Source organism: Anomaloglossus baeobatrachus, chromosome 3 (genome assembly GCF_048569485.1).
Source record: "Anomaloglossus baeobatrachus isolate aAnoBae1 chromosome 3, aAnoBae1.hap1, whole genome shotgun sequence".
NCBI classification, from domain to species: domain Eukaryota; kingdom Metazoa; phylum Chordata; class Amphibia; order Anura; family Aromobatidae; genus Anomaloglossus; species Anomaloglossus baeobatrachus.
This window is the reverse complement of record NC_134355.1, coordinates 375,824,471-375,896,559: the sequence shown is the minus strand read 5'-3', so window position 1 is coordinate 375,896,559 and position 72,089 is coordinate 375,824,471.

Sequence of the window (72,089 nt, the reverse complement as noted above, 5' to 3'; positions counted from 1 at the left end):
ACCCCTTCAGTGGCAGCAGTTGTGCCCCAGTTGTACACTTCACAGCTAGATTTGCATCAAGCACATTCAAAAATACGCCATAATTAACCGTCCCCAGGATGACACCGGGGTAGGTAGCAAAGTCTTTCCTGATCCCAGCTCTGTTCATCTTGGCTCCTTTTAAAAAACACAGCAAGCAAGGGTTACTCCAAGCGGAGTCTCCCTTTTTTCCAAAAATTGGGCCCCACACACACCCACCCCTTCAGTGGCAGCAGTTGTGCCCCAGTTGTACACTTCACAGCTAGATTTGCATCAAGCACATTCAAAAATACGCCATAATTAACCGTCCCCAGGATGACACCGGGGTAGGTAGCAAAGTCTTTCCTGATCCCAGCTCTGTTCATCTTGGCTCCTTTTAAAAAACACAGCAAGCAAGGGTTACTCCAAGCGGAGTCTCCCTTTTTTCCAAAAATTGGGCCCCACACACACCCACCCCTTCAGTGGCAGCAGTTGTGCCCCAGTTGTACACTTCACAGCTAGATTTGCATCAAGCACATTCAAAAATACGCCATAATTAACCGTCCCCAGGATGACACCGGGGTAGGTAGCAAAGTCTTTCCTGATCCCAGCTCTGTTCATCTTGGCTCCTTTTAAAAAACACAGCAAGCAAGGGTTACTCCAAGCGGAGTCTCCCTTTTTTCCAAAAATTGGGCCCCACACACACCCACCCCTTCAGTGGCAGCAGTTGTGCCCCAGTTGTACACTTCACAGCTAGATTTGCATCAAGCACATTCAAAAATACGCCATAATTAACCGTCCCCAGGATGACACCGGGGTAGGTAGCAAAGTCTTTCCTGATCCCAGCTGTGTTCATCTTGGCTTCTTTTAAAAACAATGTAAGCAAGGGTTACTCCAAGCGGAGTCTCCCTTTTTTCCAAAAATTGGGCCCCACACACACCCACCCCTTCAGTGGCAGCAGTTGTGTCCCAGTTGTACACTTCACAGCTAGATTTGCATCAAGCACATTCAAAAATACGCCATAATTAACCGTCCCCAGGATGACACCGGGGTAGTTAGCAAAGTCTTTCCTGATGCCAGCTCTGTTCATCTTGGCTCCTTTTAAAAAACACAGCAAGCAAGGGTTACTCCAAGCGGAGTCTCCCTTTTTTCCAAAAATTGGGCCCCACACACACCCACCCCTTCAGTGGCAGCAGTTGTGCCCCAGTTGTACACTTCACAGCTAGATTTGCATCAAGCACATTCAAAAATACGCCATAATTAACCGTCCCCAGGATGACACCGGGGTAGGTAGCAAAGTCTTTCCTGATCCCAGCTCTGTTCATCTTGGCTCCTTTTAAAAAACACAGCAAGCAAGGGTTACTCCAAGCGGAGTCTCCCTTTTTTCCAAAAATTGGGCCCCACACACACCCATCCCTTCAGTGGCAGCAGTTGTGCCCCAGTTGTACACTTCACAGCTAGATTTGCATCAAGCACATTCAAAAATACGCCATAATTAACCGTCCCCAGGATGACACCGGGGTAGGTAGCAAAGTCTTTCCTGATCCCAGCTCTGTTCATCTTGGCTCCTTTTAAAAAACACAGCAAGCAAGGGTTACTCCAAGCGGAGTCTCCCTTTTTTCCAAAAATTGGGCCCCACACACACCCACCCCTTCAGTGGCAGCAGTTGTGCCCCAGTTGTACACTTCACAGCTAGATTTGCATCAAGCACATTCAAAAATATGCCATAATTAACCGTCCCCAGGATGACACCGGGGTAGGTAGCAAAGTCTTTCCTGATCCCAGCTCTGGTCATCTTGGATTCTTTTAAAAAACACAGCAAGCAAGGGTTACTCCAAGCGGAGTCTCCCTTTTTTCCAAAAATTGGGCCCCACACACACCCATCCCTTCAGTGGCAGCAGTTGTGCCCCAGTTGTACACTTCACAGCTAGATTTGCATCAAGCACATTCAAAAATACGCCATAATTAACCGTCCCCAGGATGACACTGGGGTAGGTAGCAAAGTCTTTCCTGATCCCAGCTCTGTTCATCTTGGCTCCTTTTAAAAAACACAGCAAGCAAGGGTTACTCCAAGCGGAGTCTCCCTTTTTTCCAAAAATTGGGCCCCACACACACCCACCCCTTCAGTGGCAGCAGTTGTGCCCCAGTTGTACACTTCACAGCTAGATTTGCATCAAGCACATTCAAAAATACGCCATAATTAACCGTCCCCAGGATGACACCGGGGTAGGTAGCAAAGTCTTTCCTGATCCCAGCTCTGTTCATCTTGGCTCCTTTTAAAAAACACAGCAAGCAAGGGTTACTCCAAGCGGAGTCTCCCTTTTTTCCAAAAATTGGGCCCCACACACACCCACCCCTTCAGTGGCAGCAGTTGTGCCCCAGTTGTACACTTCACAGCTAGATTTGCATCAAGCACATTCAAAAATACGCCATAATTAACCGTCCCCAGGATGACATCGGGGTAGGTAGCAAAGTCTTTCCTGATCCCAGCTCTGTTCATCTTGGCTTCTTTTAAAAACAATGTAAGCAAGGGTTACTCCAAGCGGAGTCTACCTTTTTTCCAAAAATTGGGCCCCACACACACACCCACCCATTCAGTGGCAGCAGTTGTGCCCCAGTTGTACACTTCACAGCTAGATTTGCATCAAGCACATTCCAAATCCACAAGCATTTACTCTCCCCAGGATGACACAGGGGTAGTAAATTCCTTCTGGATCCATGACTTGTTCATTTTGATGAACGTCAGTCTGTCCACATTGTCACTGGACAGACGCGTGCGCTTATCTGTCAGCACACACCCAGCAGCACTGAAGACACGTTCAGAGACAACGCTGGCAGCTGGACACGACAAAATCTCCAAGGCGTAACTGGATAGCTCTGGCCATTTTTCTAGATTTGAAGCCCAAAAGGAGCAAGGCTCCATTTGCAAAGTCATGGCATCGATGTTCATTTGGAGATACTCCTGTATCATCCTCTCCAGCCGTTGACTATGTGTCAGACTTGTTGTCTCTGGTGGCCTTGCAAAGGAGGGTCTAAAAAAATTATGAAAAGATTCCATAAAATTGCTGTTACCAGCACCAGATACTTTCCTACTGGTACGGGTAGACTGTTGAAGATGACGAGACCGTCCCATGTTTGTCAAGTTACAACTGGGAGATTCACTCCCTGCACCTGCACGGTTGTTTGGTGGAAAAGCCGATCTAAGATCGAGTAACAGCTTCTGCTGATACTCCTGCATACGTGCGTCCCTTTCTATGGCTGGAATTATGTCACAAAATTTGGACTTGTACCGGGGATCTAATAGTGTGGCAAGCCAGTAGTCATCATCACTTCTAATTTTGACAATACGAGGGTCATGTTGGAGGTAGTGCAACAAGAAGGCACTCATGTGTCTTGCGCAGCCATGCGGACCAAGTCCACGCTGTGTTTGTGGCATAGAGGTGCTAACCGTTCTTTCTTCCTCTGACATCTCCCCCCAACCTCTTTCAACTGAAATTTGACCAAGGTCTCCCTCATCTGCTGAGTCTTCCATGTCCATGGACAGTTCGTCTTCCATTTCTTCATGTTCTCCTGCACCTTCCTCAACATCTCGCCTGCTACCATGCGCCCTTGTTGATCCCTGTCCCCCATGGTCCCATGCCTGGCGCCTTGGTGATGATGAACGTCTGGACCTTGGTGATGTTGTTGTGTCTTGCGCATATGAATCCTCCTGTAGTTCATCCCCTTCCTGTTGTCCCACCCCCTGACTCCGAATAGTGTTTAGCGTGTGCTCCAGCATGTAAATGACTGGAATCGTAATTCTGATAATGGCATTGTCAGCGCTAAACATATTCGTCGCCATGTCGAAACTGTGCAGAAGGGTGCATAGGTCCTTGATCTGAGACCACTCCATCAGGGTGATCTGCCCCACCTCTGCATCTCGTTGGCCCAGGCTATACGTCATGACGTATTGCACCAGGGCTCGGCGGTGCTGTCACAGTCGCTGTAACATGTGGAGAGTTGAATTCCAGTGTGTCGCCACATCGCATTTCAGGCAATGAATCGGCAGGCCGAAAGACTTCTGGAGCGATGCAAATCGCTCAGCTGCGGCGCTTGAACGGCGGAAGTGAGCAGACAGTTTTCGTGCCCTGTTCAGAAGGCCATCTAGGCCGGGATATTGTGTTAAAAATTGCTGGACGACAAGGTTCAACACGTGAGCCATACAAGGTACGTGTGTCACCTTGCCCAGGCGAAGGGCCGCACCCAGGTTTGCAGCATTGTCGCACACGGCCTTACCAGGCTGCAGGTTGAGTGGAGACAACCATTTATTAAACTCGGACCACAGAGCTGACCACAACTCCTCAGCTGTGTGACTCTTAGTCCCAAGACATGTCAAGCTAAAGACCGCCTGATGCCGTTGCGCTCTGCTGCCAGCATAGTAATGAGGGGTGCGTGATTCCTTCTGCGCAGTGAGAACACTGGTGGCCTGACCAGGCAGGCTTGGGGCGGAGGTGGAGGAGCCAGATGAGGTGGAGGATGCAGAAGCAGTGGCGGAACTTGGACAAACAGAGGATTGACACACAAGTCGTGGGGACGGCAAGACTTGTGCAGCAGACCCTTCACCATCTATCACCATAGTTACCCAGTGCCCAGTCAGCGACATGTAATGTCCCTGTCCATGCTTACTGGTCCAAGTATCGGTGGTGAAATGCACCCGTTGACACACAGAGTTTCTCAAGGAAGCGGTGATGTTGTGTGCGACATGCTGGTGTAGCGCGGGCACACCTTTCTTAGAGAAGTAGTGGCGACTAGGCATCTGGTACTGGGGCACAGCGACAGACATAAGGTCTCTAAAATCCTGTGTGTCCACTAGGCGGAAAGGCAGCATTTCGGTAGCCAACAGCTTACAGAGGGATAGAGTCAACCTCTTAGCTTTGTCATGGGTCGCAGGAAGTGGCCTTTTATTTGACCACATCTGAGGGACAGAGATCTGGCTGCTGTGTGTAGACGGTGTTGAGTAGGGTGTCCCTGGAAAAATGCAGGTTTGTGAGGAAAGTGCAGGCGGAGACATGATGTTGCCTTCATCCAACGTTGGTGCTATCGATGTCTGAGAGAGCTGTACACACTCACTTGTTTCCCCTTCCAAACCAACTGACGACCTACCAAGCAAACTGCCTGTTGCGGTTACAGTGGTGGAAGTTGTGGGTGGAAAAACAGGTGTGACAGCTGTCCCCACAGTCCTAGAAGATGACGAGCGCGCGGATGCACTGGAAGGGGCAGGCGGTGGATGGTTCGCTCCGCTAGGCCGCATTGCAGCACGGTGAGCTTCTCACCGGGCCATATGATATTTATTCATGTGACGATTCATGGAAGAAGTTGTCAAACTGCTGAGGTTTTGACCTCTACTAAGAGAACCATGACAAATTTTACAGATCACATAATTTGGGCGATCTTTTTCTATGTCAAAAAAGGACCAGGCTAGGCAAGGCTTAGAGGCCATGCGACCTGTTGATCCACCCCGAATAATGCTCAGAGGCAGAGTGGTGGCTGAGGATGCAGTTGTAGACGTGCTACCAGTACTCCGACTGTGTCCAGGAAGGCGCAAGGTAACTTCGTCATCAGTTGCATCCTCCTCCACCACCTCTGTTGACCTCCTCGAGTGCCTGACTGTGGGTTGACAGTAGGTGGGATCTAGAACTTCATCATCAATTGTTGTGTTTGCACTCCCCTCCCCCTCAGACCGAGCCTCTTCTTGCCCTGACCGAATATTTAAGTTGTCATCCCAATTGGGTATCTGCGTCTCATCTTCATCAGTATGTTCCTCATTGTCTATAACCACAGGTGTTACAGTTTGTGACAAAGGGTCAACATTATGCTCAGAAACTTGGTCCTCACGGCCTGAATCAGAGTCACAAAGGTTCTGGGCATCACTGCAGACCATTTCCTGTTCTGTACTCACTGTAGCTTGGGAACAGACCTCTGATTCCCAGGCTATAGTGTGACTGAACAGCTCTGCAGACTCAGCCATCTCAGTTCCACCATACTGTGCAGGGCTGATGGAGACTTCAGAGCTGGGAGAAAGCAAGTTTGATTGGGATGACAACTCAGAGGACTGGTGTTATTTGGATGCGGTACTTGAAGTGGCTGAGAGGGCACTTGTTGGACCACTTGAGATCCATTCAAGCATTTTCCTTTTTTTGGCCATCATCTACCTTTGTTCCTGTTGTTCGTGTCCGTAAAAAAGGGAGCACATCGGATTGTCCACGGTAAGTAGTAGACATCTTACTTTTGCTGGTAGATGGTCTATCTTCAGCAGATGATAATGAAGCTTTGCCACCTTCCCCACGGACAAAACCTTTTTTGCCTTTTCCACCACGCCTCTTCCCCTTTCCACCAGCATCTGTCATTTTGCCACTCATGTTGATTGCGACAAGATTGTGCACTGAAAATGTGGTAGTAAAAATTGAGAGGTGGTGTAGATTGCAGTGGTGGTCTAGCTTTATTAACAGCAGAATAATAAAGAATAAATATCCCTGACAATGCAACTACGGCCCTTAAACTGGCAGCAAAAATTGCTAGTATAATGGCTTAGTTATAATGAGTTGGAGTGTGCAATGCAGGTAGAGGTGCTGCAAATGTCTTTGCACTAGTGGGACTATAGCAAAGTCCAATAGCCACGTTTAGGATGCCACTAGGTACACTGAGTGTTTGCTAGTATAATGGCTTAGTTATAATGAGTTGGAGTGTGCAATGCAGGCAGAGGTGCTGCAAATGTCTTTGCACTAGTGGGACTATAGCAAAGTCCGATAGCCACGTTTAGGATGCCACTAGGTACACTGAGTGTTTGCTAGTATAATGGCTTAGTTATAATGAGTTGGAGTGTGCAATGCAGGCAGAGGTGCTGCAAATGTCTTTGCACTAGTGTGACTAGACAACAGTCCAATAGCCACGTTTAGGATGCCACTAGGTACACTGAGTGTTTGCTAGTATAATGGCTTAGTTATAATGAGTTGGAGTGTGCAATGCAGGCAGAGGTGCTGCAAATGTCTTTGCACTAGTGGGACTATAGCAAAGTCCAATAGCCACGTTTAGGATGCCACTAGGTACACTGAGTGTTTGCTAGTATAATAGCTTAGTTATAATGAGTTGGAGTGTGCAATGCAGGCAGAGGTGCTTCAAATGTCTTTGCACTAGTGGGACTATAGCAAAGTCCAATAGCCACGTTTAGGATGCCACTAGGTACACTGAGTGTTTGCTAGTATAATGGCTTAGTTATAATGAGTTGGAGTGTGCAATGCAGGTAGAGGTGCTGCAAATGTCTTTGCACTAGTGGGACTAGACAACAGTCCAATAGCCACGTTTAGGATGCCACTAGGTACACTGAGTGTTTGCTAGTATAATGGCTTAGTTATAATGAGTTGGAGTGTGCAATGCAGGCAGAGGTGCTGCAAATGTCTTTGCACTAGTGGGACTATAGCAAAGCCCAATAGCCACGTTTAGGATGCCATTAGGTACACTGAGTGTTTGCTAGTATAATGACTTAGTTATAATGAGTTGGAGTGTGCAATGCAGGCAGAAGTGCTGCAAATGTCTTTGCACTAGTGGGACTATAGCAAAGTCCAATAGCCACGTTTAGGATGCCACTAGGTACACTGAGTATTTGCTAGTATAATGGCTTAGTTATAATGAGTTGGAGTGTGCAATGCAGGTAGAGGTGCTGCAAATGTCTTTGCACTAGTGGGACTATAGCAAAGTCCAATAGCCACGTTTAGGATGCCACTAGGTACACTGAGTGTTTGCTAGTATAATGGCTTAGTTATAATGAGTTGGAGTGTGCAATGCAGGCAGAGGTGCTGCAAATGTCTTTGCACTAGTGGGACTATAGCAAAGTCCAATAGCCACGTTTAGGATGCCACTAGGTACACTGAGTGTTTGCTAGTTTAATGGCTTAGTTATAATGAGTTGGAGTGTGCAATGCAGGCAGAGGTGCTGCAAATGTCTTTGCACTAGTGGGACTATAGCAAAGTCCAATAGCCACGTTTAGGATGCCACTAGGTACACTGAGTGTTTGCTAGTATAATGGCTTAGTTATAATGAGTTGGAGTGTGCAATGCAGGTAGAGGTGCTGCAAATGTCTTTGCACTAGTGGGACTAGACAACAGTCCAATAGCCACGTTTAGGATGCCACTAGGTACACTGAGTGTTTGCTAGTATAATGGCTTAGTTATAATGAGTTGGAGTGTGCAAAGCAGGCAGAGGTGCTGCAAATGTCTTTGCACTAGTGGGACTATAGCAAAGTCCAATAGCCACGTTTAGGATGCCACTAGGTACACTGAGTGTTTGCTAGTATAATGGCTTAGTTATAATGAGTTGGAGTGTGCAATGCAGGCAGAAGTGCTGCAAATGTCTTTGCACTAGTGGGACTATAGCAAAGTCCAATAGCCACGTTTAGGATGCCACTAGGTACACTGAGTGTTTGCTAGTATAATGGCTTAGTTATAATGATTTGGAGTGTGCAATGCAGGTAGAGGTGCTGCAAATGTCTTTGCACTAGTGGGACTATAGCAAAGTCCAATAGCCACGTTTAGGATGCCACTAGGTACACTGAGTGTTTGCTAGTATAATGGCTTAGTTATAATGAGTTGGAGTGTGCAATGCAGGTAGAGGTGCTGCAAATGTCTTTGCACTAGTGTGACTAGACAACAGTCCAATAGCCACGTTTAGGATGCCACTAGGTACACTGAGTGTTTGCTAGTATAATGGCTTAGTTATAATGAGTTGGAGTGTGCAATGCAGGTAGAGGTGCTGCAAATGTCTTTGCACTAGTGGGACTAGACAACAGTCCAATAGCCACGTTTAGGATGCCACTAGGTGCACTGAATGTTTGCTAGTATAATGGCTTAGTTATAATGAGTTGGAGTGTGCAATGCAGGCAGACGTGCTGCAAATGTCTTTGCACTAGTGGGACTATAGCAAAGTCCAATAGCCACGTTTAGGATGCCACTAGGTACACTGAGTGTTTGCTAGTATAATGGCTTAGTTATAATGAGTTGGAGTGTGCAATGCAGGCAGAAGTGCTGCAAATGTCTTTGCACTAGTGGGACTATAGCAAAGTCCAATAGCCACGTTTAGGATGCCACTAGGTACACTGAGTGTTTGCTAGTATAATGGCTTAGTTATAATGAGTTGGAGTGTGCAATGCAGGTAGAGGTGCTGCAAATGTCTTTGCACTAGTGGGACTATAGCAAAGTCCAATAGCCACGTTTAGGATGCCACTAGGTACACTGAGTGTTTGCTAGTATAATGGCTTAGTTATAATGAGTTGGAGTGTGCAATGCAGGTAGAGGTGCTGCAAATGTCTTTGCACTAGTGTGACTAGACAACAGTCCAATAGCCACGTTTAGGATGCCACTAGGTACACTGAGTGTTTGCTAGTATAATGGCTTAGTTATAATGAGTTGGAGTGTGCAATGCAGGTAGAGGTGCTGCAAATGTCTTTGCACTAGTGGGACTATAGCAAAGTCCAATAGCCACGTTTAGGATGCCACTAGGTACACTGAGTGTTTGCTAGTATAATGGCTTAGTTATAATGAGTTGGAGTGTGCAATGCAGGCAGACGTGCTGCAAATGTCTTTGCACTAGTGTGACTAGACAACAGTCCAATAGCCACGTTTAGGATGCCACTAGGTACACTGAGTGTTTGCTAGTATAATGGCTTAGTTATAATGAGTTGGAGTGTGCAATGCAGGCAGAGGTGCTGCAAATGTCTTTGCACTAGTGGGACTATAGCAAAGTCCAATAGCCACGTTTAGGATGCCACTAGGTACACTGAGTGTTTGCTAGTATAATGGCTTAGTTATAATGAGTTGGAGTGTGCAATGCAGGCAGACGTGCTGCAAATGTCTTTGCACTAGTGTGACTAGACAAAAGTCCAATAGCCACGTTTAGGATGCCACTAGGTACACTGAGTGTTTGCTAGTATAATGACTTAGTTATAATGAGTTGGAGTGTGCAGAGGACAGGAGGGTACAGTGCCAGGATTGTGGGGCTCTGGGTAGAAGGAAAGGAAGCCTGCCTTTCTATTCCCTCCTAATGGGGAAATGCAGCGACGAAATCCCTGACCTTAGCTACACAGACGCTGTCGCTGTTTTCAGGACCTGTCACCTATGGCTCTGACCCTGCCGGTACGAGCCCTTAAAAGGACTGATGGAAAGTGCTATCCCTATGCTGTCCAGCGCTGTGTATGGAGCGCATACAGCTGTATCAGCGATAGGACTCAGGACGGAGCTGCGCCAGTGATGTCTGACACCAAGGACGCAGAAGAGATAATGGCGTCCGGACGGCCAGATACTCGTTTTTATAATGCAGGGACATGTGACATGGACATCCTATCACACATGCCGTTGCTTCTCTGGCTAAAAGTCCACTTAGCTGTGTGTGTGTCTGGGATTGGCTGACATGCTGGCCCGCCCCACAAGACGCGCGCGCTTAGGGAAGGAAGACAAGGAAAAAAAAAAAAAGTGGCGATCGCCATTATACAAACAGCAGTGATCTGAAGGCGCTGTTCACGCTATACACTGAAATTTCATAATAGTGTGAGTCACAGAGTGACTTACACTATTACAGCGGAAAGCCAGCTAGGAATTAGCTGTTTTTTTGCTGCTAGAACCGTTCTCGAACGTATCTAGAACTATCGAGCTTTTGCAAAAAGCTCGAGTTCTAGTTCGATCTAGAACAGGCCCCAAAATCACTCGAGCCTAGAACTGGAGAACCTCGAACCGCGAACCGCGCTCAACTCTAGTGGGCATGTCTCCTTTACCTAGTATAAACTATATTGAGTGTAGCTCAGGTTGTAGCTTCATGCATGCTCCCATGCAACCCTCACTTAAGCCTTTGTGAAGCACACCTTTACGGGGAGTAAGGCTCACTCCCACTTGCTAGCTAACTATGGTGCAGGTGTTTATTTTCTATTACAGATTGTCTATATTGTCTACTTTTGCCTGACTACTAGAAGTAGCACAGGATCTTTACGTTCTGTTTGAAACTATCAAAGAACAAGAATAAGCTTATGGTGCTGACCAGTCACACACTAGGTCTCCAAAACTATCAACAGTTGTTTTCAACCCCTTTGGTTTATTTTCCATCACTATTGCTATGTTTAGTGAAACTTCTATTACAAGATATGGCTTCTATTTCAGTCTAGCAGTAGACACACACTCATTTTTCATGTTGTCTGCTGCTCAATAATGTGATCGATTTGTAGAGAGGCAATGAAAAAGCTTAACTTCTCACTGCCATCCTCTTATATTAAGCATCTACAGGAGCCAAGCACTATCAGTAGTCTATTCTCTTGCAATGTCTAGCTTATTTTTTGATGACAGAAGATATAGTCTGTTGTTCATTTTATTTTAGGGCACATCACTACACAATGTTCTGTCTTAGTACTTGTCCTAACGGTATTAATATGAAAAATGTTGCTGAAGTAAGCACAACATTGTTACTTCATAGAGTGTATTGTAAAAAATATTATTTTGTCCACAGGGAATGACCAGCACAACTTCTAGCGCACTACTCCACTAAGTTGTATAGATAAAAACCCCTTTCCAAACTGGAATCGAACCCATGGGATTCAACTGGTAGTCAAAGCCACTATAATTAGAGAAAAAGCTTGTGAAAATTAAAATCTTTCCACAGTTTTGCTGTTATGTATGCCAGCTTTTAAACTTTAAGGAATTTGTTATTTTTTTGAGCAATGTATGGTATCAGAAGGAGGCAACTACTGGCAGAGTCCCAGTTTTTACATTTTATTAGAGAAATTGTGGTCTTCATGAGACAATTACTTAAAATGGAAAGGGCAGAGCAAAGTACTATAGTGTGCATGTGCAGGGTAAGGCTAAAGAATGCCCGCACACTACTTTTCTCGGCCCTCAGCAGAGCAGACAGAAGTTTGCCTGTGTTGGAGCATGATGGAGAACATTGTGTGAATAATGTAGAATGCGTCATCCACATGAAGCAGGGAAGGACGACTATCGCAAGAAGAGAGGAGGTGCCAAATAAAGACTGGAGACACCCATCAGACAGGACAGCCCTGTAGGTGAGTATAATAAAGAGTCTTTTTTGCGTTATGCAGTGCAGCTTGGGGCCATATATAAGGTATTCTGGGTTGAAAGATGTTGACCCTACTTTACATGGAAAAAACCTGGGGACAAGTTCCCTTTAATGTGTTGCACATCAATTTCCAACTTTGTCATGCCAGTCTTTGCCGTGTAATGCATTGTCTGCCTTTGCAAAAACTTTTTTATTATCCATTGTACAGTATATAACAATTAAGGAAAAAGTCTTATACAGTAAATAGCCTTGATTTCAAATATCCTTCTTTTTTATGTTTACAGCTTCTATGCAAATCTATATGAGTTCATAGTTACAACAATACGAGGGGCTGCTGATAAGTCTTTCGCTTGACCGAGAAAGAAACGAGATAGGATGATGAAACTTTCATTTATTCCACATACTCTCCAATGATGTCAACACACTTCTTACATCGGTATTCCAAGTTCTGTAAGTCTAGCAAAAAGAAGGATTTCGGTTGTGTCTCAAACCAGGTATCCGTAGTAGCCATGACATCAGAAATGGTGTGAAATTTGGTACCCTTGAGATGTTTCTTCAGGTGTAGAAACAGATGATAGTGGGAGGGAGCTAGATCTGGTGAATAAGGTGGGTGGTCAACCAACCGGAAGCCCAGCTCTGCCGGTTTTGCCATGGTTACTTGTGCAGTGTGAGCGGAGGTGTTATCTTGCAGGAACGAGATTCTTTTTGACTGCTTACTGCACCTTTTGGCCTTCAAAGCTGCCTTCAATTGGTCCAAAAGTCCAATGTAATACCTTGTATTGATGGTGTAACCCTTTTGAAGGTAGTCCACTAGCAGCACGCCTCCTTATCCCAGAACAGAGATGCCATCACCTTAGTGGCTGATTTTTGGACCCTGAACATCTTTGGACAAGGCAAACCACTGTGTCTCCACTCCTTTGACTGCTCCTTGTTTTCACGGTCATACAAATAAATCCAGGTCTCATCCATAGAGAAATAATGACCCAATCATTGTAGTTTCTTAAATAACATACCCAAAACATGACCAAGAGAAAGCACATGAAGATCTGATAAAGGAGCAATTTAACTTGTTATTATGAGGCCACCTGGTGGGGTGGAGTCTCGAAAAAGTAGAGGGCAAAACATGACTGGCATGGACAAGAGGTGATGGTGCTGTGGAGCAGGGCACTGTGGAGCAGGGTCAGTGAGGGTCAGGGACAGCAGGATATGCTGGAGGACAGACAGCCAAGTGAAAAAGATTAAACAGAACCAGGTGTATGGCTACACACTTTAACAGTGGCTATATAGACTACCTGGGAAATGCAGCAGATAGATGTTTAATGGCAGAAACATATGCAGTCAGAAACTTGCAGCAGAAAGATGGTTAATAGTAGAGACATATGCAATCAGGAAGTTGAAGAAGGAAATTGATTTTATGCAGGATAGCACTTGTGAACAGGCAAACTGGTTAATTGATTGCAATGAAGTGGTTACACACAGTAACAGTAGAGACAAGCAACAACCTGATATATAGCTTACAAAAACATCAAAGACATTGGTGACAATAGCACTAGTATTTGTTAAAATTAGCCTGGTCAGCGATAACTGTAGCATCAGACTTGAGACTAAAGTACCACCAGGATTCACAGTAAGTATTCACAGATTGTTAAATATAGCTGGCAGGAGATTGCTGAAGAGATGATTAGACAGCTCAGGAAACACATCACTGCTTGAGATGGCCTTGGGTGATGATGTCAGAGGCATTACCAGGTTATCACAGTAAACTGGCATGGACTACCACAGAGGAACCTGGCCATAGGGGAAGGAAACAAGGCCCATTGCCTGAACCAAGACAGGTGAATAACACTTATGTTTACAAATGAGGTAAATTAGGTTAGTATTACAAGAACTGGATGGGAATGTCAACACAGTAGAGATGATCCACCACCCTAGTGTTCAAGTTCGGTTCGTCGAACGGTGGGTGTGTTCGTCGAACGTTCACCGAACGTTCGTTGAACACTTTCGAACACCTTCCAACACCTTTGAAAACAATGGCAGGCAAACACAAACACATACAAACATGCACACACACACATTATGCTCACCTTACCCTCCATCCATTGCCAGCCTCCTGGGACTTGCAGTTCGCTGGTACAAGATGTGTATAGGGTAACCATGTGACCGATGCCCCGGAGCTTCCGCTGCCAGTGCACCGACGTCAAAGGCAGGAGCCGCTTTCCTCTGATTGGCCAGCATGCTGCCTTTCAGTAGCGTCTGACAGAGGAAGTTCCTCATTCGTTGCGATGGTTACCCGATACACGTAGTTCGCCGATACAGGATGTGTATTGGGTAACCATCATGACCGATGCTGGAACGTTCACTGCCAGAGCGCTGACGTCAAAGGCAGGAGCCGCTTGCCTCTGATTGGCCAGCGCGCTGCCTTTGAGTAGCATCTGACAGAGGAAGTTCCTTCCTTGTCGCGATTGTTACCCGATACACATCCTGTAGCGGCGAACTGCAAGTCCCAGGAGCTCGGCGATGGAAAGGAAGGTAAGGTGAGCATACTATATGTGTGTGCATGCGTGTATGTTTGTGTGTGTTTGTGTGTGTTTGTGTGTGTTTGTACGTGTTTGTGTGTGTTTGTGCATGTGTGGAATGGCACAATAGGGGACCAGGATACGACATTTAACAAGTTGTGGTACGAATTGTCTGCATTGCAATTATTTCCTATGGGAAATCTTGCTTTGTTGAACGAGTAACTTTGTTAACAAGTACACTCTCAGAATGGATTGTTCTCGTTAACCAAGGTTCCACTGTATTAACATTGAATTACAGCATTACTGTGAAAAGCCAGTTACACTTTTGGTGATCGAACCGTTTATCGAACATAACCTCGAACTGTTGAACTTGAAGCTAATTGTTCGCGCTCGTCGAATGACTCGAACATCGCCTAACACAGGTCGAATTTGAGATTGGCGAACAGTTCGATTCGAACACTGCTCATCTCTAGTCAACAGCTGGAAGTGTTCAATATTTTTTATAATATGAGATCTAATTACTCCAAACATTAAAGAATCTTTGTCCAGTGGAATGCAGTTCCTCAAAAAAGGGATGATTCATGGTCCTTTTCTCACCAGATATCTATAGCAGGGGGCTATCTGACTTTCCATTTTATGTGCATGATACGTGGAAAATTAACCGTCCGTCACATACAATAGGCCTGACAGGCACATCTCTTTTACTTTCATTTCTCCTTCCTCACCAGATTGTGAGGAAATCCCCTCCCTCCAGGTAGTCTCCTGTCTCTAGCAGCTCTGTGAAACCTCATACCACAGTTGGATTGCAGAGCTTCAGGAGGACAGATATAACTGCGCTAATCTCTCAGGCTCATTGTATGTGAACACGTCACACTGAATAAGGTTGGCATTTTATGTTTTTATTCATCACATGCTCTGAAAGTGTAATTTTTCTGGGGAAACTTCAGGATCTAATTCTGATTGAATATGTGTTTAATAGTACTTAAGGTACCTTAAAATTAAGTTTGTTTCCATAAATTTTCGAACTGGGGACTATTTGGCGGGAGTTTTGAAATGTTTGTATTTCAGACTTATTAGTTTTATGCTAAGTAAATGGGGTTTTTTTGCACCTGATTATGTGTAGTCTCTTTTATTACATCCCTATGAAGGTCACTGATCACTTTTAGAGCACTGAAATTGCAAACATTAGATATTATAGGTATTTTTCTAGCCTGCGCCTGACAGTCACATTGTATGTGAACTCGTTAGTACCGATATTGTATGTGACTGAGGGTTAAAAAGATATTTTCTGGTGGATAAATATACTTTACAGATACTTTATATATTTTTTGTTTTTGTATGAGGTTGACAAGTTTATTCTTTGCTGCTGTAAATCCATTAAGCTTCTTTGCAGTATGTGTTGTTTTCTTAAGTAGTCATTACGAAGCATTACAGTTATTTTTTTGCAGTTGGCTCTTATCTAGTTTTGTCAAACTCAAGAGAGGATTGATTTAATTTTAACAAACTGCTAATGTGAATCCCCAACCACCCCAGACACAGCCATTGGTGAAATGAAAGTTGGGTGTGGTAAGTAAATGGAAGACCTTACCGTGGTATTTCCACTTGCTTTTAACTTCTTGTTTTTTTTCCTAGTCTGGAGTCTGATCGTTTCCCTGCAATTACTTTCTACTGCTTGGAACAAAAAAAAATATTCTTTATTTTGTAGCATGTACTCATTTTACCCATTCAAAGCAGTGACATTTGTGGTCTGTATTTATCAATACATTTGTACCATTTGTGATATTATCCTGTTTAACGATCATTGTTTTTTTTATATATTGCTTAATATATTATATACAGTGTATGTATGAACGTATAATTTGTTCTGGCACTACATACTTTTTGTGGCTGTTCCAAAAGATTTGAGATAAAGCAATCAAGATGCAATTGAAGGGTAGATTTTGAGAATTATTTTTAGGTGTTAACAAATATATGGCATTACCATTTACACATTACATCTTGATTGCATTGTTTACAATTCATTGTAGTGGTATAGAAGACTAAATTATGTAAATTGTAGCACCAATAAAATACTTAAGGACCCAACCTAGCTTGTAGAGACGGACTTTTACTTACCTATTACAACATTTTGGAATTCCACTCTCCAATAATCTGTTTTTAGAGTTCTATACAAGGGACAATATTATGTAAGGAAATGTTGGAAATGTTTCTTCTCTTCCTTGTGATGATCTCATCTCACTCACACATCAAATCGCACACTCACACATCAGATTGCATACACACACTCATAAGATCACACATACAATCGCGTGCACACACTCACCACTTTCGGTGATACCACTTGCTTCCAGCCAGCAGGGTACTCTGTCTCTATGATGCGTTCCACTGCTGGGTCCTTCATGTGTTTCACCCGCATGTCCTGCTGCTTTACTGCACAGCATCCCAGGTCCTTACCGTATGCCAGCAAGAAGCATTCGATATCGCTGGATGTGGTGAGTGTGTGTGTGTGTGCAACCTGATGTGTGATTGCATGGGGGTGCAATCTCATGGGTGTTATCTGATGTGTGTGGGTGTGCATTTCGCTGCTGGTCAGCGCCTGGTGAGTATGATCGCGTGGTCTTTTTCTCTTCTTTCGTCTTTGTTTTGGGGGGTATCTGCTCAGAATTCTTTAACTTTTTTAGCTGCATGGATACTTCATTATTGAAACACGACTAGGTCTTATATTTAAGCCTTGCTGAAATCTCCTGCTAAGCCTTATTTTTGGGGTAGGTCTTATATTTAAGCCTTGCTGAAAACTCCTGCTAAGCCTTATTTTCGGGGTAGGTTTTATATTTAATCCTTGCTCAAAACTCCTGCTAAGCATTATTTTCGGGGTAGGTCTTATATTTAATCCTAGCTGAAAACTCCAGCTAAGCCTTATTTTCAGAGTAGGTTTTATATTTAATCGTAGCTGAAAACTCCTGCTAAGCCTTATTTTTGGGGTAGGTCTTATATTTAAGCCTTGCTGAAAACTCCTGCTAAGCCTTATTTTCAGGGTAAGTCTTATATTTAATCCTTGCTGAAAACTCCTGCTAAGCCTTATTTTCAGGGCAGGTCTTCTATTTAATCCTTGCTGAAAACTCCAGCTAAGCCTTATTTTCAGGGTAGGTCTTATATTTAAGCCTTGCTGCTGAAAACTCCTGCTAAGCCTTATTTTTGGGGTAGGTTTTATATTTAAGCCTTGCTGAAAACTCAAGCTAAGCCTTAGTTTCGAGGTAGGTCTTATATTTAATCCTTGCTGAAAACTCCCGCTAAGCCTTATTTTTGGGTTAGTCTTATATTTAAGCCTTGCTGAAAACTCCTGCTAAGCCTTATTTTCAGGGTAGGTCTTATTTTCGGGGAAACACGGTATCCATTACACTGGACTGGATTCTTGAACTAGTGGTTTTCCTTTATATCTAGACCTTAAAATCCTGTGAAGTTCACTAAGAAGAACGTTGAAAACCACAAAATGCAGCAGTTAGAAGCAAAGCATTATTATAAATTAACATTCTAATTTACATAATTTGCTATTCATGTGATTCTAATATCACTTGTCAATTGCTCACAATACATTTTGTTACTGTTTTCCAAATTTTTCAGAAAAACAAATAACACAAGTAAATAAAATATATTTTCCAGTCTGTGTCTGCAAAGTGTGATTGCAAGTTGATGCTGTAGATTGTTTTATGGAGATAGATAAGGACAGGATATTTACTTTAGTGTCACACAAAAGCTGCGTAAATATAATGTGCCTTGGGCTACTTGACCTTCTGTAATATATGGTTTCAATTCCTGGAAATTTGGTTCCACATCATATGCTATACAGTATGTAACATTTGCCTCCAGGTTACCAGCGCTATCTGAAATTTGCTATGCTGCTGCCGAGCTTTGACAGATTTCCACTTACATTTTCATAAGTCTACTTCATATTTGAACACACTTATCTAAGCTCTTTCCAGTCTGCTTCCCTTCCTCATGTCTACCTTCCACCGGACAGCTGTGTTTACTTAGAACTTCTGTGACTTGGTTTTTGCTGTCATTTTACTATCATACTTAACTGCATGAATAAATTATTACACCTAAGAAACATGAAAACATATAATTCTATAATGTTGAAATGTGGCCAATTTACCCCATACCCTCTGTTCATCAATGGAGTCTCGATTAGAGATCTTCCATACATTTTTTTAGATAATTTATTATAGATCGAGAAGAAAAAGGAAAGAAAGAGAAGAATGCAACTGACAATGTATGCGGTTAATGCAATTATTCATGGATTTTGTTTTACAATCATCTAAATCCAAATGAAAAATTTTCAAGCATAACAAGTTCCTGGGGCAATGCCACAAAATCACCACTTTCCATCTGACATTAATAATACTGATTTCTTATGAGGCAGCAGGGCCTTGGGCGTCCCAGCACCATGATACATGATAGGTAAAGTATGTGACTGATGCCACTGCACCTCCTAAAGTTATGCCTCTACTTTATTGTTATATGAAGCACCACTCCAAAATTTTTCTTTATTTCATCGCCTGAGTGGTATAAGTAATACATGTTCCTTGCCCATGAAGGATTGCTTACCAGCCAGCATCTCCTGCTGTTCTTGACGCTGCTCCTTTTGTCTTCTGCTAGGTGTGACCTGCTGGATGACCCCAGTGTTTGCTGGGCAAACAGGAAGACACTTCTCAATGTAAGTCTATGAGATTTAAAGCAAGGTTCTCATAGACTTCCATTGAGAGCTTGTGACCATTAGCTCTGACTCATGGTCACTCAAGACCTGCGGTCACCAGTTGCAGGAATGGTACAGGAGTGGTGGTGGGAATAGCAGAAGATGGCAGCTGGTAAGTATTTTACTAAGGGCAAGAAACAGACATTTGTGATCCCACTCTGGCAGTGAAATAAAAAAACAAACAAAAAAAACCCCGGCTGGCTTGGTCCATTGTAGAGATGAGTGAATAGTCAAATAGTCGAGTTCAGATTCTAAGTGCTGAATAATTTCTATTATTCATGTATTCATACAAAATAATGAATAGGGATTATCGAATACTTCGATTATCCGGCTTTGCAAATATTTTCCGAATACCTCGCCACTATTCGACTATTCGATAGACAATGCAAGTCTATGGGAAGCCCGAATAGTTCCGAATAGTTGTTATTTGGAATTCCCATAGACTTACATTGCACATCGAATATTCGCGAATAGTCGAACAGCGGCGAAGTATTCGGAAAATATTCGTGAAGCCGGATAATGGAAGTATTCGATCATCCCTAATAACGAACCTAATGCAAGTCAATGGGAAACTCATAGGATTTTCTTGAGTACCTTGGAAGTAGGTATGGGATGATTGAAAAATTACTGCAATGGGTGGAAAAGTGCTGAAACTGAATGGGAACAGCATGTAGAAGATGCTTTGAAGCATTTCTGACTCACAATTTGTTTCTGGGAATAATGCTGTCAGAGTATTATGGGGATTAAAGCAGGATAATTATACTTACGGAGTTTCCCCACGGCTGTCACACTGCTTCATGGTTCAATTATTAAAGTTAATGAATGTGTCCTGCTTCCCCCACCCACCTTCTGTGGCTATGTCTGTGATTGGTTGTCCCTAAACTAGCTGTCTGGGTCCCTAAAATGGAGTGTAAAAATAAGTAAATTGGAGAAAATGGCTGAGGGTCACTGGAATTTTTTCACCCAGCACAGATAAGGCAGACAGCTACATCCTGCAGCCCCCATTTGTGTGCGTTATCTTGGCTGTGTATGAAAATATGAAAGAACCCATGCATTTTTTTAACTATTTAAATAATTTAAAAAAAAAAGTCGTGAGATCCCCCCCCAATTTTGATGCTGAGCCAAGATAAATCTGACAGCTAGGGGCTGGTATTCTGAGGCTTAGGAGGCCCATGCTTATTGAGCCTTCCCCATTATAAAAATAGAAACCCGCAGCCACAACAGAATTGGTGCATCCATTACGTGTGCCAATTCTGGCGCTTTACCCGGCTGATCCCATTTGCCCTGGTGCTGTGGCAGTCAGGGTAATATAAAGGGTTAATGACATCTGTGAATTGTCAATAAATCACAGTTGTCATCAAGCCCGAGATAAGTAATGGGGAGTGGTTTAAAAGATCCCCAATTACTAATCCTGTAAGTCAAATAAATAAACACAAATACAGAAAAAAAATATTTATTTAAGAAAAAAAAAAAGACACCGTCTTTTTCCAAGTCATTAACCCCTAAAAGACCCCTGCAGTCCCGACATAATCCATACAATGTCCCACAATGATCTTGGCTTTGCTACATCCTAAGGTCACAGTGTGCGGTTACATTAGAAAACAAGACTCATCCTTTGGCATCAGGGACACACTAACATAGTCACAGTTGAGGTTCCCATGGTACCCCAGCTGTGACATCAGAAGAACTGACCTGATATGAACTCATTGAACTCAGTGAGCTCATCTCAGGGGAAGTTATAGAACACAATGTTGGATTACCAGATTGGGTGATGTGTGCACATTGAGTATTTGGTTGCATACATTTCTGTACCAACTCTGCAGCTCCTGGCAAAAAAAACACCCAGAAACCGTATCAAAACGCATGCCATATTGATGTGATGTGAATTTTTTGCCAAAAGATGCAGATCTGGCACAGAAATGTCTGCAACCAAATACTGAATCCGGTAATCTGGCATTGAGTTCCATCAGTTTATCTGAGGTCACAGCTGAGATTCCCATGGCAAAAAAATACACAGAAACAGAGGTTGCAGTGTGCAGTCAGATTAGAAAATTTGACCGATCAGTATGGAATCAGGGAGTCACTGATGGAGCCGCAGCTGTGAGTGGTGACATCACTGAGTTCACCTGATGTCACAGCTGTTGGTTCCAACAGTACTCCATTGGGTACCAGTAATCTGGCATTGAGTTCAATGACTTCACCTCAGGTCAGTTAACCTGAGGTTACAACCCCAGCTGTGACCTCAGGTGAAATCATTCAACTCAATGCCAGATTACTGGACTTGGTGCAGAAATGTGTGCAACAAAATACTCAATGTACACATTGTCTAATCCAGTAATCTGGCATTTAGCCGGGATCGCTGTGGGATCTTGTGTGGATTACGTTGGATATGAAGGGTTGTTTTAAGGGTTAATAAATTGTAGAAAGGGTGGTTTAGTTTTGTTTTTAAATAAAACATTTTTCTCTGTGTTTTGTGTTTATTTCTTTGAATTTACAGGGATAGTAATGGGGGGGGGTTCATAAACCCCACCCCATTTCTAACCTTGGGCTTGATGACAGCTGTAATTTTTGACAAATCACACCTGTCATTAACCATTTATTTTACCGCAATTGCCACCACACCAGGGCAATTGGAATTTGCCAGGTAAGGCAATGTGCGCACACTGCGATTTTTGCCACAGAAAAGGTGCATTTTTTTGTTCATAACCTTTCTGCAGTCCTTCCCTAGCAAAATCTATGGGAAAACCAAAATACTGTGTGCACGCTGCATTTTTTTCCTATAGTTTTTGCTGCAGATTTTCTGCAGCTTTTCTGCAGCAAAACAGAAGTAGCACGTCACTTCTTTTCCACAGGTACCTGCGTTTTTGCCATAAATAATGGTAAAAAAACGCAGGGACTAACCCACGGCAAAATCGCATGCAGATTCTGGGTGTGTTTTTACCACATTTTTTTTTTTTTTGGTGCAGAATTCTGCCAAAGGGTGCGGAGTTTTCTTATGAAACATACATTTCCCAGTGCACACAGACCCTAAAGCACCGAAATTAGCACCTCTAATGGGTGCACCAATTCTGTTGTGGCTGCAGGCTGCTATTTTTAGGCTGGAGAGGTGACACACTAGATATGGGGAAATACCCAGAGAAGGGTGAAAGGGAAGAGAGACCCTGTGTCTAGGGAAGGGGGAATGGGGATCCCTGACCAAGCCTACCACTGGCCCTGGCTTCCCTCACTGCCGTAGAAATGTTTTGCACCTCTGCGTTTAGTAGGATACCTGTCCCTAGGCTGACCCTGATGTGGGCCCTAGGTAGAGAATGGATGGGATGAGATCTTCGTCAACCCCACTAGGAGCTAAAGTTCCCACAAGCATAACAAACAAGGGAAAATAAACAACTTATCCCCAAGAAGATTCAGGGAGAGAAACTGCAAAATGCAATGAATTTACTCCAGATAATTGCAAGCCGACTGCTTGCACTCAAGATCTATAGGTAGTTAGAGCTATCTCCAGCATAGACCAGAAGGGAATTTAAAGACACAAATGGAAGTGCTGATGCTCCTCAGTGCCACATGAGCAGTCAGTCAGTAGAAGATATTTAGTATTTCTTCTCATATCACAGCTTTTCTGATCGGCACATGGAGATATCTGTGTTTACAATATCGGTCTTCTGTTAATTAAGACACAGGTCTTGTAAGAGGTGTTTCTTCAGACTGCATCCCATACTGACACATCATTAGGAATCATTCGGATGGGCTGTGATTTGAATTATGTGAAAGGGGACATTTTATTAAATTTTTGAAGAACACCTTTAAGATGTTCGTTCTATCATAGTGAAATGTTTAAGAAAATGGATGTTTAAAATAAGAGCCATATTAAGTTTAAAGTAGAGTTATGGTAGCTTTCAGCATTGCCATTGTCACTGGATCATAGATTTGTTTGTGTTCAGGGAGTAACAGCTTTGGAACAGAAGCAATTCACCATCATTAGCATGTGTTCTGAGGGGCTGCAATTTTGCAGCTTTCAGCTTTTGGTTGTGTATTTCTTTTTAATCACTGAAAAATACTGTACCAAGCTTTGTCGAAGTGAAATATTCATTCTCCATGCCAGTTATTGAATGAAGCATTTAATCATTACTGCAGTTCCCTACGGTTTTCACATTGTTATCATATTTCCTCAGACAAATAATTAAGCACAAGCATAATGGTACAATCCTAAATGAAGGAGTAGTCGACTTCCTTGATTAAACATTTCGGAACGATGTATATTTGAGCAGATTTCAAGATAAACATTGAGATGAAGCAGTAAGCTTAACTACTGAAACATTATTCTCAATTGCCTTTGTAAATTGTTTTTCAGATTTGGTCAGGAAGTATGTACTCTTATTTACAATGCTGAAAGTAAGTTTTTGGAATGAAATATTCCACTACAAATTCCACAGCAGCCCTAGAGAAATATGCAGCCTATTGCCTGGAAAATAAACTCAGAAAAGAAACATTTTATACACTCACATAAAGTCAATCAAAGTAAGTTTAAAGCGAATCTGTTAACAATTTTCATAATAAATACTTCATATGTTTGTTCTAGACCCAATTAGACTGGTGTACTTTCTTTTTTTTGTTTTAAATTTTGGAGGGTTAGAATGGCTGTATAATTCTAAAATTAAAATTAACATTATATTTCTGAACACATAAAATGCTTGTTTTAATGTCAGGAAAAAAAATCACAAATGCTAGTATAGTATAGCTATTTTTTCATTCATTTTCAAAGAAAGTACACTATTCATAATCAGGACTAACAAATCTATTTAATAATATGTGGAATTTGTATTGTGAAGCCTCACTAGTGATTTGCTTTAACCTCTTCAGCCCCCAGCCTGTTTTCACCTTAAAGACCCGGCCATTTTTTGCAATTTTGACCAGTGTCACTTTGACAGGTTATAACTCTGGAACACTTCAACGGATCCTGGCGATTCTGAGATTGTTTTTTCGTGACATATTGCACTTCATGTCAGTGGTAAATTTAGGCCGATATGTTTTGCGTTTATTTGTGAAAATTTTGGAAATTTGGCGAAAATTTTGAAAATTTTGCAATTTTCAAAATTTGAAATTTTATGCCCATAAATCTGAGAGATATGTCACACAAAAAAGTTACTAAATAACATTTCCCACATGTCTACTTTACACCAGCGCAATTTTTGAAAAAAAAAAAAATTCCGTTAGGAAGTTAGAAGGGTTCAAAGTTCATCACCAATTTCTCATTTTTCCAACAAAATTTACAAAAAAAAAATTTTTAGGTACCACATCACATTTGGAGTGATTTGAGAAACCTAGGCGACAGAAAATACCCAAAAGTGACCCAATTCTAAAATCTGCACCCCTCACTCTGCTCAAAACCACATCCAAGAAGTTTATTAACCCTTTAGGAGCTTCACAGCAACCAAAGCAATGTAGACGAAAAAATGAAAATTTTACTTTTTTAACACAAAAATGTTACTTTAGCCATAAAAATTAGTATTTTCACAAGGGTATCAGGAAAAATGCATCATAAAATGTATCGTGCATTTTCTCCTGAGTACGCAGATACCCCATATGTGGTGGTAATCAAATGTTTGGGCACACAGCAGGACTCGGAAGGCAAGGAGCGCCATTTGAATTTTTGAGTGCAAAATTAGCTGCACTCATTAGCGGACACCATGTCGGGTTTGAAGACTCCCTGAGGTGCCTAAACAATGGAGCTCCCCCACAAATGACCCCATTTTGGAAACTAGAGCCCTCAAATATTTTTTCTAGATGTTTGATGTGCACTTTGAACCCCTGGGGGCTTTACAGAAGTTTATAACGTTGAGCCGTGAAAAGAAAAAAAAATGTTTTTACCACAAAACTGTTGCTTCAACCAGGTAGCTTTTTTTATCACAAGGGTATCAGGAAAAAATGCACCATAAAATGTATTGTGCATTTTCTCCTGAGTACGCAGATACCCCATATGTGGTGGTAATCAAATGTTTGGGCACACAGCAGGACTCGGAAGGCAAGGAGCGCCATTTGAATTTTTGAGTACAAAATTAGCTGCACTCATTAGTGGACGCCATGTCGGGTTTGAAGACTCCCCGTGGTGCCTAAACAATGGAGCTCCCCCATAAGTGACCCCATTTTGGAAACTAGAGCCCTCAAATATTTTTTCTAGATGTTTGATGTGCACTTTGAACCCCTGGGGGCTTCACAGAAGTTTATAACGTTGAGCTGTGAAAAGAAAAAAAAAATTTTTTACCACAAAACTGTTGCTTCAACCAGGTAGCTTTTTTTATCACAAGGGTATCAGGAAAAAATGCACCATAAAATGTTTTGTGCATTTTCTCCTGAGTATGCAGATACCCCATATGTGGTGGAAATCAAATGTTTGGGTGCACGGCAGGACTCGGAAGGCAAGGAGCGCCATTTCACAGCAAAATTGGTTGGAATTATTAGCGGACGCCATGTTGCGTTTGGAGACCCCCCTGAAGTGCCTAAACAATGGAGCTCCCCCACAATTGACCCCATTTTGGAAACTAGACCCCTCATGGAATTTATCTAGCTGTTTAGTGAGCACTTTGAACCCCTGGAGGCTTCACAAATGTTTGTAATGTTCAGCCGTGAAAATATTTTATTCTTTTTTTTACCACAAAATTGTTTTTTCAAACAGGTAGCTTTTTTTTCCACAAGGGTATCAGAAAAAATGCACCATAAAATGTATTGTGCAATTTCTCCTGAGTACGACGATACCTCATATGTGGTAGAAATCAATTGTTTGGGCGTATGGCGGGGCTCAGAAGAGAAGGAGCGCCATTTCACAGTAAAATTGATTGGAATTATTAGCAGACGCCATGTTTCATTTGGAGACCCCCTGAGGTGCCTAAACAATGGAGCTCCCCCACATGTGATCCCATTTTGGAAACTAGACCCCCCCCATACAAAAAAAATTAGTTTGGCGAAATAAAAAATACAGACATCAGTAAAAAAAAAAAAAAAAAGAGCGCCTGCCACTAAGACCAGTGCCAAACGTGAGAGCAATGCACGAGTCTCGAATCGCATCATCCACTGCAGTCTGGAAGCGAGCAACTGCGCTGGATAATGCGATGCAAGAGGGCGCGGCAGCGGATGGAGGGGCGGCAGATGAGAAAGGGCGCAGCGGATGGTGGCTGGGAAAAGGCGCAGCGGATGGAGGAGCGGCAGAGGATGGGAAAAGGCGCAGCGGATGGAGGAGTGGCAGAGGATGGGAAAAGGCGCAGCGGATGGAGGAGCGGCAGAGGATGAGAAAAGGCGCAGCGGATGGAGGAGCGGCAGATGAGAAAAGGCGCAGCGGATGGAGGAGCGGCAGATAAGAAAAGGCGCAGCGGATGGAGGAGCGGCAGATGAGAAAAGGCGCAGCGGATGGAGGAGCGGCAGATGAGAAAAGGCGAAGCGGATGGAGGATGGGAAAGGGCGCAGCGGATGGAGGAGCGGCGGAGGATGGGGGGGTGGGAGGTGAGATTGGGGATAGCTACCTTACAGGATTGATCTAGGCAGCAGGATCACAGCAGACAGAAAAGGCAGCAGATGAAGGAGGGTGAAAAGGATGGGAGAGAGCAGGCAGCAGATCAGGGAGGGGGGCAGAGTCTGATGGGAGAGAGCGATGGCACATGGAGGGGGGGAAGGCAGCACATGGAGGGAGGGGGAGAGGAGGCAGCACATGGAGGGAGGGGGGGAGAGGAGGCAGCACATGGAGGGAGGGGGGGAGAGGAGGCAGCACATGGAGTGAGGGGGGGAGAGGAGGCAGCACATGGAGGGAGGGGGGGAGAGGAGGCAGGAATCAGCACATGGAGGGGAATCAGCACATGGAGGGGAATCAGCACATGGAGGGGAATCAGCACATGGAGGGGAATCAGCACATGGAGGGGAATCAGCACATGGAAGGCGGCAGCCGATTAGGTGCAGTGGCAGCCGATGGAGGCGGCGGCCGATCGGGTGCAGCGGCGGCTGAAAAAGGTGGGTGCGACTGAAAGGGGACGGTGGCGGCGGGGACAGCGGCGTGTAAAGCGGCGTGGCGGGCAGGGACAGTGGCGGGAATAGCGGCGTGGCGGGCAGGGACAGTGGCGGGAATAGCGGCGTGGCGGGCAGGGACAGTGGTGGGAATAGCGGTGTGGCGGGCAGGGACAGTGGCGGGAATAGCGGCGTGGCGGGCAGGGACAGTGGCGGGAATAGCGGCGTGGCGGGCAGGGACAGTGGCGGGAATAGCGGCGTGGCGGGCAGGGACAGTGGCGGGAATAGCGGTGTGGCGGGGAGCAGCGGTGAATCGGCGGGCAGCAGCGGTGGATCGGCGGGCAGCAGCGGTGGATCGGCGGGCAGCAGCGGTGGATCGGCGGGCAGCAGCGGTGGATCGGCGGGGAGCAGCGGTGGATCGGCGGGGAGCAGCGGTGGATCGGCGGGGAGCAGCGGTGGATCGGCGGGGAGCAGCAGTGGATCGGGGGGGCTATAACTTACCGATGGGCACCTACAGCGACCGCTCTCATCAGCTTTCACGGACGGAGTGAAGCTGAGGGTAGCGGCACAAGATCCACAGTGATTGGGAGAGATCGGTCACAAGGCCGGTCTCTCCAATCAGAGCTGGGGGCGGGTGAAACAAAGTTCACCCAGCTCCAGCCAGTCATCAGTGCTACAGCAGCACTGATTATGGCTGAATTTCAATGTGTCAGCCATTTTCAATGGCTGACACATTACAGGGACTGTAATTGGCTGAGCGGCGTTTGTCAGCCAATCACAGCCTCTGTAGGTTCGGGGAGGAGGCACTACCCCTCCTGAGGTCAGGCAGAGGTCCCCTCCTTCCCGAATCTACCGTTTAAGTAAACAAATTTCACTCCCCGGGGCTCCGGGACCGCGATTTCGCCATGACGTACTGAGTACGTCATGGGTCGTTTAGCACCATGTCACCATGACGTACTCAGTACGTCAAAGGTCGTTAAGGGGTTAATTTACTATTTTACTAGCACTATTTTCTTTCTATTCTATTTGGCTTATTTTTATTATTTAACTTCTGATATAAAAACTTTTCTTGGTCATTACAATCATTTACTGACTTTTGATGTAATAGTGATGTTCTGTCCTCCCTACATGAACCCTGGGGTGTATGCAGTTTGAGGCCTCTTTCACATGTCCGTGTCTCTGGTCCGTGTTTGGTCCGTTTACTCACGTACCGGAGACACGGGCACACGTAGACCCATTAAAATCAATGGGTCTGCGCTCACGTGCGTATTCTGCTATGGACCGTGTGTACGTGTGGAGTATACGTGTGCCCGTGTGCTCCACACGTTGACATGTATGTTTTTCTCTGGCATCACAGGTGTCACACGGAATGCAAACGGACCACACCTATGTGTTCCGTGTGACACGCATCGGACAAAACACGTGTCTGTGAGAAAAAAAAAACCTTTACTCACCTTCTCCAGCTCTGCTGTCACTTGCTTCCGACCGCCGCTCATTATGCTCATTGCATATTCACTTCACTGCGGCCGGAAGCAGCAGCAGCGGGGAGTCGGCAGGACCGGAGACCGAAGATCAGCACCACGGACAGCAAAGCCAGAGACAGGTGAGTAGAAAGTTCCCGTTCTCCATGTGTTATCACGGATAACACACGGAGAACACATGTGTGCCATAAACACGGCTCACGGAAGGCAATACACACCTTTGACACGTCTGTGAAAAATGTGCGTGATTTTCACGGACGTGTAAAAGAGGCCTGACAAGCAGCTAAACCTTTATCCATTATGTCCAATGAGGAGACTGTTGCTTGAAGGAAGTCTGTGTTTATTGAACGTTACTAGATGTTGGAAATGATGAAAATAAAACAACAAGATACAGGCAATCAACATGTATATAAAAGGGTACGTTTTTACAGAAATGTGACGATATACATACAAATGTACAAACAGCTTAATTCTAGCTTGGTAGATGCAGCTAACTAAACAAAGTAAAAGTCCTGAGCTTCAGATGGCATACAACATAGATCTCCTTAACAGCGAAGCTTTCACATGGGAGATCAAAATGAAGACTGCATTCAGCTTGTGAGGCAGCAGGAAATGAAGCTTCCTGCCCAGAATGCACCACAAAGGGGAGGAGAGAGGGAACATGAAATACAAGGCTGGTGCTACTAAGGTTTGGTCACAAGAGTGAGCCAAAGTACAACCCTTGGAGCCAAGGTACAACCCTGTAATGGAAACATTAGGTATGCAGCAGAGCAAAACAATGGAAAAACAAACACATTAGATGCTGAAGGAAGAACACTCCCCATCTGGCATCAGTAGATTTCAGCATCTTTGTCCGTTGAGGGTAGAAGTAAAATGAGTTTAGATATTGGTCTGACAGATGTTTTAGGTTCATCCCCTCTGGTCATTCTTTTTCTACTTTGCGGACTTTACCATCTTTGCTGGAAAATGTTACAGCAAATAGATCGAGTAGCCACTGATTTCTGTGAATTTGACAGTCTTTCACAAGAACAATGCCCCCTATGTTCAGGTTAGGTGTAACAGATTGCCACTTTGTCCGTGGCTGCAGGGTAGACCGGTATTATTTGTGCCAGTTGTCCCAGAAAGTATTTGCAAGACTTTGTACCTGTCTCCATTGACACTTGTATAGGTCTCTGGCATGGAATCCTCCGGGAGGAGCACTGAATAGTCCAGTTTTCTGGGTAAGCAGAGTGGCTGGAGTCAGCAACAAGGGGTCTTCAGGAGCATTTGGGACTGGACCCAAAGGTCTGGCATTTATTATTGCTGCAGCTTCTGCCATAAAGGTTATTAGGCTTTCACGAGTGAACCTTGTTGTGTCTGCTTGATGGTTAGTAGAGTCGGGGATTCTACGTACTAAGCTGATCATTCTCTCCCTATGATCCTCCCATATGAGAAAAGTGAGGTAGATTGAATGTTCGTGTACAACTATGATCACTGAGAAATGTCTCATGAGTTTTGAGGTCCAGATTCGAAGGAATTCCCAATTCCTTTGCTGCATCGATGAAGTTGGTACCTCTGTCTGAACGCATGTGCTTGACAGGACCACAGATGGCAATAAATAGTCTTAGAGCATTGATGAAGCTCAAATTGTCAAGGGATTAAATGACCTGTATGTAGACAGCTCTGATTGACATGCAGGTGAACATGACTGCCCAACATTTACTATTGGCTTCACCATCTCTAGTATGTCGTGTAACAACTGACCAAGGCCCAAAAACATCAAGACCGACGCTGCTGAAGAGAGGGTCTGGGCTCAGTCTGTCTGCTGGTAGTTCAGCCATTTTTTGGGTTGGAGTCGATCCACGAAGATTACGACAGGAAACGCATTTAAAGATCACACTGCTGATGAGTTTCTTTGCAACAAAAATCCACAGACCAGCAGTTCTTATGGATCCTTCTGTAAACAGTCTTCCCTGGTGTTTGACCAGATTGTGATAATGCTGCATGATTAAGTTGTCGACATAAATTTCCTCTTATACTTCCAGGAAAATGCTATCTGCAAACTCTATTTTGGCTTTTTTGAGTCGGCCTACTATTCTCAGCAGGCCGCTGTTGTTGATAAATGGGTGGAGTTATCAATACACTGTTCGCCGGTAATGGTGTTTTGTCGATAAGGACATAGTTGAATAGTTTCTCTTTGAACAGTGTTCAAAGTTTCTCTTTGAACAATGAGAATAATGTGGTTTCTATAAAATATCTAAGTCCGAGGTAGTATAGGTATTTTTACAATGGTGCCAGCAGCTACATCTTTCTGTGTCACAAGTTCCAGTGTCCTTGAATGAGCAATCTATGTGGGTTAAGCAGGTTATAGCTCTGATAAGTGACATCCAGCTTGAGAATTTGCCGAATCTGTGGGATCAAAGCTGGATATCAGTGGTGGTTGTATAAAGTGTGGACACTTGCGGGCAGATTTCAGCATCTGTGTCCTCTTCTACTAGCTCAAATGTATCTGGAAGACGTTCTTCGGTATATAACAATTTTGGTCCTGAGAGCCATGTTGTACTTTCTAGCCAACTTGCGTCAACTGCTCTAGTAGAATGATCTGCTGGATTTTAGTCTGTAGATACATAGTGCCAGTGTTTTAGATCAACAGATCTTCTGATTCATAGAACTCTGTTATTGACATAAACATAGAACTGCCTGGTTTCGTTGTGGATATAACCTAGGACCCCTTTGCAGTCTGTATAGAACTCTGTCTGTTTCAGGTCAATGTCCATTTCAGATGCGACAAGTTCAGCTAGCTCGACAGCTAAGACTGCAGCCTAAAGTTCTTACCAGGGTATAATATGTTCTGGTTGTGGTGCAAGTTTGGCCTTACCCATAACAAATCCAATGTGACTCTGATGTTTAGATTCTACAGTCGTAAGGTAGGTGACAGCAGCAATTGCCTTGACAAGAGCATCTGTGAATGCATGCAGTTTTTGGCTTTCTATTTCTGTAGAAGGCACATGGGCATATGGTCTTGACACATTCAGATTTGAGAGGGCTGTTAAAGAATTCTTCCATTCTTTCCAGTGAATCCTCCTAAGTTGAACATTTCATTAGTTAAGTTTCTTAATAGAGCTTTGCCTTGTATTGTAACAGGAGCTGTGAAACCTAAGGGATGGTACAGGCTGTTGATGGTAGACAGAATGCTTCTAGGTGTGAAGGGCTTTTCTTCCTGGCTTACCTGAAAGGTGAAAGTGTCTGACTTCAAATTCCAGAGAAGTACCAGACTGTATTGTATTGGTGCAGGGTCTGATCCTAGGTCTATGTCTTTGAGACTGTTACATAAGTATTGAGAAAGGAATGCTTCTATCAGTTCTTGACTATTTGAGGCTATTTTGTGAAGTTTGAGGTTTGAACAGGAGCTCCTGGGCTCTCCTGAGGAGACTGACGGCAGTCTCATTTGACGGCATTGCTTTCAGACAGTCGTCAACATAAAAGTCCTTTTCTATGAATTGTTTAATATCCGATCCATATTCCATTTCCCCTTCCTGAACAGACCTTTTGAGTCCATGGATGGGGACTATAGGGGAAGGGCTGTTGCCAAAGTGTCATTGTCTCTGTACCAGAGGAATCTTAAGAACTTCCTGTCCTTTTCTCTCACAAGGAAGCAATAGAACATGTGCTGAATGTTGGCAACAAAGGCAATGGAATCCTTACAGAAGCGCATAATTACTCCCAGTTGTTTTTGTTAAGGTCTGGACCTGTCAGAAGAACATTGTTCAGAGAGGCGTCGTGGAACTTAGCACTAGAGTCAAACACTACTCTAATCTGGACTGGTTTCTTTGGGTGGTATACTGGGAACATGGGTAAGACTTAGCATTCTTCAGAGTCTTTGAGAGTTGGAGCTATCTCTGCATGCCGTTCTCAAAAATCTTTGCCATAAAGGAGAAGAAGGCAACTTTCATTGCTGATTTCTTTTGTAGGTTATGCTTGAGGGAGGTGAAACACGCTTGATCTCAGTTATTTGGCAGAAGTGCCCTGTGGGTTCTGAAGGCAAGAGGTGCGACCCAGCTGTTGGTCTCATCCTTAACAAGTCCCTTGTACATTATCTCTAATAACAACTTGTCCTCTATAGACATTGCTACTTGATTGTCATGTTTGGTTCTCTGGAAAACTGCAAAACCTAACTGATTCTCGTAGCTTCCTGACAGCATACTGTTGTCATCAGGAAAAGTCTGTTAGGTGGTTGGATAGCTGTAAGCTGTGTAGCAGTTCTTTAAGGTGAAATTTGTTGTTACAAGGTTGGAACAGAGATGGAGAGTATTTGTCAGCATGCTGGTTACGGAAGAGGGAGAGTGTAGGCGTCCCAGGTGTACTTCTCCTATTATGACCCATCCTAGGTCTAACTTTTGGGCGTAGGGAGCATTACGGGACCCATTAATGTGACTTCTCACTTTATGTACTTGCAGGATATCTCTTCTCAGCACTAGTATTATCTGGGCTTGCTGATCAAGTTCTGGTGTAAGTTGCTCTATACATCTTAAGTGAGCATGGTGCATTGCTACCTCTGGAGTAATTATAATCTTTATTTCTATAGTGCCAACATATTCCACAGCGCTTTACAATTCAGGAGGCTCATATACATATACTTATCATATACATAAACATATACAAACAAGTAACAATTATAGAAGATGCAATATTTAAAGGGGGAAAAAAGGCAACCCTGCTCATGAGAGATTACAATCTACAATGAGATGGGGGGAGGGGCAAGGTACAAGTGCTTATTTACAATGACAATCCAGCCATCTCAAGGAAATGGGGGATAGATGATGGCTTCCTGGACCAGTTGGCCAGAGCCTGGAGATGCATTTGGGTGCCATGGAGTTTGACGTGGGGTTATGTTCTGAGAAGTTGTAGATGGATTAGGTGAAATTAGTTTGGCTAGGGAGTGTGATAGGCCGCCCTAAAAAGATGCGTTTTTAGGGAGCGTCTGAAGCTGAGTAAGTTGTGATTTGTCCTAACTTCTTGTGTTAGAGCGTTCCAGAGGTTTGGTGCAGCAACTGGAGTAGGAATTTCAGATCTGTTGTCAGGGATTTGGTTATATTTGATGATCGTGGGCAGTGATAGACATCACTGGCCATCTAAGGACTCGATTTGGTAGTCGACTGCTTATCTGCCTGCTGTTGTCACAGTACCTGCACACATTTTCAATGAGTGAGAAGTGCTTGGTCCTGTAATACTGAATAGGTCAAATATTGTTTATCTAGCCAAGGATCTGTTACTTTGATTATACAGGATGGCATATAGATTTACGGCTTTGTCTCTTTGGCCCTTTGGATACACTCTGGCAAGACATCTTTGAACAGGATCTACCATCTATTGATCCTTTACAAACTTCTGTGCATTGCAAAGTGATCTCTGCTGTAGCTGTAGCAGTATTCCTTTCCTCCTCGCCATGCTCACTGTCCGTTGAAGTGTGTGTGTACTCCATGGAGCTAGGCTGTGGTGTAGAGCTTTGTTGTGCTCTATGGTGCCACATTCTGTGCATTTTACACTGACCTTGCAGTCCTTGGCCAGATGAGTTTTAGATGAGCAGCACTTGTAGCAGATACTGTTTTCCTTCTGGAAGCTTTTGCAATCTGGCATGGGTTTCCCTCCTAAGGCTCTGCATTTCAGAAGTGAATGAGCTTCTGATGAAGTAGGCACTGCTTGGTAGGGTCCTGCATCTTTGTCTTCACTTGGGAGTCACCCGCGGTCTTGTGAACAGAATCGGGAAAAGAAACATTAGTCTTGTGTACTGCTACAAACTTCTTGCGTAAATTTGAAGCTGGTGATTAGAGTTGAGCAATGTTCGATTCGAACCGTTCGCCAATTTCAAATTCAAGTGATTTTGGGCGGTGTTCGAGTTGTTCAACGAACTGGAATGATTTGCTTCAAGTTCGGCAGTTCAAGTTACCGTTCGATAACGGTTCGATCACCAAAAGCGTGGCTTTTCACAGTAAGGCTATGTGTGCACGTTGCGTATCTGCATGCGTCCTGCATCCCCAGCACAATCTCTCTCTCTTTCCTACTCACCAATCATGGGCGCGATACTGCACGGCTGTCACAAAGCTCCGTCGGCTTTTCCTCTTTTGAAAATGGCTGACGCTCATTATTCAATCTGGTATTCCCTGCTTTCCCCGCCCACCGGCGCCCATGATTGGTTGCAGTCAGACACACCCCCATGATGAGTGACAGCTGTCTTACTGCAACCAATCACAGCCGACGGCGGGCAGGTCTATATCGTGCAGTAAAATAAATAAGTAATAAAAAAAAACAAAAAACTGCGGTTCCCCCCAATTTTGATACCATCCAGGATAAAGCCACATGGCTGGAGGCTGGTATTGTCAGGATGGGGAGCGCCACATTATGGGGAGCCCACCACCCTAACAATATCACCCAGCAGCCGACCGGAATTGCCGCATCCATTAGATGTGACAGTCCCAGGACTGTACCCGGCTCATCCCGAATTGCCATGGTGCGGTGGCAATCGGGGTAATAAGGAGTTAATCATGGCAGGCATCTCCCCGAGATACCTTCCATGATTAACCTGTAAGTGAAAGTAAATAAACACACACAACGAAAAATCCTTTATTTGGAATAAAAGACAAAAAAACACCCTCTTTCACCATTTTATTAAAATTCCCAAATACCCCTCCAGGTCCAACGTTATCCACAGAGGTCCTGCAACACACCCAGCTCTGCCATAGAACAAGAGCGCTCTGTGTCAGATCCACGCAGAAACTGACATGAGCCGCGCTGTCAGTGGGGACGTCACTGAGGTAATGCCTGCGTTTGTGGTGATGATGGGGGTTGTAGTGCCTGCGTGTGTGCGGTGATGAGTGCGGTAGTGCCGGTGTTTATCTATCCATCCCTCCATCCCTCCCTCCATCCATTCATCGCTCCTTCCATCCCTCCCTCCATCTCTCCATCCATTCATCCCTCCCTTCATCATTCCCTCCATCCCTCCATCCATCCCTCTATCTCTCCATCCATCCCTCCATCCATCCCTCTATCTCTCCATCCATCCCTCAATCCATTCATCCATCCATTCATCCATCCATTCATCCATCCCTCCATCCCTCCATCCATCCATCCATCCCTCCATCCCTCCCTCCATCCATTCATCCCTCCCTCCATCTCTCCATCCATTCATCCCTCCCTCCATCCCTCCATCCATCCCTCTATCTCTCCATCCATCCCTCCATCCATCCCTCCATCCATTCATCCATCCATTCATCCATCCCTCCATCCATCCATCCATCCCTCCATCCATCCATCCATCCATCCCTCCATCCCTCCCTCCATCCATTCATCCCTCCCTCCATCCCTCCCTCCATCTCTCCATCCATTCATCCTTACCTTCATCCCTCCCTCCATCCATCCATCCCTCTATCCCTCCATCCATCCCTCCCTCCATCCATCCCTCCATCCATCCCTCCATCCATTCTTCCATCCCTTCATCCCTCCATCCCTTCATCCCTCCCTCCATCTCTCCATCCATCCCTCTATCCCTCCATCCATCCCTCCATCCCTCCATCCATCCATCCTTCCATGCATCCTTCCATCCATCCCTCCATCCATTCATCCATCCCTCCATCCATCCATCCATCCATCCATCCCTCCATCCATCCATCCATCCATCCCTCTCTCCATCCATCCCTCCATCCATCATTGTAGCTGAATAATCTACTTCTGGAGTCTCAAGTGCAATACAGAGGACAAGATTACCAAATCTTCCTATGATTTTCATTAAAGGCAGTGGCTCAATGAATAGAGCTACTACCTAAGGAAAATTAATTCACGAGTTCGAGTCCTGGTAAAGAATTTAATTTAATTTTAAATTATAATGATTATTTATTTATAGTTTAATTTAATTATGCACTGAGGGGAGAAGCCGAACATCAGCTGTAAACGGCGGGACACACCTCTAAAATCGGAGCAGTTCACGGAATGAGGCTGCATTGCTCTCTCCTCTCTCTCTTCTCTCTCTCCCTCTCATCTCTCTCTCTCATTCTTTGTCTCTCTTTTTCTCTCTTTCTCTCTTTTTCTCACTCTTTTTCTCTCTCTCTTTTTCTCTCTTTTTCTCTCTCTCTTTTTCTCTCTCTCTTTTTCTCTCTCTCTCTCTTTTTCCCTCTCTCTCTCTCCTCTTTGTAGCTGAATAATCCAGTTCTGGATTCTCAAGTGCAATACAGAGGTCAAGGTTACCAAATCTTCCTATGCTTTTCATTAGAGGAAGTGGCTCAATGGATAGAGCTACTGCCTCAGGAGAATTAGTTCACGAGTTAGAGTCCCAGCTGTCCCGGTAAAGGATTTAATTTAATTTAGTTTTAATTTTAAATTATAATTATTATTTATTTATAATTATAATTTAATTTAACTATGTACTGAGGGGAGGAGCCGGACATCTGCTGTGAGCCGCGGGACACACCTCTGATATCGGAGTAGTTCACGGAATGAGGCTGCATTGCTCTCCCCCTCTCTCTCTCTTTCTCTCTCTCTCTCTCCCTCTCTCTTCTCTCTGCCTTCTCTCTGTCTTCTGTCTCTCCCAAATCTTTCTATGCTTTTCATTAGAGGCAGTGGCTCAATGGATAGAGCTACTGCCTAAGGAGAATTAGTTCACGAGTTGCCGTCCCGGTAAAGAATTTAATTTAGTTTTAATTTTAAATTATAATTATTATTTATTTATAATTATAATTTAATTTAATTATGCACTGAAGGGAGGAGCCGGACATCTGCTGTGAACCGCGGGACACACCTCTAAAATCGGAGCAGTTCACGGAATGAGGCTGAATTGCTCTCTCCTCTCACTCCTCTCTCCTCTCTCTCCTCTTTCTCTCTTCTCTCTGTCTTCTCTCTCTTCTCTCTTTCTCCTCTCTCTTTTCTCTCCCTTCTCTTCTCTCTCCTCTCTCTCTCTTCTCTCTCTCTTTTTCTCTCTTTTTCTCTCTCTTTCTTTCTCTCTCTCACTCTTTTTCTCTCATTTTCTCTTTCTCTCTCTTTTTCTCTCTCTTTCTCTCTCTCTTTCTTTCTCTCTCCCTTTTTCTCTCTTTTTCTTTCTTTCTCTCTGTCTTCTCTATCTCTCTTCTCTCTCTCTTTTCTCTCTCTTCTCTCTCTTTTTCTCTCTTTTTCTCTCTCTTTCTCGCTCTTTTTCTCTTTCTCTCTCTTTTTCTCTCTCTTTCTCTCTCTCTTTCTTGCTCTTTTTCTCTCTTTTTCTCTCTCTCTTTTTCTCTCTTTTTCCCTCTCTCTCTCCTCTTTGTAGCTGAATAATCCACTTCTGGATTCTCAAGTGCAATACAGAGGTCAAGATTACCAAATCTTCCTATGCTTTTCATTAGAGGCAGTGGCTCAATGGATAAAGCTACTGCCTCAGGAGAATTAGTTCACGAGTTAGAGTCCCGGCCGTCCCGGTAAAGAAATTAATTTTATTTAGTTTTAATTTTAAATTATAATTATTATTTATTTATAATTATAATTTAATTTAACTATGTACTGAGGGGAGGAGCCGGACATCTGCTGTGAGCCGCGGGACACACCTCTGATATCAGAGCAGTTCACAGAATGAGGCTGCATTGCTCTCCCCTCTCTCTCTCTCTCTCTCTTTCTCTCTCTCTCTCCCTCTCTCTTCTCTCTGCCTTCTCTCTGTCTTCTATCTCTCCCAAATCTTCCTATGCTTTTCATTAGAGGCAGTGGCTCAATGGATAGAGCTACTGCCTAAGGAGAATTAGTTCACGAGTTGCCGTCCCGGTAAAGAATTTAATTATAATTATTATTTATTTATAATTATAATTTAATTTAATTATGCACTGAAGGGAGGAGCCGGACATCTGCTGTGAGCCGCAGGACACACCTCTAAAATCGGAGCAGTTCACGGAATGAGGCTGAATTGCTCTCTCCTCTCACTCCTCTCTCTCCTCTCTCTCTTCTCTTTCTCTCTTCTCTCTGTCTTCTCTCTTTTCTCTCTTTCTCCTCTCTCTCTTTTCTCTCCCTTCTCTTCTCTCTCTCTTCTCTCTCCTCTCTCTCTCTTCTCTCTCTCTTTTTCTCTCTTTTTCTCTCTCTTTCTTTCTCTTTCTCGCTCTTTTTCTCTCATTTTCTCTTTCTCTCTCTTTTTCTCTCTCTTTTTCTCTCTCTTTCTTTCTCTCTCCCTTTTTCTATCTTTTTCTTTCTCTCTCTCTTCTCTCTCTCTCGCTTCTCTCTCTCTTATCTCTCTCTTCTCTCTCTCTTCTCTCTCTCAGACCTGGCGATGATCAGCTGATGCGGTCACCTGACGGAATCATCTAACACTATAAGTCGAGCTATGAGGCCGGCTTTTTACCGCCCGGACGGCTAAACTATCAGCTGCTGCTGTCGGACAGGAGTCTGCACAGAAGCATGTAGTTTGTTTTTTTGTTTTTTTGCACTGATGCATCAGCTGATTGTATGAAAGCCATTTATACAATCAGCTGCTGTGTCATGTGATTCAGGCCCTTGAAACTGACACATCATCTGATCGCTTTGCCTGTCAGCAAACCGATCAGATGATATTTGATCCGGATTGGACGGTGCAGGACCCTTGACCCAGGATTGGATTACTGCGGAGGGGGGTTCTTTATTTCAATAAAGATGGAATCACTAATTGTGTTGTGTTTTATTTCTAATAAAAATATTTTGTTGTGTGTTGTGTTTTTTTTTTACCTTTACTAGAAATTCATGGTGGCTATGTCTAATATTGGCGTGACACCATGAATTTCGGGCTTAGGGCCAGTTGATAATATACAGCTAGCCCTAACCCCATTATTACCCAGCGAGCCACCCGTCACCAGGGCAGCTAAAAGAGTTGGATACAGCGCCAGAAGATGGCGCTTCTATGAAAGCACCATTTTCTGGGGCAGCTGTGGACTGCAATTCGCAGCAGGGGTGCCCAGAAAGCTTGGGCACCCTACGCTGCGGATTCCAATCCACAGCTGCCTAGTTGTACTTGGCGGGACACAAAAATTGGGCGAAGCCTACTGTGGCATCCAGTCCTTGCATGTGGGCTGACTCTGTAAAGAGCGCCCACATGCAGGAACGGGGAGCCAAGCATGTGCCCAAGCATCTCGCCAGTGCACGGAGATGCTCAAACGAGCACCGCGTACTGGAGAGATGCACTGACAGGACCTAGCATGACGTCTAGCCATGTGACTAGTCTGTAGCCAATGAGATAATACACACGTGACTGGTCACATGCTATGACGACGTCACAGAAGGTCCTATTATCAGTGCTGGGAGGGCACAGCAATGATCAGAAGGAAAAGCCACGGGAGACAGAGTGCAGGATGTGTCACGGGGACCTGTAAGTGTAATGGCAATGTGTATTAACTGTATGTGTACATGTATAATGTGTTTGTATGTGTTTTTGTTTGCCTGCCATTGTTTTCAATGGGGTTCGAAGGTGTTTGTCGAACGTTCGCTGAAGTAAGCCGCCGTTCGACGAACCAAACTCGAACACTAGGGGGGTGGCTCAACACTACTGGTGATGGTGTAGCATGCGACAATGTAAAGTCAAAGCTGGGGTCATTCCTAATCTTTGCTTGTTGGTTCACAAATTCTACAAAAACGGAGAAGGCAGGCAATGGAACACTGTGTTTGTATTTGTACGTGGAACCATATATGAGCCACCTCTCCTGCAGATTGAAGGGCAATTTCTGGACTATAGGGTTAAAACCTCTGGCTGTGTCAAGGAATGCAAGTCCATGTAAGTCCTCTTCACATTTAGCAACTTGGACTTCCATTAGCAGGTCGCTTAGTTCTCTGAGTTTCTGGAGACCTTTGTTAGATATTTTGGGGAAGTCATCGATTCTTTTGAATAAGACTTTATCTAATTTCTCTGCTGAGCCGTAACACTCATCCAGCCTACTCCAGATCATTTTGAGGCCAAACTTAGGACGATTTATATTAATGTTTCTGATCCTTGCTGTGTGTTTGCCTGACTCTTTTCCCAGATATTTGACTAAGAGGTCTCTTTCTTTCCTGTGTAACAACTTCAAGTCTCTAGTGATATCTTGGAATGAAGCTTTCCAGGCCCTGTAACCTTCAGCTTGGTCATTGAATTTTAAGAGCCCCTTGGCAACCAAAGCACATCGCGTAAAGAACTTAGCAAAGTCTGTTATGACTCAGTTATCAGCAGAGTATAGTGGTAATGTTTCACCCTGCTAGTGGTGTGGGGTGCGTTCATACCTGTCAGTAGCCTCTGCATGGCGCCAGCCAGTGTCGTATTGTTTTGGTCTAGTGTACCACATGTCAGCATGATAATTTGTTTCAGTTACCTGGTGAATGGCAAGGTTGTAATCAGCAGAGTTGTCTTGTATGATGTTTTCGAGTTTATATTTGTCTTGGGGTCGAGCCTCATGTTGAGTTATGTTTGTTTCGCCTGAGCTGTTCTCTTGTGTTGATACCAGTTCAGGATCACAGTTTGAGTCAGGGAGTTCGCTAACGTACTGAGATGTGCATTGTAATGAGTCTTGTGGTACAAGCTTCACACTCAGCATGCTGTTTTGTCTTTGCAGCTCAGAGTTCTGCGCGGCTTCTATGCACTCTGCTTTGGCTAGGGCAGCTGCGGCTTCTTTTTCTGCTTCTAGTCTTTTTAAGTCTTTCAGCCTTCTCTACGTCTAGGCGTGCTTTCTCACTATCTAGGTGTGCTTTCTCAATTTGCGATCTACCCTCCTGGCCGGCTTTCTCTAGTTTCAGCTGTATTTCTTGGGCAGCAAAGGCCGCTCGCATTTTGGTGACTTCTGTGTTATGATCCGGAACCATGGAAGACCACCATAAATCATTGGTAAAAGGTGACAAGAGCATTGGCAACTAATCTGGCCGCCATCCCCTTACTAATCATCAACACTAGAAGTAGCCGAGGGGTGAACTAACATCCTGTGCATTGCGAACCCAGCCGGAGAAGCTAGCGATCATAAAGGAAGGAAAGATGAATAACGCTCTGCCTCAGAAAATAGATAAAGAATAGCAAGCCCCCCACATTCAAAGACTGCGGTGATATAGGAAAACACAATACACAGATAGATGACAGGATTAGCAAAAGGTGAGGCCCTACTGACTAAATAGGACAGGACTGGAAAGGGACTGATGGTGGCCAGAGAAAAATCCTGCAAAAATCCAAATACCTGATAGTACAAAAAGGCCCTCAGATCACTAGATCTGAACTCTGTCCTATAACAGGCGCTCTTGTCATACCATTTAACAGAAAGCAGGAATCATTACAAATTCAAGAAGCAACAAACACATGAACTTATAGGAGCAATACTCCAAACATAGCTGTAGGGAGCTTCCCATCTAAGCAACTGAAAGGGAAGATTCCTGCATGCAAATAAACTGACAACAACCACAGCAAATGACAAACTCAGATAAGAGCCAAAAGAAAACAACAAATAAAGAGCAAAGCACTTATCTGAGGTAGATGTGGTCTGGAGCAGGATGAAGCAGGCTGGTGAACAAGGAACAACTGACATCCGACATAGCCTGCTATCAGATCAGGGTTTAAATAGGCAGAGAGTTAGCAATGGAAACGTCCATTGCTCAATACACCTGGTCTCTGACCAAACCATTCCTGGCCACAAGAGGGAGCCTCACAGCAGCCAAAGCATAACTGACATTCACAACACTTCTGCTTTTGCGTGGGCAATGGTGACGAGACTGCTAATAGTTGTCTTTGCGGAGATAGAAGCTACAGATCTCGTTCGAGATTTGTGGGATATGTTGCCTTTAAGGGGTATTGCTTGGCTGTGCAGAGATTGCTGTAGCTGTAGATTGCTGTAGCTGTACTAAGTCTCTGAGTAGCCTGTATCTTGAATCCCACTAGCTGGATAGCCACTGTTTCATTGTTCTGTCCTCCCTACAAGAACTCTGGAGTGTATGCAGTTAGACAGGCAGCTAAACCCTTATACATTAAGTCCAATGAGAAGACTGTTGCTTGTCTATGTTTATTGAACAATAATAGATGTGTACAATCAGTATGTATATAATATAACAGAGTACGTTCAGAAATGTGAATGATATACATACAAATGTACATATAGCATAAAGGGGTTATTCGGCTTATTTTACCTTTTTTTGTAATTTTACTATTGGACTACATTGGGGTAGGAAAGTGACGTACCCCAGGGCTATGGGGTACTCGGTCCCGGGCAGTGAATTGACTGGGACAGTTCACTGGTTGGCCGTTGCCAAGTTCCGTGACCCTGGGGGTCACTTGAAAGGGGTTATTTATAGGGGAAGGATAATAAAGTTTTTGTTGTGACGCCACTTGCAGGTTGTGGCAATTTAAGTGGAGCCGCCGCAGCACAGTTTCTCGCTACTGGGGCTGATGTTAGTGTCAGCCTGGATATTGGGCCCTCCGCATGTAGGGCCAGGCCCCAGGGGATAGATGATGTTGTTGGGCGCAGAAAGAAGGTAGGCCACACAAGGGATTACAGTGTAACTGGTTTCTTTACTCACAGCGTTGTTATGGCTGGCAACCCGATGAAGGCTGGGCCTCACCACTGGTCCCCTTAGTTCCAGTGCCGGTATTGTGACCTGGTGACTGTCTTCCCCTGCACCTTTCTCTGGTTGGTGGGTCCCTGTAGCTTGGAGCATCTGGGGGTCCCCTCCTGGTTGTCTTTCAGTCTTAGTCCGTATGACAGGTAGCTTGAGCCCTGTGGGGTCAGTTTCTCGGTTCCTGTTCCCTGATTATCCCATTGCTACTGTGTCCCGAACTTTACGGTCGGTGAGGTCATGGATGGTACCCTCACCGTGCAGATCAGGTCTGCCTGGAGCGTTTTCCTGACCTAGGGCTCTGTACCCTGTCGGTGCTATGATTCCGGGAGTACTCCGCTGAACTCCACCGGCAACCACACACCTGGGCGCTTAGGTCCCCGTTAAACTCCCCCGTCAGTACGGTTACATCCGTTTCCTCTCACTACCACTCACTGACTGTCTGACCCCTCCCCCCTGGTTGTCGTCTAGTGGACTGGATCAGTTCCACTCCTATGTGGCCATCCATTGGGTCGAACCCCAGTCTTTGGGAATGGGAAAAACAGGGATTAAAATTAATGTTTTGGTGCTACCGGCACTGGTCTTCTGGGTCCCTGGGGGTAGGCCCTGCATTCTGGATAGGATGCAGTTCCCTGTAGCTCCTGATGGCTTCAGGGGCACTACATAAGTAGATAGTAACTACCTACCAGCCCTGCTGTCAGCCCCTCTCCCCCCGGCTCAGAGCGATCATGTGACCACTCCTGCTGTGATTTTGCTGCTTCCTGTGACATCACATCGACAGGGGCAGGACATTGTTGATGAGCATCACAGCCACTTCATGTTGCTAACCTGCTTGGTGTGTACCGTGAGTGGAGTCCCCACCCATCTTCCCCTGCACCCTCCCACACATTCCATAGTGCAGTGGTCTCAAAGATGCTGCCGGTAGGTATGCAGCATGCGGCCCCTGATTCTTCTTGCACCATGCAGGCAGTGGCCTCCTCTCTGATCACTGCCTGTTCTAGGGGCCACTGACAGCGCTTTACAACAGAGGACAGAATCCTGGGCACTGCTCAGATGGGAGCTCTGTATACAGCTACTGCAATGATCAGCCGCTGGCCAATCAGAGGCCAGCTCACGTCCGAGCAGCGCCGGAGAACCTGTCCTCTGATATCAGCTGAGTCCCCTTATCCTTCTTGCAGCATGCAGGTGTCGCGGGCGGAGGAGGGGACGCCGCGCTCTCCCACTGCCGCTCGGGTCCGGCCGCCGCGGCTGCTGTGGCCTGCTGCTGCTCGGTGGCTCGAGCGATGAGCCGGATCCCGGGGACTCTAGCGGCGCTCCTCGCCTGTGAGTGAAAGGGGGTTGTTGGGTGTGGGGATGGTTTATTGTCCGTGACGCCACCCACGGTTGTGGTGATTTGTAGCACCACCGCTGCTCAATATGGGGATCCCGAGAGTGGTGATGCGGAGCAGCCAGTTGTTGTGTTGCCCCTCCGTGGGTAGGGGTTGGTGATCCCGGGGCCCAGGGATGGTGTGGAAGGTGCAGGGCTTGGTGGGCGCAGGGACGCGGGGGCAGCGCGGTGCCTTGCGGCACTGTGGTACTCACTCAGCCTGAGACGTCGACACAGTTTTACGGTAAACCACACGGCTGGAAAGACGGCTCCCACGGACGGCTGCACTTGCTCTCCCAGCAGGTAACGGTGATGTCCCTCTGACCTGCACCTAGTGTTTCTATGTTGGTAGCGATGGGTTCCCACCGGTAACCCGCTCCCCGGCTTGGATATGGGCCGGAGGAGCCCTGCTTTGCCCGCAGACGCTGGCCCCGAGGAACTGGTGCCCTGGCGGTGGCGGTGTTCCTCCTTAATGGTTGGACTTTTGTCTTCAGTCGGGACTTGGTTGTTGGGGGATCGACGTCCCCTTCACTGACGGATTTGGCAAATTATGGCGACTCCTATCCTTGCCGGGGTCCGAGAGGCCCCTGGCCTGGTGCTGACTGTCCTTTGTATACTGCTCCAGACCACCGGGCCACTACCCGTCCGCGGTCCTTCCAGCAACCTCCGAGCAGTCCCCCTCCAGACGATCACCGCTGTTGCTGACCTTGCTGACACTGTCCTGCACTTAGCCGGACCAACTTCAGGTCTGTCTACGCTCACTTTTACTTCTTTTCTTCTTTGCTCCACTACCACTTCACCTTCACTTAGCTGTTTACTCCTTTCTGTCCCTAGCTGGACTTGCTTCCTCTCACTTTCACTTCCCTCACTTGACTCCAGCTCTTCCCTGAGCTGACTGCTTGGTCCTTCCCGCCTCCAGGGCTGTGTACTCCTCCATGGGCGGAGCCAACCTCCTGGCCCACCCCCTGGTGTGAACATCAGCCCCTGGAGGAAGGCAACAAGGATTTGAGAAGCTTTGGTGTTCCTAACTGGGATGTAGGGTGTGGTGGTGTGTTGACCTGTGACCCCTGGCTTGCCCAGGGCGTCACATTCCCCCTTAGCAAAATGCAGACCGTCCGCGGGCTGCCCGTCCAACACCGGTTTTATTTTCTGTAAATGTATAAAAGGTAAACATATAAAGCATAACATCATCCCACAACGGGAGGCACATTTCTTAAACGTTACTAAATGGTTTTACGGGTACGGTTTCCGCTCTCTCCCACCCAAGCAACCTGGCCCTGATGCTGCCCCTAAAGCCCAGGCAGCACCCCTTGACCCACAGTCCAGCACAAGTTACCCGAGCGGGATCTGTCCTTCCCCTCCAGAGGGTAGCCACCGGTTACTTTGGTGGCTGGGCCCCAGCCTGCTCTGCTGAGGGCCCTCCCTCCAACCTGCCTCTCTGGAGGCGGCATTGCAGAAACGGTACAGTAAAACAACATATTTACAAGCCACTTAACGTTTGTGGTTGCCCTGCAAGTTCACAGGCTTGTCCATGGATAGTTCCCATGCTAAACTTTTTAAACGGTCCCCACGGGGACAACGGTGCCGGCTCCGGCCGGTTCAATCACTGTAAATCTGGTGAAGTACACGGTAATCATCATTTTTCTTATCATTCTCAAAACTTTCAAACTTTTTCAACAAGCACAAAGGTGGTCCCAACGGGGACTGGACAACGGTGCTCCGCTGCCCTACTCCAGGCCTTCAGCTTCATCCGAGGGAGGGGGTGCAGGACTCACTCTGCTCTCCTGGCTGCCCCGCAGTTTGGCATCTAGGGCAAACCACCCCCTCTCTCTGCAGTGTCGGGTGTACTGCACAATATCCCCCGGCATCAGATTACGGCCGGGGTGCTCCTCAGGCAGGTGGGCATTCACATCCCGCCAGGCTACAAACACTTCGGCCTCCAGGCCCGGTTCATAGATAAACCCGTAGCCCCGGCGGACATCAAACCGCCTCACCTGCCCCTCGTACAGTGGACCCCGGACACGGAACGTGGCCTGGCGAAGATTCTCCTTTTCCCTGATAGCTCGGGCCACCAGCTCGGCCTTCTTCCTCTCTCTCTCTCCGATCTCCAGGCCCAGCGGTACTGGCTCCCTGTCCCAATACGGCGCTGCTGCGAGATCCGGCGCACGGGTCGGGCCCCACGGGACATCCTGGACGTTGCCCACTGTCAGGAATCTGGGCGGCGTGTCCCGCGGTGTCTTGGCCTTGGGCGCTGCCTTACAGCAACAACCCGGCGCTACCTCAGCCGAGGTGTGGGGGATGGGCACAGGGGTTTTCCGCGGCTTGGCCTTCGGCTCGGAATGGGTCATCGGCTCCGGCTCGGGGAACTTTTCAGGGGCTGCCTCCGGTGCAGACTTCGGGGCCTTCCACGGCAACACCTCCGGCTTGCTACGGGCTCCGGCTACAGGTCGGCCCGCCGGGGCGGGCATGCTGGGTATCGCTACCGGTTGCGGTGGCAGCGGGCCTAGTGGCGGGGTCACGGCCTCCGAGATGGGTGGCGAAGAAGGCAGTGGAGGGAGAGGGCTTGGACCGGGTCCCTCAGCCGCAGCGACCGGTCCCTCGGGGACATAGGGGCGTGGGTCACTCACCCTCCCTTCCTCCGCTTCCTCCTCGCGTCTCCGCACGGTGGCTATAACGTCCGCCATGTCGGTCTCCCACTCCTCCAAGAGGAGCTGCATCTTGACCTGCAGCCTTAGGTGGAGCTGTGCGGTCCGGATTTCCACCCACGCTGCGGTTCCCGGCGCGGGGGCCACGGTGTTTCGGGACGGCATCCACATAGCGACTTCTTCCAGGAACGGGGTGACTGCAGAGTCCTGGCGTCCCTGCTTTTATAGCTGCGGTTACATGCCGCCAGCCGCCATTGCGTCCCCCTTAGCTTCTTTCCGGCCACTCCTCTATTGGGGCGGAGTTTTGGCCTTCGCGCATCTGCTACTCGAGAAGACGCTCGAGCGGGAACTTTTCGCTCCAAAGATGGCGACTTCTGGAAATTTTCAGCCGGATACCTCCGGCGGTCACAAGGCGCACCTCTACCCAGCGGCAGAGCGGTAAGATCCTGTTCGTGACGCCAAGTTGTCGCGGGCGGAGGAGGGGACGCCGCGCTCTCCCACTGCCGCTCGGGTCCGGCCGCCGCGGCTGCTGCGGCCTGCTGCTGCTCAGTGGCTCGAGCGATGAGCCGGATCCCGGGGACTCTAGCGGCACTCCTCGCCCGTGAGTGAAAGGGGGTTGTTGGATGTGGGGATGGTTTATTGTCCGTGACGCCACCCACGGTTGTGGTGATTTGTAGCACTACCGCTGCTCAATATGGGGATCCCGGGAGTAGTGATGCGGAGCAGCCAGTTATTGTGTTGCTCCTCCATGGGTAGGGGTTGGTGATCCCGGGGCCCAGGGATGGTGTGGAAGGTGCAGGGCTTGGTGGGCGCAGGGACGCGGGGGCAGCGCGGTGCCTTGCGGCACTGTGGTACTCACTCAGCCTGAGACGTCGACACAGTTTTACGGTAAACCACACGGCTGGAAAGACGGTTCCCACGGACGGCTGCACTTGCTCTCCCAGCAGGTAATGGTGATGTCCCTCTGACCTGCACCTAGTGTTTCTATGTTGGTAGCGATGGGTTCCCACCGGTAACCCACTCCCCGGCTTGGATATGGGCCGGAGGAGCCCTGCTTTGCCCGCAGACGCTGGCCCCGAGGAACTGGTGCCCTGGAGGTGGCGGTGTTCCTCCTTAATGGTTGGACTTTTGTCTTCAGTTGGGACTTGGTTGTTGGGGGATCGACGTCCCCTTCACTGACGGATTTGGCAAATTATGGCGACTCCTAGCCTTGCCGGGGTCCGAGAGGCCCCTGCCCTGGTGCTGACTGTCCTTCGTATACTGCTCCAGACCACCGGGCCACTACCCGTCCGCGGTCCTTCCAGCAACCTCCGAGCAGTCCCCCTCCAGATGATCACCGCTGTTGCTGACCTTGCTGACACTGTCCTGCACTTAGCCGGACCAACTTCAGGTCTGCCTACGCTCACTTTTATTCCTTTTCTTCTTTGCTCCACTACCACTTCACCTTCACTTAGCTGTTTACTCCTTTCTGTCCCTAGCTGGACTTGCTTCCTCTCACTTTCACTTCCCTCACTTGACTCCAGCTCTTCCCTGAGCTGACTGCTTGGTCCTTCCCGCCTCCAGGGTTGTGTACTCCTCCGTGGGCGGAGCCAACCACCTGGCCCACCCCCTGGTGTGAACATCAGCCCCTGGAGGAAGGCAACAAGTTTTTGAGTAGCTTTGGTGTTCCTAACTGGGATGTAGGGTGTGGTGGTGTGTTGACCTGTGACCCCTGGCTTGCCCAGGGTGTCACACAGGCAGTAGCCCCCTTGCTGACCGCAGCCTGTGCAGGGGGCCATGCAGTCAACGCTTTATATCAGAGGGCAGATTCCCCAGTGTTGCTTAGATGGAAGCTCTGTATACAGCTACTGCAATGATCAGCCGCTGTCCAATCATAGGCAGCAGTTGATCACTGGAGAAGCTGTATAAAGAGCTCCCATCTGCACAGCGCCCGGGAAGCTGTCCTCTATAAAGCGCTGTCAGCTGCGGCTTCTGATGCTTCTTGCAGCACGCAGGAAGTGGTTCCCTTGCTGATTGCGTCTTGTGTAGTGAGCCGTGCAGTCAGCGCTTTTTATCAGAGGACAGATTCCCGGGCGCTCTCCAGAGCCGAGCTCTGTATACAGCTACTACAATGATCAGCCGCCAGCCAATCAGAGGCCAGCAGCGGATCACTGGAGAAGCTGCATAGAAAACTCGTCCTGCACAGCGCCCGGGAATCTGTCATCTGATATAAAGCACTGTAAGAAGCAGGACATTGAGGGAACCAGGACAGGTGAGAAGGATTTGTGTTTGTTTTTTTGTGTGTGTGAGGTATGGCAGAATAGGGGACACTACTATATGATGGAAGAGGACTAGGAAAGGGGCCATTACTATAGGATGAATAGGATGAGCAGGATGGGCACAATACTATAGTATAGGCACAAGGAGGGGGCATATTACAGGTTGGGGGCATTACTATACGATGAGAACAAGGATGGGCACATTACTACATTATATGTGCCAATATTGTGCTCTCCTAGAGGTCTGTGCTGAGCAGACTACTGACAGCCGATGAGTGTGCAGAAGGCGGGGCTGGACAGTGAGGCCGGGCGGTGCCAGCTCTGACTGTGAGGTTTGGCAACCAAGGAAACAAAAAAGTCAAGTATGGTTGAGCTGCATGTAAACAAAGAGCTGCAGAGAATAAAGTGATAATTCAAGAGGAACCAAAGTTAGAAAACCAAAAAAAGTAATGTAGGGATGTTTTATATAACAATACAGCACAGATTAGCTTAAAATATTTTTTACAGTTTATGTCAGACAACTCCTTTAATTCTAGCTTGGTAGATGCAACTAACTAATTATAGTGAAAGTCCTGAGCTTCAGATGGCAACAAACATAGATCTCCTTACCAGCGAAGCTTTCACAATGAGGACCAAAATCGAGACTGCCTTCAGCTTGTGAGCCAGCAGCAAATTAGTTTTCCTACCCAGAATGCATCGCAAAGGGGAGGAGAGAGGGAACATTAACCCCTTCAGCCCCCGGGCACTTTCCGTTTTTGCGTTTTTGTTTTTTGCTCCTTTTCTTCCGAGAGCCGTAACTTTTTTATTATTCCGTCAATCTTGCCATATGAGGGCTTGTTTTTTGCGGGACGAGTTTTACTTTTAAATGAAGCCATAGGTTTTACCATATATTGTACTTGAAAAGAGCAAAAAAATTCCAAGTGTGGAAAAACTGCAAAAAAGTGTGATCGCACAAAAGTTTTTGGGATGTTTTATTCACCGTGTTCACTATATGATAAAACTGATGTATCTATGTGATGCCTCAGGTCGGTGCGAGTTTGTAGACACCAAACATGTATAGGTTTACTTGTATCTAAGGGGTTAAAAAAAATCACAAGTTTGTCCAATAAAAGTGGCACACGTTTTGCGCCATTTTCCAAAACACGTAGCCTTCTTATTTTTTGGGATCTATGGCTCAGTGATGGCTTATTTTTTGCGTCTCGAGCTGACGTTTATAATGGTACTATTTTTGCGCAGATGCTACGTTGTGATCGCCTGTTATTGCATTTTGCGTAAAACTTGCGGCGACCAAAAAACTTAATTTTGGCGTTTGGAATTTTTTTGCCACTACGCCGTTTACCAATCAGATTAATTGATTTTATATTTTGATAGATCGGGCATTTCTGAACGCGGCGATACCAAATATGTGTATATTTATTTATTTTTTAACCCTTTAATTTTCAATGGGGGGAAAGGGGGGTGATTTGAACTTTTAGGTTTTTTTTATTTTTTTAATTTTTGAAACTTTTTTTTTTATTTTACTAGTTCCCCTAGGGGGCTATAGCGATCAGCAATCCGATCGCTATTATCTATCTGCTGATCACAGCAATACAGCTGTAAACAGCAGATTCACTCACTTTGGTTTTCCCTCTGCTCTCGGCCGAGGGAAAACGAAAGTGAAAGATCATAGCAGCAGGCGTCATCATATGACCCTGTGCTACGATGGCAACCACCGATAGTCACGTGATAACACACGTGACTTCCGGTGGGGGCGGCGGTAATTAAAAAACATGGCCGCGCGCATTTAAATCTTGCTGCCAGACTTTGGCAGCAAGATTTAAGGGGTTAATGGCCGCGGGTGGAAGCGATTCCACCCGCGGCTAGCAGGCACACATGTCAGCTGTAGAAAACAGCTGATATGTGTGCCGATCCACGCCGCCTGCCCGCGGCAGGGGGCGGGGCTTAACGGGACACGATCCTGGACGGATAGATCCGTCCAAGGTCGTGAAGGGGTTAAATACAAGGCTGGTGCTACTAAGGTTTGGTCACAAGAGAGAGCCAAAGTACAACCCTACCCTATCGCTATATTCAGATGTCCCGCCCAGCCATTTTGGCGCCTGATTTGCAGCTATTAAGGTGGTTTTACACACTGCAATATCGCAAACGACATCGCTGTAACGTCACCGGTTTTGTGACGTAATAGCGACCTCCCCAGCGACATTGCAGTGTGTGAAACACATCAGCGACCTGGCCCCTGCTGTGAAGTTGCTGATCGCTACAAATCGTTCAGGACCATTCTTTGGTCCTTTGTTTCCCGCTGTGCAGCATGATCGCTAGAAAGTCTCAGTGTGTAAAGGGGACTTAAATGTGCAGGCAGCAGGAACCGGCTTCTGCGGACACTGGTAACCACGGTAAACATCGGGTAACCAAGATGCCCTGTCCAGTGCTGGCTCCTGCTCCTTGCACGTGTAGTAGAGTACACATCGGGTAATTAACCCCATGTGTGCTGTAACTAGGAGAGCAGGGAGCCAGCGCTAAGCAGTGTGCGCTGCTCCCTGCTCTCTGCACGTGTAGCTACAGCACACATCGGGTAATTAACCCGATGTGTGCTGTAACCAAGAGAGCAGGGAGCCAGCGCTAAGCAGTGTGCGCTGCTCCCTGCTCTCTGCACGTGTAGCTACAGCACACATCGGGTAATTAACCCGATGTGTGCTGTAACTAGGAGAGCAGGGAGCCAGCGCTAAGCAGTGTGCGCTGCTCCCTGCTCTCTGCACGTGTAGCTACAGCACACATCGGGTAATTAACCCGATGTGTGCTGTAACTAGGAGAGGAGGGAGCCAGCGCTAAGCAGTGTGCGCTGCTCCCTGCTCTCTGCACGTGTAGCTGCGCGCGCTGGTAACCAAGGTACCTTAATTACCAAGCGCAGCATCGCTTCAGTGCATCGCTGCTGGCTGGGGGCTGGTCACTGGTTGCTGGTGACAGCTCACCAGCAACCCGTGTAGCGATGCTCCAGCGATCCCTGCCAGGTCAGGTTGCTGGTGGGATCGCTGGAGCATCTGACTGTTTGACATCTCACCAGCAACCTCCTAGCAACTTACCAGCGATCCCTATCAGGTTGTATCGTTGGGATCGCTGGTAAGTTGTTTAGTGTAAAGGGGCCTTTAAACATGCTGGGCTACTTAACCAATCACAGTAATGCCACAGCCATCTTGGTTGTGGCTTTACTGTGATTGGCTGGCCATTTAGCGTCAAAGGCTCTAGAAAAGACCTTCCGCCACTATTTGGCGCACACTGCGTTTGGAGCCTGCTTTGTATCAGTGTAGAGATAGAGCGAGAAGCTGCTAAGGAGAATGTAGGCCTCTTAATAACACAAAAAGCCCTTTTCATGGTTGCCTGCAGCGTAGGTCAGTGTACGGTTCAGAGGGACAGATTTCTGAGTAGGGTGAGTGTTTAAAGCAGTGTGTGTCACTAGCTCCATGGTAATATCCAGAAACCAGAATACAATAGCTCTTTTAAGAGCTGATAGCACTGAACAAAGTCACAGGAGGGAGGGAATAGATTGTGGATTAGGTAGGGAATCGGGACCTGTTTTCACAATATTTAGGGGTTCACAGCCTGATTTGTGGCATCCAAATCACCCACATTCTTAGTGGCTTTTGTAAATGATTACAAAGCAGGACTTTAACAATCAGTGCTGCCTGATACAGTAAAGCACCGTTCATTTTTCCACAATAGTTAGGGTTTCACAGCTTGACTTGGGCCGTCTGTGAACATCAGCTACATTCATACATTGCTAGTGGCTTTTGCAAATACAAAGCAGGACTCATGCAATCAATGCTGTCAAATACAGTAAAGCACCCTTCCTGTTTCCACAATAGTTAGGGTTTCACAGCCTGGCTTGTGTCATCTGTCCACATCAGCTATATTCATATGTTGCTAATGGCTTTTTCAAATACAAAGCAGGACTCTAGCAATCACTGCTGCCTGATACAGTTAGAGCGTGTATTCAGCTGGGCCAGAGGTGGCCCAGTGACATACATTTGGGATGGACTGCTCTTACTTATACATTTGGGTGGTCCTTCCCTCACTGAGACTCAGATAGTGGAATACTGTACATAATCACAGCAGTTTACAATGTGCATATTGTAGCATTGGGGTTTACCCTCCTCCATGTCATTCTTCAGCCCTCAATTCAAGTTTTCAGAGGGCCATCATCAGTGATTCATCAACAGTAATTGTAAATTGCTATTGAATATGTTATCCCTCTCTCAGTTACAATGTGGAACATCCCACGACAAGGGTCTCCGATGACAAATATTAGTTTGGTATGACTACTGTCCTGGTTTCTCCAGTGCACAATGTGCATTGTTTACAAAAATTAGCCCTGTGGGCTGAGTCATGGTTGACGCAGAAAAGAAACAGCTTTATATGGGAAGGGGTAGACGTTAACAACGGTAGTAAAAATGAACATTTTGGAGGGAATTTAGTTTGCTTGCTCTCATGTGGTGGGATTAGAAACAGTGGAGAAATCCAGTCCTTGTTGAATTTAATCAGAGTAAAGCTGGTGTCACACTAAACGACAGCGACAACGACGTCGCTGTTACGTCACCATTTTCGGTGACGTAACAGCGACCTTGTAAGTCGCTGTTATGATCGCTGCTTAGCTGTCAAACACAGCAGAAGCAGCGATCATAAGGTCGCTGTGCTACATGTTCAGAGAGCAGGGAGCCGCGCTTAGCGCTGGCTCCTTGCTCTCCTGCAGCACACATCGGGTTAATTAACCCGATGTGTGCTGCAGCTACATGTCACAGTTCAGAGAGCAGGGAGCCGCGCTTAGCGCTGGCTCCTTGCTCTCCTGCAGCACACATCGGGTTAATTAACCCGATGTGTGCTGCAGCTACATGTCACAGTTCAGAGAGCAGGGAGCCGCGCACACTGCTTAGCGCTGGCTCCTTGCTCTCCTTGCTACAGTATGCATCGGGTTAATTACCCGATGCATACTGCAGCCACATGTCACAGTGCAGGAGCCGGCACTGGCAGCAAGAGTGGAGGCTGGTAACCAGCGTAAACATCGGGTAACCAGGGAAAGGTCTTCCCTTGGTTACCCGATGTTTACGCTGGTTACAGCTTACCGCAGCTGCCAGTGCCGGCTCCTGATCGCTTCATTTCGTCGCTCTCTCGCTGTCACACACAGCGATGTGTGTGTCACAGCGGGAGAGTGACGACCAAAAAATGAAGCTGGACATTCAGCAACGACCGGCGACCTCACAGCAGGGGCCAGGTCGTTGCTGGATGTCACACACAGCGACAGCGACGGGACGTCGCTGCAACGTCACAGAAAATGGTGACGTAGCAGCGACGTCGTTGTCGTCGTCGTTATGTGTGACACCAGCTTAAGTCTGTCTGCATTATCTGTCGAAAAGTGTGTGCGCCTATCAGAAATGATTGCCCTAGCAGAAAGCAAAACACACTTTGACACACACTAGCAGCCGGGCAGGCCAGCACCTCCAAGGTGTATAAGGAGAGGTCGGGCCAAGTGTTCAGCTTGGACACCCAATAATTAAACGGAACCGAAGCGTCAGAAAGGATGCAAGTATGGTCACTTAAGTACCCCTTGACCATGTTGTGCAACTTCTCCCTCCTTGGCATTGTTACAGGCACAGGTAGCCCTTGGTGATGAGCTGGTTTATTGAATATGGACCAGTTTGTGCACATTTTTCCCCTACCTCTGTAGGACCTGATGATTGTGTCTCTCCCCATTAATCCTTGGTGTTGAAAATAGTCTGTAACTGCTACAAGCATTGTCTGAAGGTGATGTTTTCAGCAACTGATCTACAATGAACGACCCTCTTGAAGGCTTTCATTGTGCAACCCTTTGGTGACTCCAAAAGGAGAGAAGGAAATTTCTCCTTGTACAGTGGGTTCAGAAAAGTGGCCAACCAGTAGAGATTGTTGAATAACATGTGTATCACACGAGGGTCTTGCAACAGACACTTACACATGAACTGTGCCATGTGGGCCAAGCTGCAAACAGGTAAAGGTTCTGTGACCCCACCAGGAGGAACAATACCCATCCTCTCCTCACATTGTCTCACCTCTTCCTCCTCCACCTCTTCTCCAGGCCATACATGCTGGACAGACATAATGCTGGGGTTGAGAGTTCTCTGTATTTCATTGGGAGTCCCCTCAGTAGCACAGAAAAACAAGTCCTCTCCCTCATTATCCTCCTCATCATCACCCAATGTTGCCTCAGAATATTGACTGGGCAGGCCAGTAATCTGGCTCCATAGTCACATGCTTAGCACTTGAAGCTTTCTCTTTGAGATTATCCAATGATTGTTTCAACAGAAACAGCAGTAGGATGGTTAAGCTGATAATTGCCTGATCACCGCTCACAAGCTTGGTGCAGTTCTCAAAGTTCTCAAGAACATAACAAATGTCAGGGATCCACACCCACTCGACAGTTGTTATGTGTGGTGGCTGACTCTCAGTCTTATGGACATGTTGAAGCTGGTATTCAGCAACTGCCCTCTGCTGCTCACTAATCCTTGCCAAGCTATGACATATAGAGTTCCACCACGTGGGCAGGTCGCACATGACTCGATGACTCTGCAAATTCAAGTGCTCTTGCAGTACTGTAAGACCAGCAAAAGCGGTAGAGGAATGGCGGAAATGGTCACTAGTACAGCGCACCTTCTCAAGTGAACATGAGCTTACACGTTGCATGTACACCAACTCATACTCCGGCTCACTTTTTTTTTTTTTTTACTTTCTCAAGTACATATGGCAAGTCAGGGTATGTTTTCAAAAATTTCTGAACAACTAGGTTCAGCATGTGAGCCATGCAGGGAATGTGTACCAGCTTGCCAACCTTTAAAGCCGCCACCAGGTTACACCCATTATCGCAGAAAACCAGGTTAGCGGTGCAGCGGAGAGAGTCACTCATCGGTCTGTTCTTTTATACCTTGCCACAGCTCTGCTGCAGTGTGTGGTTTCTGACCTCAACAGATTAGCTTCAGTAGAGCATGGTAGCCGCTTTGCCGATGCGCTGCTGCACAGCTCCCTGCTAGGCAGTGATGGGGAGGATAATTCAGCAAAAGATGAGGAGCAGGAGGAGGAGAGATAGGAAGTGGTATATGATGAGGCGGAAACGCTAGTAGAAGTTAGGCCCGCTATTCTTGGCGTGGGTAGATGTGTGATGTTACAGTTTGCAACTTTGTCCCAGCCTCCACCAGGTTCACCCAATTTGCCATGACAGATATGTATCGTCCCTGTCCAGAACAACTTGTCAATGTTTTTGTTGTTAGGTGGACCTTTCCGGTTACAACATTGGTCAGAGCACGGTTGAGATTGTTTAACACGTGCTTGTGTAACACGGGGACGGCACACAGGGAAAAATAGTGGCGGCTGGGAACACTGCATCGTGGGGCAGCCACAGCCAAGAGATCACGGAAATACTGTGTTAACACAAGCCTAAATGGTGACATCTCCATAGCTAGCAATTTGGCAATGTGCAAGCTTAAATTATGTACCTGTGGGTGTGTGGCTGGGTATTTACGCTTCCTTTCCAAGCTCTGAGGCACGTACAACTAGATGCTTCTCTGGAACAAGGAAATGGATGTGTTGCTGTTTGCTGTGTCTATGCAATCACAGCTTGTGGGCAGGATGTATGAGCATCTGCTTCATGGACAGCAGATTGTGAAGAACGTAACACTGGTGACATGGCAGTGGTTTGACCCGCAGACACAAATTTGGTACCCTGGTGTTCTGCCCACCTACTGTCTGTCTGCAGTTTCCAACATCATGTCTGCTCTCTATTTGAAACTTAACTTTCCAAAACTGAACTACTTCTGTTCCCTCCATCTTCTAACCTCTCCTCTCTGTGTGTGGTACCACAATAATAGCTCCTAGGCAGCGGGCTCGCTGTCTGGAGGTTATGCTCGACACTGATCTCTCCTTCACTTCCTATATACAATCTCTTGACCACTCCTGTCGCTTGCACCTGAAGAACATCTCTAGAATTCACCATTTTCTTACCATGGAAAGTACAAAAGGCCCTCATCCACTCCCACCTTGACTACTGCAATTATCTATTAATTCATCTTCCACTAACTAGACTCTCTCCTCTACAGTCCATCCTTAATGCTGCAGCCAGGGTCACCTATCTGGCTAACCGTTATTCGGATGCTATTACTCTGTGCCAGTCATTGCACTTGCTGCCCATATTTCACAGGATACAATTCAAATTGCTTATTCTCACTCACAAAGCTCTCCACACTGCAGCATCCCCTACATCTCCACCCTCATCTCTGTCTATTACACTACCCATTCTGTACACTCCATAACCGACTTTCGACTAACATCCACACTAATACAAATCTCCCACTTCCGGATCCAAGACTTCTCTCGAGCTACACCAATCCTCTGGAGTGCTCTGACCCAAGAAACCAGGATGAACCACAACTTACACAGCTTCAGACACTCCCTACAGACACATCTTTTTAGGGTGGCCTATCACAATCCCTAATCGAATTAAATTCACATACAGTCCCTGACAGAAGTTCTGTCGCTTAACCATGTTATGTTATTACCTGACTTTAAATTCATCCATTGGTTTCATAAACTACTCTTTTGAAAGCTGAAACCCTCCCAAATTTGGTTTAGGTTATGAAAATAAAGTTGCGGCAAAGCTGAAATATTGATCATTTAATGAACACAGAAAGGTCAGATTTTATCAAGACAAAATTTTTGCCGCCTTGTCATATAATGCACCCAATCCTAGTTTAAATTCTCACCTATTCTCACTAAATGATCGGTTAATTAGTGCGTGTGTATAAAAAGAAACCCAGCACCCCAGACCTTCAGTTGAACTGCAACTTGACCTCTGACAACATGCCAAAAATCCACCCTGCTACCAAAGCCTTGATTATGAAGAGGCTGAAGAACAGATCCACTGCATAGGTGGCTGGCACCTTTAATGTATCTTAGTGTCAAGTACAAAGAATCAAAAAAAGATTTGAAGAGACTGGAGATCTTTTTGACAAGCCAAGGTCTGGCAGAGCATGCAAGACAACTTGCTCAGGAGGAACATTTGTTGGTGAGAAAATCCAAAGCCAGCCTTTCTTCCACTGCAGCAGAGCTCCAAAAGGCCTAGTCACCTCAAGTCCCATTGTCAACTAGAACAGTTTGTAGGATTCTGTCTCTAAATGGACTCCATGGTTGAATCAGTGCCCAGAAGCCAGCACTAAACAAAAGGCAATTAAAAAAACGTGTGGTATTTGCCAAGTCCCACAGCCTGCTAAACAGATGGGCACTGGAAAAGTGGCAGAAGGTAGATTTCTCTGATGAATATTCAGTTGAATTACACCACTGCCGCAACAAATACTGCAGGAGACCTAATGGAGCCCGTAAGGATCCAGAAAGCAGTTAAAATTTGTGGTGGAAAGATCATGGTCTGGGGCTACATTCAGTATGGGAGTGTGCGAAACATTTGCAAGGTGGAAGGCAATAGCCTAAAATATCAAGAAGTATTAGCTGCCTCTTACATTCCCAATCATAAAAGGGGTAAAATTCTGCGGCAGGATGGTGTTCCATCTCATACATCCATCTCTACAACAAAATTCCTCCTGGGAAAGAAGATCAAGGTGCTCAAGGACTGGCCAGCCCAGTCACCAGACATGAACATCATTGAGCATGTTTGGGGTAGGATGAAAGAGGAAGATTGGAAGACAAAACCAAAAAATCTAGATGAACTCTGGGAGGCATGTAAGACTGCATTCTTTGCTATTCCTTATTACTTCATCAATAAATTGTTGTAAAATGAATCATTGTTGAACCGCATGGATGCAGTCCTTCAAGCTCATGGTCACACACAATATTAAATATGGCTCTAATAGCACCACAACTTCATTCATCAATATTATGCAACATATCTTTGTATTAGAAGTTAATTATTTGTTTGAATTTCACATTACTTTCTGTGGGCGACAAAACTTTTGTTTTGCCAAAATCTGACCTTTCTGTGTTCATTAAATGATCAATATTTCAGCTTTGCAGCAACTTTATTTTCATAACTTAATCCAAATTTGGGAGGGTTTCAGCTTTCAAAAGAGTATTTATGAAACCAATGGATGAATTTAAAATCAGGTTATAAGCTTTTATTTGCATAACATGGATAAAGCTGGGGTCACACATAACGACAACGACAACGACGTCGCTGAAACGTCACCATATTCTGTGACGTAGCAGCGACCATAGATGATCGTTAGTAAGCTGTCAAACATGTTCTAAAAAGCAGCGACGGAGCAGCGATCATAGCGACGTCGACGGTCGTTGTGTGGTTTCAGACGTAGCGTAGCGTCCTTGCTGCGGTGTCAAACACAAGGATTATCAGCTTATAAGCATGGCGCAGCGGGATAGCAGCGATCAAAAAATGACCTGGAGCATTCAGGTGCGAGCAACGATTTCGCAGCAGGGGTCTGATCGTTGTTATGTGTCACACACAGCGACGTCGCTGTTGAGGTCGCTGCAACGTCACAGAATATGGTGACGTTGCAGCGACGTCATTGTCGTTGTCGTTATGTGTGACACCAGCTTAAGCGACAGAACTTCTGTCAGGGACTGTAGTCCCTCCACGACTTCTCACAACATAACTCTCCATCAAACTCCACCGCACCCAAAAGCATCTCAAAGATTGGCTGACTGGTTCAGGAAGCCTTTATCTATCCCCAATTTCTTTGAGATGGCTGGATTGTCATTGGAAATGAGAAGTGCACCTGTACCTTGCCCCCCCCCCCTCATTGTAGATGTAAGCTTTCATGAGCAGGGTTGTTTATTTTGCTATAATTATTGCATTTTCTATAACTGTTACTTGTTTGTATATGAGCCTCTGAATTGTAAAGCGCTGTGGAATATGTTGGCGCTATAGAAATAAAGATTATTATTATTACTAGGGTACTTGGCTGCCATGTGGTTCCGCATACAGGTGGTGCTCAGGTTGCCTTGGCCCTGGCTTTTTCTCAATTTGGTATGGCAGATGCTACAGATTACAATGTTTTTCTCTGAAGGACTTTCATAAAAAAAATTCCAGACAGCTGCTGAAAGTCCCATTGCCCTGACTTAAGCCACAGTGGGGGTGCTCTTGGGAACAGTTGACCCAGTTTTCACTCTGTGCAAACCACTATTTTTTGGTGCCTGTGTTGGCGCTACATATCCATCTTCCTCTGTAATGCTGTGCTGGCTATGCATGTCAACAGTCCAGGTCGGATCAGTGGACTCATCATCAACCACCTTGTCTTTCATCTCATCCTCCTTCCAAGTTGAGATTGTAGGCGGACCTGATGGAAACTGTGTCTCATCATCATCAGCCTCCACCTCTAGAGATAGTAAATCATATTCCTCAAAGTGGCTTTCTTCTGGCTGTAGGTCTTTAAATACTTGCACACCAACACACGCCACCTCCTCACATCACTCTTCAATGCTGCACGGTGAGAGACCAGACCCAACCAAAGGATATGTGCAAAACAGATCCTCAGAGTGGCCAAGCTTGGGGGTCATATGTCTCCAGTGACTGATGATGGGGGGGAGGAAGGAGGACTAGGTCGAGAATTGGATGGGCCAGCCTTCTGTGTATCCACAGTACACTGTGTGGTCATGGAAGATTTGTTGTTTTTTTGAGAAATGCAAAGAAACCTTATTGTCTGCCATCCAAGACAGAATCTGCTCTCTATTCTGGCTTACACACATGTTTACGTTCAAGACCGGGAAATTTGAGGAGGAGGAGGGGGAGGGTAAAGCCCAGTGCTACAATGGGTGCATTGTAAACTGCTATGGAATATGTATTCCATCAGCTGAGTCTCAATGGCAGAGGGACTGCCCAAATGTATAAGTTACAGCAGCCCCTCCAAAACGTATGTTACTGGGCCACCTCAGGGTCCCCAGCAAACCCAGCTTTCCTGACACCTGCAGGCCCTCTGAAAACGTGAATTGAGGGCCGCAGAATGACATGGAGGAGGAAGAAAAAGACGAGGTTAAAGCCCAGTGTCACAATGGCACATTGTAAACTGCTATGGAATATGTATTTCATCTTCTGAGTCTCAATGCCTGAGGGACTGCCCAAATGTATATGTGACGCCCCAGGGGTGGGGTACTCGGTCCCGGGAGTGTGGTGCGCGGGAGGAATAGTCGTGGTCACGGCCGAAACCCGGTTCTGTGACCCTGGGGGTTGCTCCAATAAAAGAGGTGAAAAATTGGAAAAATAACAGAAGATAAAATGAAAGAGTTTTTGACTATGCCACTTGCGGTGTGCGGCCAGGTTATTGAAGCCGCCACTGCAGGGTCCTGCTGGGGCTGGTGGAATAATCCAGCTTAGGTGTTTTGGGCCCTCCGCAAGCAGGGCTAGACCACAGCAATGGATGATGAGGGGGCTATAGTAGGGGACAGTCAGTGTATGTGTACGGAGGCAAAACGGAAACCATCCACACCGGTATTGCAGTTTCAACTTGCATTTTTACTACTTTGGCTTGGTACCTGGACCCGCTGGTGCCGGTTTCAGGTGTTCCCACTCCCTTTGTTCTCCATGCTAGCTGTGACCTAGGGTAGCTGTCGTACGTGTGTGGCGCCCCTGACCTGGTCAGGCACCACAGAGTATTGCACCCATGCGGGAGCAATGCTTCCAGGTAATCTCCAAAGGCCAGGATGAGGTGCACACACAAACATATAGTGACCAGGCCTCCCACATTACCAGAGGGGACCCTTGGGTAGCCATAAGGGGTTAACTTTCAATTCCCAGCTGGGGGTGTGTTCAGGGGCTGGTTGCTAGGAAGCAGGGCAGAGAGAGAGAGGAAGAGGAGAGTCTGGAGGAAGAAGTTGAAGTGTGTGGAAGGGAGCAGAGGAGCTCTCGTGTCAGACAGGTCCTGAGGAGTGCAGTAGCTGAAAGCGGGGGAGAAAGGAGTACCGTGGGTCGGCCTGAAAATCATCCTGAGAGAAGGGTGGCTGAGTACGGAGATCCCGGTATCCGAGCACACAAGGGGAACTAGGTCCCCAGTACAGGCAGCAGATCATCCAGAGCTGCTTAACCTACAGGTGGGGGGGGGTACTTCATGCCCTCACCACGACTACACAGAGCTTGAGCCAAGCAGCAATCACCAGGCCCATAAGGGGACAGGGCCAGAAGCCATCCCACCAAGGCCACGCTGCCGGCAGACGAGCCAGAGAGAGGGGAGCAGGGTGGTAACAGCTTCCCTGGAGGGGTCCTAGCACGCTTCAAGCAAAGGATCCTCCTAAAACAGAAAGAGTGCAAGGAAGGCGAGTGGACAGCTACCCTCAGAACGGCCTCCTGGAATTCCTGGTTCAACCTGGTTATCACAGTGTCGCCCGGGCATCTCACCGTGACCTCCAAACAGTGAGTAAACACGTTGAAAGACTTCTTGGACTGTGTTTGAGTCATTCTGCGACCTGTGGTCCCACACACATACACTGGGGCCTGGGGCTTGCCTCACTCTCAGGGGGCTAATATACTGACTGCACCCACCATCAGCCCCAGGCATCCCTTAATCTGCAGTGGCGGTCCCCGCTGACCGCAATACTGAGAGTGGCGTCACGACAATCCTAAAAGAAGGTTCCCTACCTGTGACCAGACTGTTCCATCCACGTGGAGTCCCTGAAGGTACTGCACCGACACATACTAGCGGGGCTTCACAACTTCTGGCGTCACGAACAGGATAAGGACTAGACCTGTTCAGACAGGTGACCGTGCGCCTCAGAGGTCCGACCGCAAAAATTGAACCGCCGCCATATTGCCATCTTCAAAAGCGCGCGCTGCAGCCCGCGCGAGGGAGAAGAGCACCGCCCACGAAGAGGTGTGGCCGCCCCAGAACCCCCACAATTCAGAGAGCGTTCTGATCCAGGAAGTGGAAAGGGAGCGCGCAGATTTTTGAAGAAAAATGGACGCTGCAGGAGGTAATGCCCCTGGTCAGGGCGACGCAGCCCAAGCGATGCCAGCCCCCGTCGCGCTGGACGCAGCAGCGCCTGGTGCCGGTGCCGCGGTCGCAGCCCCATAATGCCAGTTTCCTTGCTGTATGTCCCAGGAGCGCAATGGCTGCCCCAATACGCCGGTAAAATAGACACGCTGACCGGGTTTAAGAAGAAGATCAACACCCTGCTAGACATGCACGCGATGACTGGTAAGCAGAGGGCCGCTGTGGTGCTGGGACAATTGACTGAAGCAGCAGAATTGGAAGCTGAGTCCTGGACCAATGATGACCGGGGCTCTGTTGAGACCATCTTTGCCAAACTAGCAGCTGCTTTTGAACACCGCACCGAGGGAGAGCTGAGGACGGACTTCTATAACTGCCGTCAGAAGCCCCAAGATAGTATAAGAGACTATGCCCTCAGGCTGCAGGCTGCACTACGGGCTCTCAAGCTGGTGGACCCTGTCAGTGATCAGGAAGGAAACCGGATGATGAAGGAACAATTCTTGCGGGGCCTGCGTTCTCCTGAGGATGGGAAGCAGATGAAGCTGTGGTCCCTGGAACACCCTGACGTGGACTTTGCCATTCTGAAAGACAGGGCAGTGAAAGCACTCCAACCTCCTGTGGACACAGACCCCGTCGCACCAGCATGGCCTGCCAGTTCCACGGCTGCAGGAGCGGAATCCTCCTCGCAGGCCCTGGTAACTGCAAAAGGACTCAACACGCCAGCAGAGACCATAAATACACTATCCTCCCAGGTGCAACAGCTCACTAAGGACGTCGCACAAATCCTGAAAGCAATGCAGTTGCCCTCAGAGACCAAAGTCCCTCATCGGATCCTGCTAGCTGACAACCCAGAGGACGTCCCTTGGATGCGGAGGAGAAGAGGTCCCCCAACCCGAGGCAGGAGCAGTGATCGCTATGACTCATCTGGACAACCCATCTGTCGTCGTTGCCAGGAGGCAGGACACTATGCAAGGGCCTGTCCTTTAAACGAGCCAAACCTGGGGCCGGGGGCCAGTCCTCAGGATTAAGAAGATCAGGCCCAAGTCGCTGCTGTGATCAGTACGTGGGTGGACGTCCTGTCCTGTCCATCGTCCTGGACGGGATCCCTACCCCGGCGTTATTGGACACCGGCTCTCAGGTCACCACGATCCCGTATGTCCTTTATCGGAGGTTTTGGTCGGACGACGATCTCCGACCACCGGACCCCTCCCTCACCATCTATGCTGCCAACGGACAACCTATAGACCAGATCGGGGTCAAAGAGGTAACCATAAAGGTGGGAAGGCAGGAAATGAAGGGACAAGGACTGATTGTTGTGGACACTGATATTAGAGAAAGGAACCCGCAAATGATTTTAGGCACTAATGTCATAGAAAATTGCCTAGGGGAAGTGTTGTTGTTGCTTCACCAGATTGTTGAAGGTGCTGAGGGCAGGTCGCAAAGAGCCTTGCAAAAGGAGATCCGAATCATTCTGAGGAAGCAACAGGTAAAACAGGCTGGCGGTGAGATTGGTAGTGTACGGGTGATGGATGCTAACCCCATTGTGATACCCCCACGGAGTGAAATGATGATGTGGTGTAGAGCAGCGGTAGGTCTCAGAGGACAAGATTACCAGGCTGTACTAGAGCCCACTCATTCAGACCACTGGCCCACGATTCTGACAGCCAGGGGGGTAGTTGATGTACACAAGGGACGAGTGCCTGTACGAGTGTTGAACTGTGGGGAGGAGGAAGCCAGACTACCAAGGTACGCTACCATAGCCAAACTGTTTACATGCTCAGATGACGCCATAACACCTGTAGGTCCCCTGACACAAGCTGACTCAAAAGAGGGCGAGACCTCCCAAAAGCAGTTAGAGGACTGGTGCCAGAAACTACACGTGGGGACTGACTCTACACCCGTCTACCAGAAACATGGGGTTTACAGGGTCGTGCAGGAATACGAGCAGGTCTTTAGTAAGCACCCACTAGACTTTGGTAGGATCAAAGGGGTGCAACATCACATACCCACAGGCAGTCATCCTCCCATTAAGGAAAGACATAGGCCTATTCCACCAGCCCATTACCAGCGCACAAAGGACATGCTGAAGGACATGAAGGAGGCAGGCGTCATAAGGGACAGTTGTAGCCCCTGGGCGGCTCCCCTGGTCCTGGTAAGAAAGAAGGATGGCACGATGAGGATGTGTGTGGATTACAGACGGATAAATCAGATAACACACAAGGATGCCTACCCTTTGCCAAGGATAGAGGAATCCCTCGCTGCCTTGAAAGCCTCTAACTACTTTTCTACCCTAGATCTTACTAGTGGCTACTGGCAAGTATCTGTAGCAGAAGAAGATCGGGAGAAGACGGCCTTCACCACCCCAATGGGCCTCTGTGAGTTCAACAGCATGCCATTTGGACTCTGCAATGCCCCCGGGACCTTCCAGAGGCTTATGGAATGCTGCCTAGGGCACCTCAACTTTGAAACCGTCCTGCTCTACCTGGATGATGTCATCGTGTACTCCAAGACCTACGAGGACCACCTGAAACACCTGGCTGAAGTCTTTGAAGCACTATCCCGATATGGAATGAAGCTGAAACCATCCAAGTGCCATTTACTGAAGCCAAAGGTCCAGTACCTAGGTCACGTGGTCAGTGCAGAAGGAGTAGCACCGGACCCAGAGAAGGTCACAGTCATCCAGGAATGGCCCACACCTACTACCGTCCGGGAGGTACGTCAGTTCCTTGGCTTGGTAGGCTACTACAGAAGGTTCATCAAGGGCTACACGAAAATGGCAGCGCCTTTGCAAGAGCTCCTGGTAGGCCACCCAAAGAAGAGAGGAAAGATCTCCGGCCCGCCATTTCACTGGGGAGAAGCAGAAGAACACTCCTTCAGACAAATGAAAGGGGCCTTGACGGGTGAAGAGATCCTAGCCTACCCTGACTACGGTCTGCCATTCGTACTGTACACAGATGCCAGTAATGTGGGACTGGGAGCAGTGCTTTCACAGGTGCAGGGAGGCAAAGAGCGTGTGATTGCTTACGCCAGCAGGAAGCTCAGGCCTACTGAAAGAAACCCGGAGAATTATAGCTCATTCAAGCTAGAGTTCCTGGCCATGGTATGGGCTATCACAGAGCGGTTCAAGCACTACCTGGCAGCCACCAAATTCACTGTCTTCACGGACAACAACCCCCTGACCCACTTGGATACTGCTAAATTGGGTGCCATGGAGCAGCGTTGGGTAGCCCGACTGGCGAATTATGACTTTACTGTCAAGTATCGAGCTGGCCGCAAGAACGGCAACGCAGATGCTCTGTCCAGGATGCCTCACCTAGCAGACGAGGGTGAAGATGTAGATGATCTTGAAGAGATTGAGCTGCCAGCGTTCCATCGCCATGGAGCAAAACAGTGTCGGCAGTCGCGTGCCAACCGCCAAGAGGTGACCCTGAACCCACTACCTCACTACAACTGGAAGGAGACCCAGGAAAATGATCCTACCGGCTTGGTAAAGAAACTGATCAGCCAGCCGGGCGCCAGCCTTGACAAAGGAGCCCCACCTGAGGCACAGTACCTATGGAAGGAGAGGGGTCGATTATTCATCTATCAAGACAAACTTTACAGGAGCATCATTGACCCGAGGACGCATGAGAAGGTGTGGCAAGTGATTGTACCACAGAAGGATACGAGGATGGTGCTAGAAGCCTATCACAATGGTGCAGGCCACTTTGGTTGGAAGAAACTGGAGGCCCTACTTAAAGTAAGATTCTACTGGGTGGGCATGAGATCTGCCCTAGAGAAGTGGTGTCGAAACTGCGGGCCCTGCAATCTTAGAAGAAAAGACCAGCACAGCCAGAGAGCACCACTCCAGCCAATCCAAACTAAACGGCCCCTGGAGATCGTGGCCCTGGACCATGTAAAGTTGGCACCCAGCAGACAAGGCTACAACTACGCTCTCACTATGGTTGACCACTACTCCAGATTCCTGGTGGTAGTACCAGTCAAGGACTTGACAGGTCAGACTGCAGCCAAAGCTTTCCAGACACACTTCTGTCGACCACATGGCTATCCAGATCAAGTGCTCACTGACCAAGGACCAGCCTTTGAAGCTGAAGTGTTTAAGGAGTTTTGTAACCTATACGGCTGCCAGAAGATCCGTACTACGCCTTACCATCCTCAGACCAATGGCATGTGTGAGAAGACGAACCACATCATTCTCGACCTTCTGAAGACGCTCCCACTAGAAGAACGAAGTCAGTGGCCGGAAAAACTGCCCGATCTAGTGGACATGTATAACAACATCCCTGTGAGTTCCACGAACTGCACACCGGCATACCTAATGAGGGCCAGACCAGGGAGATTGCCAGTAGATCTGGAAATGGGAGTTGAGACCCCTGAAGACCATCTAAGTACAGTTTAGTTCAAAGTGACGGTATGAAAGGTAATGTTTAACCTGCTAGGGAAAGCTTGCGAGATCACATTGACATTTCCCTTAACAATTTACTCCCCGCATGACATTCATGCTATACTTGTGCAAGTCCAACCAAAACACCTGTCTATGGCCAGACAGCTCAGACTTGAATGTGCCCTTCTGATTCCTGAGTATGTCACCCTCAAGAGGTGTAATGTTCTGAATCCAGCCACCCTTTTGCCAGTAGATTCAGAAAAGGGGGAATTGGTGACAATGGTAGCAAGTGAGGATGAATACTTTGACATGACGCACGAGCATGACTGCATAGAGCTGATGAGTCAGGAGACAGCAGGTTTTCCACATGTCTATGATACACCTATTACTAATGCAGATTTTGAGTTTTTTGTAGATGGCTCCAGATACCACCTGGATGGGAGATTCTACACTGGATATGCAGTAGTATCCTCGCATGAGGTAATCCGAGCTGAACCACTCCCGCCGCACATGTCCGCGCAGGAGGCGGAGCTAACAGCGCTCATTGAGGCGTGTAGAGCGGGGTCAGGTAGGAAAATTAATGTTTATTCAGACTCAAAGTATGGATTTGGGATCTGTCATGATTTTGGCCCTATCTGGAGAAGTAGAGCTTTTCTTACGTCAGCTGGTAAGCCTATTAAAAATGCAGAATTGGTAAAACAGTTAATGGAGGCACTAATGTTACCAGTCCAGGTTGGCATCATTAAGGTGAAAGCACACACAAAAGGTGACTCACTGGAGGTAGCGGGCAATAGAAGGGCGGATGCGGCTGCGAAAGCAGCGGCAAAGAGGCCTAGGGATCAGAGGATAGTGGCAGGGAGCCAGCAAGTCCCAGCCACAGTGAGTCTGGATGTCCTGAAATCCCTCCAGCATCAGGCTGCCCAAACAGAGAAGGAACACTGGGGGAAAATGGGAGCTGGGCTGAACTCGAATGGAGTATGGGAAAGTAAGGACAGGTTGTGTTTACCAAGGTCCCTGTTCCCTATGATGGCACAAGCAACACATGGCCCCACTCACGCCTCAAAAAGTCACATGTGTAACCAGGTGAATGCCTTCTGGATCGCTCCTGGCTTCAGTTACGTAGCCTCCAAACACGTACAATCCTGCATTATCTGCGCACAACACAACCCAGGTAAAACAGTAAAAGTCCCTAAGAAAGCAACACCCAAACCGCTCTATCCGTTTCAACGACTGCAGATAGACTACATACAACTACCCAAGGTAGGAGTGTATGAATACGTCCTGGTATGTGTAGATCTCTTCTCAGGATGGGTTGAGGCCTATCCAGTAAAATGTGCAAATGCTAAAACAACTGCAGAAAAACTGATGAAGGAACTAGTCTGTCGGTATGGCATCCCAGAAGCCATAGAAAGTGACAGGGGTACACACTTCACTGGAGAAATAATGAGGGACATTATGCAGGCCCTGGGAATAGAGCAGGCATTCCATACCCCTTATCATCCACAGAGCAGTGGAAAAGTAGAGAGATTAAACGGGACACTTAAACTAAAAATTCAAAAGGCCATGGCAGAGACAGGAAAGAATTGGGTAGAGTGCTTATCCCTGGCACTCTTTTCAGTCAGACACACTCCATATAGAAAGACAGGCTTGTCTCCTTTTGAAGTCCTTTTTGGTAGTGCCCCAAAAACAGGTCTCTACTTTCCACAAGTGTTACAGATGCAACACGGCACTATGACAGCCTACGTCCAGGCCTTACAGGAAAGACTTAATGTGGTGCATAAACATGTCTTTTCATCCATTCCAGATCCCAATGCAAGTGCAGATGTGCATCAGCTGAATCCAGGTGATTGGGTGGTCGTGCGCAGACACGTGAGAAGGAGCCTAGATCCACGCTTTGATGGCCCATTCCAAGTCCAGCTGACCACATCCACCTCAGTGAAACTTGAGGGAAAACCCACCTGGATCCACGCCAGTCACTGTAAAAAGGTCACTCCACCGGCAGAATGACAGTCTTGCTAATTATCCTGCTAGGTGTAGCAGGGTTGCTGCAACAAACAAAGACACTGAGCGAACTTTTTAATACGGACTGGGATAATAAACTCATTCGCCACCATATTTCTCTTACTGAGGACATGGAGGGAGAAAAGCCAAAAGACTGTTGGATCTGCACACACAGTCCTATTTCTTCAAAGACTATGCCTTATTTAGCCTTACCTCTGGAACCACAGGAGGTATTGGTACCAGACTGTATACACAATGAAACCTGGACTCAATCTAGATTTTTGGGAGAAGATGTACCTCGTGATGTATCTGCTACATTGACTATAGTTGGATGGGTCACTAAACCCTGGTTCCAGCTAAATATCACTCGACCCGATGGATACTCGTGGTGGATGGAATACGATTCAGACATGGGCATAATTGCCAAAATAAAGACTAAGATTCCTCATTCGGGCCCCATTCCCCATGATGGATTATGGTTCAGTCTTCAATACAATGGTGTTGGAAATTGTGGAGAAGACAATAACTGTTTCTATATACATACACATGACTCAACCAAGGACAATGAGACAGTATATCAGAAGGGTATTGAGGGCTGTACATCATCATTTATTAGACGGACTTTTAGGAGGGAGCGGGGTAGCTGTATCTCGGGTATGACCGGAAAACAAATGAACAATACGTGGTGTGCTCATAAAGTCATGAAGGGGCTTCTGAATCTGCTTTATTGTGTACAAAGTCAAACTCACTTTTGTATTTTCCCAGAGGGAGTGTTTTTGGTTTGTGGGAATCGTGCTCACAAGTGGGTGAGCCCTGACATGAGAGGGGTCTGCACACTTGCCAGACTTACACCAGCCACTTTCATAGTTCCTCATAGTGAAGTAGATGTAGCAGCTGTCCCAATTCATACCTTGTATAAACGAGCAGCAGATAATAAACCCCGGCCAAATGGTAGGCCTCATGTAGTAGAATTGGGAAAAGCAAATAAGGTATTTAGTGCTATTTTCATACACCCTTTCTTAATGCAAATGTGGGACAAGCTAGTAGAGTCCACTGACTACCTGGATGATCAAATTTTTCGGGTTCTTGAGATTCTAAATGCTACCAATGCTATACAAAAACAATTAATTGTAGTCACTAACCAGCATACTATAGTGCTAGACTTTGTGACAGCAAAAGACGGCGGAATGTGTCAAATAATTGGTCCTGCCTGTTGCCATTACATTGACCCTGCAGGCAACCTCCAGGTTAGAGCAGATATACAGAAAACAAGTGAGCTTAGGGATAAATGGTTAAAAGAGCACGATGCCAACAAGGACTCCTGGTGGGGAAATACATTTTCTTTTATGAATCCAGCCAATTGGTTTAAAGGCATAGCAGGTTGGGTTTCTGGCATTATACAAACCTGTATGCAAATATTGTTGTTCTGTCTACTGCTTTATATAGCTGTAAAAACATTGATATATGCATTACCTAAACTATTGAATAATGTATGTTCTAAGAGTCCCAGCATTGAACCCTCTGTAGTTTACTACGGACCCCAAATGGCCTCTGCTGACCGGGAGTAGGTGTCCACACTGAGGGTGGATGGGTGAAGTGGTAGGAAGACCCCTCATGGGTACTAGGCCCATGAGCCAGCAGCTCCTGTTTGGACGCCTACTGACCGTGTAGTGAAGGTTATACCATTTACAAAAGGGGGAAATTGATATAGAAGGGTTAATAGTTTCTCTTTTTCTTTATTAAAGATTTATTGTTATTAGTAAGTATATCTGATGGTAGTTCATAGTCATTATGGAGCCTACGGAATAAGAGACAGACTCAAGGATTATTATGGTTTCTAAATGTTCTTCTTATCTCATATGCATGACTCTACATTTTTGTTTTGCTAAAACTTAAAGGTCATATGAACAATTAGTAAAGTTCAGCTCGAAGTTTTTTTCTTTTTCTTTTGCAATATCACATTGATCTGTAAATGGTATAAATAAACTGTACTTTGATGAAATAAACAGAAGAAATTGATCATGCCCACATGGATGCTGGTCTTTTCTCTCCGAGCGCTCGATCTTGATTAGGTCTGAAGAGGCCTAACTCAAGAGAACCTCACTGGTGATCCCATAAGCTGACTTGTGACAAAACAGAACAGCTACAACACACC